The 72,089-nt window shown below is 33.5% G+C and overlaps 4 protein-coding genes and 1 pseudogene across 4 annotated transcripts; 4 read left to right on the top strand and 1 right to left on the bottom strand.

The window, feature by feature from the left end:
- The first annotated feature begins 10,651 nt into the window (after window positions 1-10,651).
- LOC129880189 (uncharacterized) lies at window positions 10,652-11,930 on the top strand (annotated as a pseudogene).
- A 3,836-nt stretch (window positions 11,931-15,766) lies between these two features.
- Window positions 15,767-16,504, top strand: LOC129879835 (uncharacterized). The gene has a single exon (XM_055953555.1). The coding sequence runs from the start codon at window positions 15,848-15,850 to the stop codon at window positions 16,502-16,504; it is 657 nt and encodes a 218-aa protein (XP_055809530.1). The 5' UTR covers window positions 15,767-15,847.
- Window positions 16,505-19,152: 2,648 nt separating this feature from the next.
- On the top strand, window positions 19,153-19,965 carry LOC129879836 (uncharacterized). Its single transcript, XM_055953556.1, has one exon. It carries the CDS (start codon window positions 19,153-19,155, stop codon window positions 19,852-19,854), a length of 702 nt encoding a protein of 233 aa, XP_055809531.1. The 3' UTR covers window positions 19,855-19,965.
- Window positions 19,966-37,545: 17,580 nt separating this feature from the next.
- LOC129879837 (secreted RxLR effector protein 161-like) lies at window positions 37,546-38,790 on the bottom strand. Its single transcript, XM_055953558.1, has 3 exons — window positions 38,712-38,790; window positions 38,013-38,125; window positions 37,546-37,938 (listed from the first exon to the last, which is right to left on the bottom strand). Exons 1-3 carry the CDS (start codon window positions 38,788-38,790, stop codon window positions 37,546-37,548), a joined length of 585 nt encoding a protein of 194 aa, XP_055809533.1.
- A 20,591-nt stretch (window positions 38,791-59,381) lies between these two features.
- Window positions 59,382-60,211, top strand: LOC129879838 (uncharacterized). Its single transcript, XM_055953559.1, has 2 exons — window positions 59,382-60,014; window positions 60,131-60,211. The coding sequence occupies exons 1-2, from the start codon at window positions 59,382-59,384 to the stop codon at window positions 60,209-60,211; spliced, it is 714 nt and encodes a 237-aa protein (XP_055809534.1).
- The last annotated feature ends 11,878 nt before the right edge of the window (window positions 60,212-72,089 follow it).

Consider the following 72,089-nt stretch of genomic DNA (forward strand, 5'->3'; position numbering starts at 1 on the left):
CCTGCGTTTTGGGCTTTTGGGCCAATTCTGATGTATATCACAACCGTATATAGAGCCCGTTTGGATGGGCTTAAAAAAGTAACTTTTATGTATGAAGTGCTTTTAGAACTTTGAAGTGCTGAAAGTTATTTTTATAAATAAGCAGTTGAGTGTTTGGATAAAAGTGCTTATGATGTGAATTTTAGGATTAAAAGAATAAAAAAAGGTAGTTTGAGAATTTAGTTAAAATATAAGGGATATAAAAGTAATTTCCATGGTCAAAGAAAATGACTTTAAGCACTTTGGAAAAAAAGTTAGGAATCCTAACTTTTCATTTTTTACTGACTTTAAGAACTTTATGGCTTAAAGTCAGCATTAGACAAACACGTCCAAAAGCTAAAAAGGGGCTTTAAGTTGGTTTTGACCAACTTAAAGTCAATCCAAACGGGCTCATACTCTGTATATTAGTGCATACAACCAACAGTTTTCTTGTATATCAGATATACATAAAATTGCATATCAGTCAATTTTGCTCCAACGCCTGTAGAAATACTTAGTAAACATGTTAATAATAAATAATATGAATAGTAATAATAAAAATAAAAATAATAACAATAATAATAATACTAATACAAAAATAAAAACCGTCTTATGAACATGGGAGGCCTTGGAAAACAACGGTAATTTCTTCATCGGCCACAATAAAGTCTGTTACATAAGTAGTAGCCATGTAATCATCCCTCCAAATAATAAAAACTATTTAAAACTTATTTTAAAGAAGTGGGTACTAATTTTATTTAAAGTAGTAGGGTAATAACTTTATTTAAAGTAGTAGGGTAATAACTTTATTTAAAGTAGTAGGGTAATAACTTTATTTAAAGTAGTGGGGTAATAATTTTATTTAAAGTAGTGAGGTAATAACTTTATTTAAAGTAGTGGTGTAATAACTTTATTTAAAGTAGTAGGGTAACAACTTTATTTAAAGTAGTAGGGTAACAACTTTATTTAAAGTAGTAGAATAACAACTTTATTTAAAGTAGTAGGGTAACAACTTTATTTAAAGTAGTAGGGTAACAACTTTATTTAAAGTAGTAGGGTAATAACTTTATTTAAAGTAGTAGGGTAATAACTTTATTTAAAGTAGTAGGATAATAACTTTATTTAAAGTAGTAGGGTAATAACTTTATTTAAAGTTGTGGGGTAATAACTTTATTTCAAATTTAATAAAGGGAGACGAGATTAATTGTGATAAATGCCAAAATAATTACTACATGCTAGCAAATTTTATAAAAAATATACTATAATTATTTTCTAACAGTCAAATATTTCAATCAACAAATTATGCCCGATTAACAAAATATTAAACATTTTCCAAATCTAAATCAAAAAAAAATAATATCGGTTATCAATTAGCTAATCAAATAGATACCCAAATTAAAAGATATGCATTTAGACAATAGCAAATAATAACAATCTCACCGTAAAAAACTTAATTAAATACAAGAATATAAACATGAACATAATTAAAATGTAAGAACATGAATATGAACATGAATATGAACATAAACATGAACATGAACAACAACAACAACAACAAAAATAACATAAATATGCTTTGCAATCTTAATCAATTATGAATGAACAAAAATCTTTGAATCTCGAGTTTATCAAATTATTTGGAGCAAAAATAAAGAACTAAAGTGATGTAGTAACATGTGAACAATATGAATCTTATAAGCAAGAAAATAACAATAATGGTTAGAGTAATTAATCAGCCCAACATTTGTTATGAAAACAAAATTAGTAAAAGGAGTCTAACATGAGAAAGATCTAAATCTTCCAAGCAAGAAAACTTATCAAGAACACCAAACACAAGATGTAATCAACCCAACATATACACAATAATCATAAAAAAATGAACTTTTAGAGCTAAAAGAACACAACATATATAGTAAAATAAAGTTAAACGAAATCATACCAAGAAGGATTTGTAAAGATCCATGTTAAACCTCTCGTCTTGTTAGTCTAGCGGCGGCTTGGTGGCTTTTCCTGCGTGGTTCGTCGAAGCTCTCGCCGGAGACGAGTGGAAGAGAAGTATTCGGTGGTGTGTAAGAGGAGAGAGATTGAGAGATGAGGGGGGAGAATGGTGATGAGGGTAACTTGTCTTGTTTTCTCTTTTTTTGAGAAGATGAAGAGAGTGTAGAGAGAGAGAGAGAGAGATAGTGAAGAAGAGAGTTTAGAGAGAGGGATAGTTGTTTGATAATGAAAGAGAAAAGAAGAGATTAGTTTTAGGATTTTTTTTTTATTTATTTTTATTTTTTAAAAAAAAATAAAAATTTCAAAAATACAAACCATAATTAAACTAACCTAACTAAAATTGTATTTAGTAAAAAATAAAATCTTTTGAGATAATTTTCAAATAATCACATAAATAGGCATCAAAGATATAGTTATAAAAGCTAATTATTTTAAAATGTTCGAATTCAAAGAAACTCGATAGCTAATTTGTGTTGTGGATGGTCAAAATTGAGTGTCAACAACGTGTCTATACTTTTATTGAACTAATCAAGAAACAATATTCTAAACTTCCGTTAAGAGTGTAAGGAAGAAGCCAAGGAAGAGTAAGAAAGATTTAGAGCCGAGAGACCTGTCTAGAATAGATTCCCAGCGATCTTCAAGTCAACAACAGAGGCGAAAACTTGCTCTTTTTCATAGTCATAGTTGGGTAGACTAGGATGTTTCACTAAAGGTCTGTCTTGTTTTTTTCCCCAAAGATAGTGTTGGAATCTAGTTTGACTATATAACCATCCTTCTGATATTTCTAAATAACATGCTTATATGATATTAAGATTCTACAAGTATACTGATTCTATTATCACGAGTATAGAGGAATGTGTTCAATTTTTGCTCTGAGGCGTAGTTGACGAATTGATTGAAATGTGGATCTACTCGGTTTGTATTCAGTTAAAATTATGCATGTTTACGAGTTGCAAGCCTGTACTCCACAAAGTAGCCACATATATCTATTAGTCCTGCCGAACATTGTCACTAGTTTTGCTTTTGTTCTTTTTGGTCCAAATCACAGGCAACACATCTAGTATTTGATTGCTGCTATGAGGGAATGAATTCATTCTTCTCAAAATATATCATTTTTGCTTTATTTAAGCCGAGGGTCTATCAGTTACAATCTCTTGATCTTCAAAAGTTAGGGTAAGACTGTGTACACACCATCCTTGTCGGATTACATTGGACATAAATTGTTGGTTTAATTTTTACTAGGATTTTCTCTAAGTATGAGCTGATATTTGATAAATCACTTCTATTGTATACACAATTGTAGTTTTTGCTTATAAAAGAAAATAAAGAGGAACAAAATGGTCCTTACTTTTGTTTGTCTGTTCTTTCTTAGCATGCATATTGTTTTCTAAAGGTATAAACTTATTTTTACTATTTTGTTAATGAATTAAACTTTGAACAATATGTATTACACACACATTAAAGTTGAATTAGAGACGAATGAAACCTGTAACTAATGAAAAAAATCTTGAGTGATCTGTACACCACAAAAATGAATTAAACTTTGAACTAAAATGTGTATTACACACAAAGTAAAGTTGAATTAGAAGAGAATTAGAGACAGTGAACTGTAAAGAACAAAGTAAAATTTTTTGTGTATTTGAGTGTGGTCAAGTTCTATGATAAGCGTCCTGAGTGGAAAAAATGAGTTTGAGCTCATTGAATCTAAGTTCATAAATGAAGGGATTCCTATACAACAAGAAGATTCATTGTAAGTTTAATTGTTTATCAAATAAATACTATTTTTGTATTGGTCTTATTAAACTCAATAGTATTTTTATATTTTAAATTTTATAGGGACTGTGAGTTTTTGTGGCTACATTTGCGGAGTTAGTGAGCAATGGCCAGGATATTGCAAATCAACAACTAAGTGCAGACGGTCTCCAAAAGAGGTTTGAGGCTCTACTATGGGAATATGCAGTGAAGAAGCAAAAGAGTAACCTTCAAAGTGAAGACGAAAGACCACATAAATAAAAAAATATAGTTATATTAGTTAAAATGTCTATGAAAACTATATTGTCTTAAAAAAGTTTATAGCTGATGTATTAGTTAGGTTTTGAAGATTGTTTTGTGTTATCTTTTTTAAGATGATTTTTATTTTTGTAAAATACACTTTTAATATAGTTTTTTGTTCATATAAAATATATCTTTTTTTTATATATAATATAATACATAGCTACGTTAATATTAAAGTGTTTCAGTAGTGTTATCAAACTGAAACCTGCATTATGAATTAATGTTGTATTGAAAACGCCTTCAGTGTTCTATAGACCACAAAAATGAAACTTGAAGTAAAAATGAATTAAACTTGAATGAAAAATGAATTACATACATATTAAAGTTGAATTAGAAGAGAATTCGACACGAATGAAAAGTGTAGCTAATGAAAAAACCTTCAATGATCTATAGACCACAATAATGAATTAGTCTTGAACTAAAATTATTATATACATATTAAACTTGAATTAGAATAGAATTAGACACAGATGAAAAATGTAGCTATTAAAAAAGCCTTCAGTAATCCATAGAAAACAAAAATGAATTAGACTTGAACTAAAAATGAATTACATACACACTAAAGTTGAATTAGAAGAGAATTAGATACGCATGAAACATGTAGCTATTGAAAAAACGTACAGTAATCCATAGAACTCAAAATGAATTAGACTTGAACTAAAAATGAATTACATACACATTAAAGTTGAATTAGAAGAGAATTAGACACGAATGAAAATTATAGCTAATGAAAAAACATTCAGTAATCTGTAGAAACACAAAATTGAATTAAACTTGAACTAAAAATGAATTACATACACACTAAAATTAAATTAGAAGAGAATTAGTCACGAATGAAAATTGTATCCAATGAAAAAATCTTCACTGATCTATATACCACAAAAATAAATTAAACTTGAACTAATATATATTAATAATCTAATTTTGAATGTCAAATATTTTAATTTTGATCCCGAATTCAAAAATAAATTTAGAATCCTTAAGATATGTGGATCTTGGATTCACTAATCTGTGAGGTGTTCTCCCAGAGAGCCTTTTCCTTCTGCCACACTTGGAAAATCTCAAATTCGGTGGGAGTGATCTTCTCAAAGGAGTTTTACCAAAGCTCCACTAAACACTCTGTTAATGGAGTTGGATATTTCTTCCATGGAAATAAATCTCTGGTCACATTTCTGATTCAATTGACAACCTAACCTAACTTAGGCAGTTAGATTTAGGTAATAATCATTTTACTGGCCACATTCCTTCAACAATTTTAAATTTGACATATCTTGAAATCTTGTGCTTGTCGAGTAATTTTCTATCCACCGAATACACATCACTTAATTCCAAAATTGGAGTATTAATGTTGTAGAAAGTCGTGGTTGAGAAGCTTGAAGGTAAGTATTGCCCTAATTATGGAGAAAATTATGAGTGAGAAGATTGGAGAGAATATTGGTGTAGCAAATTTGGAGAGAAACAGGGAAAGAGAAAATAACGGGTGAGAGTTTTAAAAGAGTAAGGACCTTACTTAATTTAATTCAAACAAATGGCTATATATAGTTAAAATAATTATGTTGCTCTAGGTGGTAAATATTTTTTGAATATCGTACATTTAGGTGATTTACTCTAGAAAAAATGGGTTAATATAGGCCCAATAACAAGTAGCGTAAACTTTTTTAACTAGGTAGTTTAATCACTGATCAAGATGAATTGGTACTACTTTGTATCCGGGTTAATGAAAGAAATACATTTAACTCCATAGACTCTAATAAGAAAAAAAAAATATCTAAACTTTCAAGGTAAAGATCTAATTTGTACACAATAAATTTTGATAAAGAGTTTGGTACTACAATTAATACATATTATGGAATGAATCTTTCACAAAACATCACATAATTAATGAAGATAATGAAATTTGGGATTTAACTGTGGCAGGCCTAGGAATACTTTTCGTTGCATCTCCAAATTAAAATGAATCAATGTTGAACATGCTTTTATACTTAGAAGGTGAGGAATACATGAATATTGAAAGACTACAAACTGAGCAAATAGATCAAATTAAAATAGCAATGGTCTTTGACAAAAAATGATAATTTTCCAAATTAATAATAATTAATGCTTTTGTTATTAGTTCGACAATATATACTTTGTCATGCCTTTCCTGTAAGGAATTAAGATAACACAAAGACACTGATTTAAAGTAGAGGTTGTATACATACAGGAAAGATGGATTACAAGTAGTAGCTAGATATCGTTAGAGCAATGATCACGTCTTGGATATCAAGGCCAGCAATAGGAGCAATAGGGGTGTACATGGACTCGGTTGGTTAAGATTTTTTACAAACCCAACCAAACCATTTGTATCGGGTTATTAAATCTATAAACCAAACCAATAAAAGTCGGGTTTTTCGATATCAATTGTTCTCAGGTTTTTCGGATTTTTTCGGGTTTTTTGGGTTTTTTCGAGTTTCTCGGTTTTTTCATAGTATCTAATAAAAAACACAGAGCAGTGTAAAAAGAGTTCTAGTACAAAATATCAACATATAAGATGGAGACAGAACACTGTTTAAAGTTTTAACTTTATAATATAATTTTATAAGATGAACTTTTTTTGTATATTATTTAGATGGACTTCTCAAGTCCGTAAGAAAGAAAACAAAAATTATGATTTTTTTTTAAAAAATATTTATAAATTACATTTTAATAAATATTTTTATGTATAACATAATTTAAAAGTAATATATCTATAATCGGGTCGGTTTGAGTTCGATTTGAGGTTTTTTTAGTTAAAACCAAATCAACCCTATAATGGTCGGGTTTTTTTTCCAAACACCAAACCAAGTCAAACCAAACCACTAGTCGAGTTTTTTTTCCGATTTGATTTGATTTATCGATTTTGTACGGTTTATCGGTTTGCCCTGTACAGCCCTAGCCGGCATTTTCAACCCTTTTAACTTATGGTTGCCTGAATAAAACTGAGCGTTACGTTTGTACACAACTGAGCTTTTGTACAAAACTGCTTTACATTTTGTCTTTTCATGTATCGTGCAAATTTTAAGTTTTCAACTGCTAACGAATTTTGTAGAATAATATATAGTTATTAGAGAGAAGCTGAGGGATCACGTTAGTAGGTGAAAGGCCATAAAGAGAATTAAAATGTTTATTTTGGAGAACTTTATGGTCACTTCAGTTGGTGAAATAGCATGCTGATAAAAAGTTATGAATGAAAACTGAAAGAGAATTAAGTGGGACTAGGAGGAATAATATTCCAATTATTACAAAATAATGAATAAGTTTTTTTTACTCTTTAGCTTAATTTAACGCATTTAATTTGGGGGAATTAAGTGTGAGGAATTAAAGTGCCAGCTTTTGGAAATCTAATTCAACAGTTATGTCATTAAAATATTATTACTTAATTAGGTTTTGATAGTATAAGGGCAAAAAGGTAATCTAACTTTGAAGTTAGGATCTTTCCACTTTTAATATAACTAGTTTAGTGTACGTTTTGCACGTATACACTGTGTCAATTAATAAAAAACTATAAGAATAACATTTTATTTAGAAAAAAACTATGAATATTGCACTAAATGCAATATTTGCTTGAATAGTGAAAATGAATCTTATTAGATTGATACAATAATTGAATTTGATATCTTTTGAACACGTATGATGAATTTAGTTGAATTAGTTATATAATACTTGTAGAACGTGATGAAATATTTTAGTAGATATTTTTTATTTAATTTTTTTTTTCGTATTCTCAAGCGTTCTTTACACAATTAAGTTAACCACATAAAATATATCAGCTCGTTTGATACAGACTCAATATTTTACGAAAGCTAATGCATATAATTAAAAGAGATGACATAGTTTGAATAAAAAGTATCTAATATGTATCCTTTATCATATGTTTGAATGATTAATTAGAGCACAATAGTTAAAGTATTCAAATGAAATTTATGACAAATTTAGAGAAGTTACCGATATATTTTTTCAATATATTATATAATTATATTTCATCTAACATCTCTTCATAAATACTACAATCATAATGTCATTATACAAGAAAATAATTTATCATTTTTTATTAATTAAAAAAGGCAAGTGATAAGTATAAGAAAATTTGAAAGTTTTTAACATTAATTGCAAATTTTGGACAATCATCTAAAATTTATTTTTCATATATTAAATTGCAAATGTATCTTTAACGTCCATAGGACTTTGAAAGTGGGCCAGCTAAGGAGAAGATTTATATAAGATAATTTTTATTTGAATTTGACTCCTAAATATTACTTATAGTACGAATTTTTCATAATTCAAATAAAGAAAGAATTTAATAATCATAACTTTTGCTGATTTTTAAAGTCCTAAATATTAAATAAATTATAAAATTGACTTTTTTTACATATTGCATAACCTACACATACAGATTGGGCTAAATTAATCATGTAAAGTGAATTTGATTTGAGGTATATAATCATAGCTTGTTCATCCCCCTTTTTTTTATCACTCTTGTTCATCTTTTTTGAATTAAAAAAAAATATAGCGATGTTCATGCAAATTGTGTCATCCCTTAAGTTCAAACTCTTAATGTACACTTGAATACAATTGAACTCAAAATCTGAGCATGTTATAGAAATAAAAACAACACGGTGTCAATGCTAACAAAGAAACCTTTGACGACAATAACAAATTGACGTGCTAAATTGACCTACATATGAATGATATAATAAATAAAAAAATAAAAACTATTGAAAGAATAATTTCTACCTAAACAAAACATTGTTTGAGGATACATGGTAAATGTTATTATATGATTGTAGAAAAGAATAATTTATGGAATTCCAAATCATTTTCCTCCAAAAAAAAAATTACCAAAATATGAAAGTTTTTTTTTATATATATAAATTAATAACTTGGGTTCCAAATATTAGTATGTAAAAGTTTTATTTAAAAGAGGAGACTCCTATTCAAACCTGTTGTTAGGTATAAATATGGTATATCACATAAATCCAAATAAGAAAAATAGTTAAATAACGATTATGAGAAAATAATTACTATTATCCACGAAGGCACCGTACTACAGTTTTTTTTCAATAATTTTAGTTTTTACCTTTATTTATTATTTACTATGTAATTTAAGCGTAAAATTTATATAAGGTGAATTTTAACAGATTCTTCAATCGCATTGCTTTTTAGGAAAAGGAATTTGAGTTATCATAAAATTTATTTTTCTTATACTTATCATATATTTTAGGTCTCTTTAATTATTAATTGCTCTAATTCTCTTGTCATATATTTTAGGACTCTTTAATTTTAAATATTATAAAGATAATTTATTAATAATTTCAAAAAAATAGTAAATGACGATTTTATTAAAATAAAGACTTTTAATGAAGGCAAATAATTCAAACAATATTTTCTATAGACTTTTATGATATTAATATAGTATAGATATGATGATATGATATGATTGTTTTGCCACCTTATCAGGAAAATAAATATTCAATGTCTTGTCTTGTATATAAAAAGTGCAAAAAGAGCATACCAGCTAAACTAATTCTGTGGTTTCATAATTACGACGTCCCCGGTCAGATATGGTCAGGGGATTAACGATGCTTGTTGTCTGGTTGAACCGTCATATATCATGATCGATGGGGGAAGCAAAAGTAAAATATCAGCCTTATCTGACTCGTGAAAATGTATACAGAATGTAGAAATGTCTGGAGAACACATAAATAGCATAACATTTGGAGGATATGCAATTTCGTCCAAAATCCTCAATCCTTCAAAATCCAGACATCAGAAGTAGTATCATCTGGATGACAAGTATAAATGACATAAATGTCACTTCCCACAACTCCCAGATGAAAATTAGAATATTTGTCAATATCCAAACTTCCCCATGTCTCATCTGCTATATCAAAATAGATGATGTTGATATTACCAAGACGATTACATGAAATCCAATAAAGCTTCCTGTTGACATATTTACCCAATATATTATCTAGAAAGATGCCCTGAAGTGGTCATGGAATGTTGTCCATGAATCAGTCCTTAAACTGTAGATGTAGACCACAATGGTCGGAGTTGGGAAAACCATCATAGTAAGAAAGACTGGAATAATATATTGATAAATAGAACTTTATAATCGTCATGTTGTATTGGAAGAGGAAGGCAATGGGGAATGAAGTAATTTCATTGACTGGGTAATTTGATTGACTTGGTGATTGCAGAGACAAATGAGGCCATTGGCAGAACCGACAAAGAAAGCTGATATAGAAACGGACATAGAGACTTGGTGGAGGATTTCATTTGGGATTTTTGAATTGTAAGGATAGCATGAAAGAAGGAATTTTAATACAACAGTGAATTGCTGAAGCAGAGGAGGAGGCGGTGAATACGGAGTAGTATGTTTTCAACTCGTAAAAGGACTCTTTCACTTGTATATTCTACGATCTAGGGCTGTGATTTCTAATTTCAATACAAGTCTTCAATTATAAATTTATTAAAAAGTGCACATAAATAGAAATCCTAATTTGGATAGAAGTAGATATTTCAAGTATAAAGGGATTGGGAATTAAATTCTTTGCCTATTTATATCAACTCATATCAATTCATACAAGTTTAAAGGATTTCTTTGGCTATATATATTTCTTCCTTCCATCTCACCTAATTATTCAATATTTGTTCTTTCTCGATCAGATAATTATTCATTCTTTCTTCTGAAACATGTCGAGAAGTGGCACATTATTATGTGTGTTTCTGTTGTTGCCTATTTGCATAGGCATCGTTACTGCAACAGAAACCCAAAACAGAAAACAACAAGGAGTCGTTTGGTACTTCTTCAATTCGATTATGGCCCCGATGGAGGTGGCATCATCATCACGCACCTTCACTCGGATGGTGGTGGCGTACTCACCCAAAAAAACCATCACCACCAACTCACATGGACATGGCTCCATCTCCATCTCCAGTTGATAATGCAGCTTCACCAACTCATGCATCTCCATCTCCATCTCCGGTTGATAATGCGGCTTCACCAACTCATGCGGCTCCATCCTCAGTTGATGATGAGGTTTCGCCACCGCACACAGCCCCAGCCCCGACCCCGACGACTTTTTGCATCAAGGTGGATGGTTGTAAATCAGATTTGATCACTTCCGTTTTCAAACGTAAAATTTCATTATCCACACAATGTTGCAAAGTCCTTTCAACAATTTCAGATGATTGCTTTTACAGAAAGTTTTCACATTCCAAGAGGGTACCATTTTTCCTTGGCAAAGTGAAAAACTATTGCAGTCATGCGGTTCATAATGCGGCTTCACCAACTCATGCGGCTCCATCTCCAATTGATAATGTGGCGTCAACAACTCATGCGGCTCCATCCCCATCCCCAGTTGATGATGTGGTTTCACCACCGCACAAGGCTCCCTCTTGGGCCCCGACCCCAGCTCCAACCACTTCTTGCATCAAGGTGGACGGTTGTGCATTAAGTTTGATCACTTCCGTTTTCAAGCGTAAAATTTCATTATCCACACAATGCTGCCAAGTACTTTCAACAATTTCAGATGATTGCTTTTATAGAGAGTTCACGTACTCCAAGAGGGTACCATTTTTCCTAGGCAAAGTGAGAAACTATTGCATTCATCATCAAGGCTGAAGCATGATCAAATCTAAGCAAGAGATCAATAGGATAATGCAACTTTTTTTGTCTTTCTTGTTTTGTTTTCCTGGTTATTTAGCTTACTTTATATAGAATTCCTCCCCTTAATAGGTTGTTAAAAGGGTGGTAGATAAATACTTTCAATTAGATTCTTTAATTAGTTCAATTGGATCTTCATCTCTATTTTACAGTTTAATTACTACTCTCTCTGTGCACATCTATTTTACCATATTTGACTTGCATACTCCTTACAAGTCGTTTACTATATCACTTCTAGACTATTGATAATGTTAGCATGGAACACAACCTTTTACTTATTAGCGATATGGTAAACATATCAATCTACAATGTCTTGGTCCAAATATAGTTGAGGACGGTTATATGAATCTTCTACAACTATTCCTTTCTATTTGACCCCAACATCCCAACAAATTAATTAATAAGAATACTTACCATGACATGTTTACACTACTTACAAAAGTCGTACAACCTAGAACAAGACGTTTGTCGACTCGATTGTTTAAAAAAAAAAAAACTGAATATCGAATTTCTAAAACTTCTGATTTGATGCATAACTTTCTGAATAGTTTATAGGATTATGAGCATTAAATTTCTTGATTCTACTGCAATATTATATTTGATTATTAGGACAAGCATTACATCAATGGAAGCATAGGCTATATTGATTACATTAACAGGGACACATTGAATCGATCTTCAATAAAATTTTGGCACAAGTGTGGAATGTCTAGAACAAGATGGACATTGATTTCTGCAGATTTTGAAAATTCATCTGGTAACAACAATTTTAGTGACTTGGAGGCTGATTTATGTGATGACGAGTTAGTCAAGAGAAAAATGAGAGTTGTAGAGCATTTATGGGTGAAAGAGAGCTTCTTAGTGTTGAAGTAAAGAGAAAAATGACAGTTGTAGAGGCGGATTCTGATTGTTGTGATTTGCATTGTGATGATTCTGAAATCTAGAGCTATAAGTATCCTCAATTCAATCCAAAGATTGATGGACTTGGTTCTTGACTTATTTGGCTGATGATTTAGATATACATGACGCTGAGGCTTGTTGGACCTTTGTGTTTGACGTAAAAATGGTCTTGTTGAAGCTTATAAAGATATTGCCATATGGTTTTCATTAGAGAAATCAATGTACAGTGTTATCTAATCAAGTAAGCTATTTTACCGGATCTCTGTAGCTGAAATTGGCTAATAAATAGCTTCTTAACTCTTCCATAGTTGGTTTCCCCTTTATGAATTTCCCTACTATGTAAGCTTACAATCTTTGGCAAGATTAACAAAGTAATCTTCGGCATTAAAGTAGACAGCCGACTTACCCAGATGAGTCCCATGTTGAACTTCAATAGTAGTAAAAGTTGTTGTAGCTGCCAGAGTTGCTTGGACAGTAGCAGCAAATGTGGGAGTATGATGGAACAGAGGGATTCGATTTTCCAAGAGGGACATTATTTTTTTTGCTGCACACTCAATTCAGATTTCGGGTTTGCGCTGGTTTTAGGAGTTTTGTTGGGATGGTGAGCTTGCTGGCTGTTCTGTTTTGTGGGGCTGATGTCCTTAGAATTTGATGAATGTACTGTATTGACCTGACTTTGCTGATTGTTGTTGGTATTTTTGGCTATGGCTTCTTGAAAAACTTTAAGAATTGAGGGATTGTTATGAAACAGACTAACCAGGGTCTATTTGTCAACTTCTAGCAACATTTCATTTTGAATAAGAGATTTTCCATTGTTATAGGCAATGGTATCCATGGAAGACGTGGTGTTTTCCGGTGAAACAAAGGTGTTACCGGTGGTTGGAGATGACATGGGTAAAGATCCAGTGGTTTGAAGGGAACTAGTTGTCGAGTGTTTTGGGGCTGTGGCAGATGTGTGTAAGGTGATTTGGTCTTTATTCATTGGGTTTTTACCAAAATAGTCTGCAGTGGTCATAGAGAGAAGTTAGAGAGAACTTGAAACAGCATTTTGGAAAGATTAGAGATGACGCAAGAGATACTGCCTATAAGGTATTTGGGAGTTCCACTTGAAAAGACGATAAGTTTCTAACATATGCTCGGAGGCTTCAACTGATTAAGACATCTCTCTTTTCCATTCAAAAATTTTGGTCTCAGATATTTGTTTTGCCAAAAAAGATAGTCCAACTACTTGCAGAAGGCTCTCTTAGTCTGGGAGAGATATTGTTATCCAAAAGTGGCATGGAGTTTCAATGTACTAGTGTGGAACAGGGCTGTTGCAAGTTGCTCTGGAATTTGTGCAGGAAAAAGGAAAAAGGGAAGAGAGATAGGTTCTTTTTCATGCAAGAGGGGTTTGGAATTTTGGAAGGTAGCTGCTTCATGGATGAACAAGAATGCATCTTATGTTTTTCTCAAATTATGTTTGGGGAAAACTACTAAGATGGCAAAGGGTAAATAGGCATTTGATGGGCTAGCAAGAGGAGCTGAACTGGGCTGCAACTGAGGTATTTAGAATGACAATGGCATGTTGTGTATGTATATCATCTTTGGTTGGAAAGAAATGGGAGATTGTTCCAGCAAAGTGCAGATCGTTCGGTGAGGAGAATCATTCCAGAAGTCTCTTCCAATCTGATAGCACATTTGAAACTGCAAAAGGTTATATCTTCTTTGATGTGGAGCATTTCCATATATACAAATACGATTTTGTTCGTTAAAGGGATATCATAAATAATTCACCAAAAGTATGGCTCCAGCACTACCACAATTTAAGTGTGTGATATCAGGGAAATAATAAAAGCAACTTGAACGAGGCATCGTAATTCTCAGCTAACTGTAAGATAGGTCATATGCTAATTGGACTTTGTACGGAATGTGACAAATTTCCAATGCCTAATTGCTTAGTTTACTGGAACAGCTAATAATACATACTCTTTCACCCTTAAAAGAAGGGGAACAATCCACAAGGTTATATGAATCCGCCAAATTCATTTTTCTTCATTTGGACCTGTTTCATTCCGATACTCAATAATATCAAGTTCTCTTCATATTCAAATATCTAATTATATAAGAAAAAACTTCAGGTCTGATACTAAATACAACAGACGCGGGTGGAGAAAGTAAGCAGATCATGACAAGGCTTCATCCATGCAGTCAGCAACTACTGATGAGTGTTCCACTTCGTGAAATTCAATAGTACAAAACAAGCTAAGTTGCATCTCTCAAAATTGTCATAAAAAACAGTTTATAGCACTTCAAAATTAGCCACCAAGTTTAAGCAAAAACAATAGTATAGATGTGAGCGAATCATCATTTCTCAATGTAAAAGGATTTTAGCAATGAAATTGTAAGCATCACTATATTGAAACTCTAACTCAACACTGTCAATACCAAATTAGCCCAACTATATATAGAAAAGAATATTCTCCTTTTACACCAAAGGTATAAAAGAACAGAACTCCAAAAACACAGAGAACGTTTCATACTTCAAGTTCTATGATGCACCATAACACAAAAGATTCCAAATACTTAGTGATTAGATAATTTGGAGTAGAAAACATGGGATCAGAGTTAAACATGGGTTCTTGATTTATTTTCCCAGTTAAATAATACATGATGCGTTAGAAGTATGATTTGAAGATATGTCATCCTTGTTCTTTTCTTCCTCTTCTTCTTCTGTTGTACCATGATTGTACTTACTTACTATGAGATTTTATTTTTTCTAGTCAAGGTCAACTCGGTCACTAAAATTTTGAAGGGTAATTTTGTAAATCAACTTTCAACTAGGGGCTTCCTACTTTTAGAATAAGTATGATGATATGCTGTCCAAAACCAAAGCAGTCCCATCCAAATCGATTAAGGAGAAGGAGTTATAGTTTGATTGCAACAACGTTTGTTTACAAGTCTTGAATTAAAAATTTATTCAAAGGAGCACGTGATGACATAAATAGAAATCCTAATTTGTATAGAAGTAGATATTTGAAGTATAAAGGGATTGGGAAGTATCGCCTAAATTCTTTGCCTATTTATATCAACTCATATCACACTTAATTATTCGTACAGGTTTAAAGGATTTGGAAATACCGCCTGAAATTCTTTGGCTATATATATTTGTTCCTTCCATCTCGGATAAACATTCATTCTTTCTTTTGAAACATGTCGTCGTTTTCAAGAAGTGGCACATTATTATGTGTGTTTTTGTTGTTGGGTACTTGCATAGGCATCGTTATTGCAAGAGAACCCAAAACAGAAAACAACAAGGAGTCATTTGGTACTTCTTCAATTCGATTATGGCCCCGATGGAGGTGGCATCATCATCACGCACCTTCACTCAGATGGTGGTTGCGTACTCACCCCAAAAAACCATCACCACCAACTCACATGGACATGGCTCCATCTCCATCTCCAGTTGATAATGTGGCTTCAGTAACTCATGCATCTCCATCTCCATCTCCGGTTGATAATGCGGCTTCACCAACTCATGCGGCTTCATCCTCAGTTGATGATGAGGTTTCGCCACAGCACACGGCCCTGGCCCCGATGACTTCTTGCATCAACGTGGATGGTTGTAAATCAAATTTGATCACTTCTGTTTTCAAACGTAAAATTTCATTATCCACACAATGTTGCAAAGTCCTTTCAACAATTTCAGATGGTTGTTTTTACAGAGAGTTTTCACATTCCAAGAGGGTACCATTTTTCCTAGGCAAGGTGAGAAACTATTGCAGTCATGCGGCTTCACCAACTCATGCGGCTCCATCCCTATCCCGAGTTGATGATTTAGTTGCGCCAGCGCACACGGCTCCCTCTTAGGCCCCAGACCCAGCTCCAACCACTTCTTGCATCAAGGTGGATGGTTGTGCATTAGATTTTATCACTTCCATTTTCAAGTGTAAAATTTCATTATCCACGCAATGCTGCCAAGTACTTTCAACAATTTCAGATGATTGCTTTTATAGAGAGTTCATGCACTCCAAGAGGGTACCATTTTTCCTAGGCAAAGTGAGGAACTATTGCAGCCATCATCAAGGCTGAAACATGATCAAATCTTAGCAAGAGAATAGGATAATGCAGCTTTTTTCCTCTTCCCGTTTTTTTTTTGGTCATTTAGCTTACTTTATATAGGATTCCTCCTCTTAATAGGTGTTAAAAGGGGTGGTAGTTAAATACTTTCAATTAAATTGTTCAATTGAATCTTCATCTCTATTTTACGGTTTAAATACTACTCTCTCCGTGCATATTTATTTGTTCCATACATGCATCTCCCCTTCGTGGTTGTACAGACAAATCCCATTGGCAGAACCCACAACGAAACCTTTTAAAGGTGGAGTTCCTGAGTGCTTTGTTCTTTGTTAAAGAGGGAAGGGAGAGAACAAAACTTGTAATTTCCATTGATGCATGGAAATATAACTAGTTGAAGTGTGTTTAATTTGAGATGTGTATTCACAAAATTGGGCTAGAGATTAGTTGATGCCATGATTTAGAAACGGACATATATACATTTCGTTTGGGATTATGATTTCAGTAGTTGTAGGGTTATTGACGTTATTGTTAGTGCAGTGTAACAATAACAATAAATCAACTCTTAATAAAAATGATCAAGTCCAATACCAAAACCAAATAATAAAGCATAAAATTTAAAATTATCTTTCTAAATAATATTTTTCGTGCGTTGCATTATAACACAAATTATTACAAATACTACTAATTGGATAATTTGGAATAGGAAACATGGGATCAGACATTAAACATGGGTTCTTGATTTTTTTCCCTCTTAAATAATATATGTCATCCTTGTTTTTTTTTCTTCCTCTTCTTTTGTTGTACGCATCATTGTAATTATTTAAAATAGTTATTATACTTTTGAAGGGTAATTTCATAAACCAGCTTTCAACTATGGGACTTCCTACTTTTAGAATAAGTATTAGTTTAGTGTACGTGCTTTGCACGCGTATTTCACATCAATCAATAAAATTTTACATATTTTTTCTTCATGTTTTACTATCAACACTAATTACTTATTTCCCAAACTATTTTTCAAGACTTAAGACTATACATCAATTAATATAAAATTTTGATAAATAGTCATATTAGTCATTATTTTTTTAAGATGCGTGTAAATTTCAAAGTAGAAAAAAAAAACATGAACACAAAGAGTACTTTATATCCACAAAGTAAATAATGCATGTTGATTTATTCAATAAATCTTTCCAACAATACATAATTGAAGAACTGCTCATGCTTTTGTGAATATTCTTCATATGAATCTTTTAAATCTTTATCTTTAAATGGCCAATTAACCGGTTGTAGTGAGGAGTCACAATATGAGTCAGTCCACAAAGAAAACCATAAACAAAGTATCCTAAACAAAAAAATTAAACCTAAACAACCTAAATACGACAAGAATATTTAAAGGGAAATTAAATACGTTAACCTTATAAAATTAAATAATAATTTGAGAAAAATAGTAAATGACAAAAACATTATTATAAAGCAGTAATTGAAGTTAAAATAGATTATATATTTATTTAAATCATATATTTTGACATTGTAATCTATTTATTAAATCACAATTATTTTGGAATCAATAAATAACTCTTCTAAATTATGAAGAGGAAACAATTTTCACTTTCATGAATAATAATAAAAAATAATCAGATATACATTAATCATATTTTGCTAGACATACGTTAAAACTCAATATTATCAATCAATAGCTTGTTCTTTGCGTCTCACGAGAATGTTTTAATCAATTTCAATATCAACATATGTAGTCTTTACCACAATTTAAACTGAATACAACTTTAGTTGAATTAAATATTTACTACAAGCTCAAATTTAATTATTAGCACATTTATTTTATTTTAGGAGTCTTTTAATATAGTATAAATGATAATATGTTGTCCAAAATACAAGCAGTCCCAACCAAATCCATTAAGGAGAAGGAGTTATACTTTGATTGCAACACAGTTTTTAAGAAGTCTTGAATTATAAATTTATTAAAAGTGGACGTGACGACATAAATAGAGATCCTAATTTGTATAGAAGTAGATATTTGAAGTATAAAGGGATTGGGAAGTATCGCCTAAATTCTTTGCCTATTTATATCAACTCATATCACACCTAATTATTCATACAGATTTAAAGGATTTAAACTGAAATCCAAATCCTTTGGCTATATATATTTGTTCCTTCCATCTCGGATAAACATTCATTCTTTCTTTTGAAACATGTCGTCGTTTTCAAGAAGTGGCACATTATTATGTGTGTTTTTGTTATTGGGTACTTGCATAGGCATCATTATTGCAAGAGAATCCAAAACAGAAAACAACAAGGAGTCGTTTGGTACTTCTTCAATTCGATTATGGCCCCGATGGAGGTGGCATCATCATCACGCACCTTCATTAAGATGGTGGTGGCGTACTCACCCAAAAAAACCATCACCACCAACTCACATGGACATGGCTCCATCTCCATCTCCAGTTGATAATGCGGCTTCAGCAACTCATGCATCTCCATCTCCATCTCCGATTGATAATGCGGCTTCACCAACTCATGCGGCTCCATCCCCAGTTGATGATAACGTTTCGCCACAGCACACGGCCCCGTCCACGATGACTTCTTGCATCAACGTGGATGGTTGTAAATCAGATTTGATCACTTCCGTTTTCAAACGTAAAATTTCATTATCCACACAATGTTGCAAAGTCCTTTCAACAATTTCAGATGGTTGTTTTTACAGAGAGTTTTCACATTCCAAGAGGGTACCATTTTTCCTTGGCAAAGTGAAAAACTATTGCAGTCATGCGGTTCATAATGCGGCTTCACCAACTCATGCGGCTCCATCTCCAATTGATAATGTGGCTTCAACAACTCATGCGGCTCCATCCCCATCCCCAATTGATGATGTGGTTTCACCACCGCACAAGGTTCCCTCTTGGGCCCCGACCCCAGCTCCAACCACTTCTTGCATCAAGGTGGACGGTTGTGCATTAAGTTTGATCACTTCCGTTTTCAAGCGTAAAATTTCATTATCCACACAATGCTGCCAAGTACTTTCATCAATTTCAGATGATTGTTTTTACAGAGAGTTCACGTACTCCAAGAGGGTACCATTTTTCCTAGGCAAAGTGAGGAACTATTGCATTCATCATCAAGGCTGAAGCATGATCAAATCTAAGCAAGAGATCAATAAGATAATGCAACTTTTTTCGTCTTTCTTGTTTTGTTTTTCTGGTTATTTAGCTTACTTTATATAGAATTCCTCCCCTTAATAGGTTGTTAAAAGGGTGATAGTTAAATACTTCCAATTAGATTCTTTAATTAGTTCAATTGGATCTTCATCTCTATTTTACCATCTAATTATTATTCTCTCCATGCATATCTTTTTTCCATGTTTGACTTGGCATACTCCTTATAAATTGCTTAGCATGGAACACAATCATTTACTTATTTGCGATACGGTAAACATATCAATCAACTATGCCTTGCTCGATTGTTTTTTTTTAAAAAAAAAAAATGAAAATCGAATTCCTAAAACTTCTGATTTGATGCACTACTTTCTGAATAATGAGCATTAAATTTCTTTATTCTGATTGTAATATTATATTTGATTATTAGGACAAGCATTATATCAATGAGAATAGACTATATTGATTAAATTAATAGGGACACATTGAATCTATCTTTAAAAAGATGGTTGAGATTTGTGGGTATGCATCTGATTCAATAACTTTTTGGCATAAGTGTGGAAAGTCCGGTAAAAGATGGACATTGATTTCTACAGATTTTGAAAATTCATCTGGTGACGACGATTTTAGTGACTTGGAGGCCGATTTATGTGATGACGAGAATTGTACTTTTAAAGAATCATTAATTGAGCAAAATTTTCAAAACAACAATATTTTAGTATTTAATAGAACTCTTTAGCTATATTTCAATATTTATTGAAAATGACAATATTTTAAGTTGCTATTTCGCCTGATTTTATATTTTTTAAATAAAAATTAAAAAAATACAACTAATTAATAAATAACTAATTGAAAAAAATACGGAAGATAATCTTTCAACTATGGTAATGTTTCCCTGAAAATATTTATTTAGTTACGTTTCTTTCAAAGAGAGCAAAACATGCGACTCAATTCTCTCTTTTCTCTCTTCCTCCATTAACGAGCTTAAATCATCTTTCTCAAACTCTATTAACGAGATTCAACTCTTGTAAAATAAAATTCGATTGATCAAGTTTGTGGCTAAAAAAAGATCTATATTGACAAATTTAAATCGTGCTAAAATCAATCAGGTATTCCGAATTCAATTTTTCTTTGGAATTCTATTTGTTTTGAACATCCAAATTTCGTTTGAATCAACAAGAAGCCTACTATTACTTCTACGGAAATTCAGACTGCTACAAAACTTGTTTTGCCAGGTGAATTGGCTAAGCATGCTGTTTCTGAAGGGACTAAGGTTGTGACTGTTTACTAGCAATTAGTGTGTGAATTTGGGTACATATTGTAACACCCTAACTTTTTTTTTCCCACTAAGATTCGAACCATTCTTCATGTACGTATAAGATCGAACTCGAAGTCTTCAAATTGTATATATGATCTATGATTGATTCATAAGTATTTTAAATATATTAGATGTGATTTAGGGTCATAAGGGATCCAAAAAAAATCAAGCCAAGTCCAAAGAATTCATTTCGGCTAAGTTTCCCAATGAGTTAGTATAAGGGTCAACTTCAAACGACCATATCTCCTAAAATATAACGAACTGGGTGTCCCATAACCTATCAAATTAAAGGTCTTTGAGTCTTCTTTCCAACGCCACCAAGATTGTATTTTTTCGAGTTCGGAGTCAAAAGTTATGCTTGATTGAACAGAGACGACCTGCAGCGAATTTTGGCCGATTTTCCAGATTTTGTAGGGATATTTTGGTAAAATTACCTAATATCTATATACATAACTGGACGCGTTTTGGATCATAATTTCAGTCTTTTTCCTCTCCAAACAACCCAAATCTTTATCCCCTTCTCTCTCAAATTATCTCCAATAAAATCCTCTCAAACTCAAGGATTCAAGTTTCCCTTTGAAGACCTAACATCAAGGTTTCTTCAAAATCTACACTAAGGTCAAGAGGCTTGGTTTGGGATAGAATTGATGAATTGACAAAGGTCCAAATGAGGCTGGTCGATATGATTAGATTGAATTGATTGGATAGAGTTTTATGAGCATTGAGTCTTGGGAGGAGTATCGAGCACCGAATTGGGTAAGAGTAAGTAATAACTCAAATTCAATAACTACGTCGCCAAACGTAGGAAGGAATTGGACCGTTAAAGTTGGATGTTTTCCAAATTACTGTCCTGATATAATAGGACTTGATTGGTTATGAATTTATGATTTGTTGATTCGTTCGTACCCTGGCAAGGTATGAACGGACGTGGCAACAACGTCGGCTTGTTGTACTATCACTGGCTCATAAGTGATGGTTGTCGGATAAGAGAAACTCCCATATAGGTCTTGATAGTACTTTAAGTCGGATTGGGATGGATTGGGATGGATTGTATGTGATTGGTCCTGTCTAAATTATATTATATTTTGTTTAGACTCAGAACATCTTGATTGAGTTGTACCTTCTTCTGAGTTGAGATTCTGAGTTGATTTGATCCCACCTTGATGTATGTTTTATTCGGGCATTTTACATACTCGTACATTCCACGTACTGACGCCATTTGGCCTGCATCATGAAATGATGCAGAGACAGGTACTAGAGATCATCAACAGGCGCATCGTTGAAGATCTATTCACTTTCAGCTAGTTGGTGAGTTGTCACGACCCAATTTTGTAGGTCATGATGGCACCTACTATAACCCTCTAGTAGGTAAGCCAACCCGTCAACCCGGAACTTCAAGTAATGTGTTTGAAGGCAAAAACTATATAAGAGCATTGAATTATAAAGTAAACAGAATGAATAAGCGGAAGTAAACCAAAACATGTTTTAAACAACTAAAGATCCCTCCCAGAACCTGGAAGTCACAAGTACAGAGCTGCTACAAAATAAAATACGAGTACAAGTCCCGAAAGTGGACCGGACATATATACAACAACTGGCTAGTCTCAAAAGGCAAAAGACGGGCCATCTATTCTGAAGGAGACAGAAGTGATCCAAAAACGCCAAGTTATCACCCTAGTCTCCGAATCTGACTGCAACAAGCTCGATCTATTCGTGACAGTAGCTGGTGCTTGGTCCTGCATCACGAAAGTAGATGCAGAGTGTAGTATGAGTACCAAGACAACAGGTACCCAGTAGGCATCATAGACCGACTGAGCAGAAAAGGTGAAAACAATATGAAAAAGAGGAATAAGCCTAAATAGGAATCAACATAAACATCTAAAGTGAAAATAGTACTATCTACGAGAGCTACAGCTAACTATACCCAACTGGGCCCCCATAAACCCAGCCGGGACACTCATACGCAAGTTAAATAAAAACCCGAACAAACCCCCATAAGTTCGCCGAGTACACAGAATAGCTACAACTACCAAGGCTAGGAACCAAGAATATGCGATGTCAGGAACCGAAGTACTATATCATTTCCAAAACCCAGAATCTCCAAGAGTCAATCGATCTAGGGGTGACTTAGGGGTCGAGGCCAGGACTGGGACCCAGATGCTCGCCCGAATATTCAAAGTGGCCAAGGCCGGGACTGGGTACCCGGATGCTTGCCATAATACATAAGTGCGGGACTGGGTACCCAGATGCTCGCCGTAATACATCGGTGCGGTCGAGGCCGGGACTGTATACCTGGATGCTCGCCGTAATACATCGGTATGATCGAGGCCAGGACTGGATACCCGGATGCTCGTCATACTAGCAAGTCTGCAGAGGCTGGGACTGAGTACCCGGATGCTCCCCGATAATTCAGAACGGAGGTCGGGACTGGGTACCCGGATGCTCCCTGATAATTCAGTACGGAGGCCGGGACTGGGTACCCGGATGCTCATAGATAATTTATCCTATGGTTTTGAATATATCCTTTCCAACTAATCAACAACAGTACCGAGAATTTCCTCCCCAATGTGTCAACTGATATGCCGCCAAAACTTGAATCTGAGCCGAAGCCAAACGATCATGAATTCTAGTATTGCCAACGCATCTCAAAAGTTATGACTATATCGAGTTATGGGTGGGAGTGTTATTAAGAGCAAGGGTATCGCCTAGCTAAGGCCAACTACTAGGCACTAGCCCGCTACACCATTCTACAGGGATCTAAGTCCACCGGAGCGACGCCGGGCATATAAAGCAAGTTTACATCCTATACTAAGGCCAACATACTCCACAGTATCAACAACATGCTCATTCAACTCTCCTTATAATACTAACAAATAACGATAAGATACACATGCTTCTAAATACCTGAAAAACCTGATAACAAGCCTAAATCATGATTTCTAACACCTATACTAAGGCCAACATACTCCACAGTATCAACAACATGCTCATTCAACTCTCCTTATAATACTAACAAATAACGACAAGATACATCTGCTTCTAAATACTCGAAAAACCCGATAACAAGCCTAAAACATGATTTCTAACACCTATACTAAGGCCAACATATTCCACAGTATCAACAACATGCTCATTCAACTCTTCTTATAATATTAACAATTAACGACAAGATACATCTGCTTCTAAATACCCGAAAAACCCGATAACAAGCCTAAAATATGATTTCTAACACCTGAGATATACAATTAAACTACCCAACCAAAATCCCAACTATTTCAACATGCTTTCACACATTCCAACTCAATCTAAAGAAAGGTAAACCGTAGCCTACCTGTAGGCTAAACACGCGAGCTTTAAATCACTGTGCTGAAGCTTTTCCCTTTCGAACGACCTCGGAACGCTGCCAAACAGTCAAAAATAGAACCACAACGTCGATATGGTCGTTTAGACACTAATTTCATAATTTTTGGAAATGGACTAATTTTTGGGTCGAAAACGGGAATTGTGGGACCCACATACGAAATTCCGGATTTGACCCCCAAAACAGGTTCTAAACGTCACCCCAAGCTCAAAAATCAGATTTATAATACAATTCGGGGTGGGAAATTACGCAAGACGATCAAACAACCAAAACTCATAAATTCGGACTAAAGGATCAAAAATGGCAGCATCGAAATCAGTAGATTCTGGAAATACGAGACTCTTTCAACCCAAACAAATTGCACTATGATGATCCTTGCGAAAAACCCCACAATCTAGCCTCAAGAATCACTCAAAACGACGTTATATTGACCAAGACACTCTTTCAAAATTCAATAAAATTTCATTCCGCAAATCACTAAATCTGCAGCTAAAAATCAATTTATTACCTCGAACGACGTACCAAAAACAGATTCTGAAACTTCCACGATGTTCTCCTTAAATTTCCACGCAAGATAGCCTCTGGAATCACCCAAATCGGATTTATATTGGTCAAGAAATAACTTGTCAAAGTTCTTCAAAAATCCATTCCGAAAATGAATACTGCTGCAAATAAAATCACGATTTTTACCTGAATCGAATGCTCCAAATCAGTTTTCAATCTCTCCAATGCGTTCTCCACGAAAAACCTCACAATTTTGCCTTTTGAATCACCCAATTTGGAGCTCTAGAACTCAAGAAATGAGGGTTCAAAGTTGAGGAGAAAAATCTGAAAATCTGGTGCCAAATCTGCACTATTGCACCAAATTTTTCTGGTTTTCCATTATTTAAAGTCTCCGAATGGACCCTCGGAATTCGTTCGGAATCCGATAAAAATAAACCAGATATGCTACCCTACTAAATTCGATATTTCGGACTCAATGGCGCATTCAGAATTCTCATACGAGGTTATTATAATAAAAAGTGGGTCCCACATCCAAGAGTCATTTTAAGTCATATTTCACAGCGGGCCTCGATATTAGTCCGGAAGCCTCAAAAAGCGAACGAAGGGTCGTTCTAGACCAAAATCAACATTCCGGAACTAACCGCGCTGTCAGAATTTTTATTCGAGCGCATTTTCCAAGAATGTTGACCAAAGTCAACTATAGGCTAAGTTTCAAAGTCAAAAGCGCCAAATAGCCCCAAACTCGTATCGATTGACTCGATAGTCATTCCAACAGTGCTACTAGCCTAATTTGGTCGTTCCGGAGCTGATGGAACCATCAGAATTTGAATTCGAGATTTCGTTAGCCCAAAACTCAAAAAGTCGCAACTAAACTAACTTAGGCCTTTAAAATACCAAAATGGACTCGGGACCTCTAAAAATTCAACCAACACTTCTTCTAGACCAAAACCCATCTCCTGAATCCAACGGAGTTGTCGGAATTCCATTTCGAGCATCGAAACTCCAAAAGTTGACCAAAGTCAAACCTTGCCTTAAAGTTCTTCAAATTCTCAACTCAAGGCCTCAAATCTTCGTTACAGCTCCAAAACTGATTCCGTAAAGTCTCTTAAGCCTATTTCGACATTTTGGAGCTGCTGGAATCGACGGAATTCCATTCTGAGACCCGTAGCTCTAATTGACCCCAAATACCACTTTTTAACACTTAAAGCTTATGAAACTCAAAATTTCCAAGGACTTAACTTTTCATAGGATTTTCTAAAAATCAACACCCGGTAACAATTAAAAATGACTCGGGGCATCTAAAGAGAGGGGTAAAATGGTCATTTTACAAAAATTTCAAAAATGACCTTGAGGGTCATTACATGAGTCCTCCTTGTTTTCGGAGGATACCACAATTATCTTTTCAGCTTTGAGTTAGTTTTCCTTTATTTTGATTTGTGATAGCCATGAATCTGTCATTGACACCTCTTATATTGTTGATAGAGGCTTCATAGACTAGAGTGTGGATGATGCTGAATTGTTTCGTTGTGACTAGTTTTATTTTTCTAGTTGTTGAATGGAGATGTGGTTGGCCTTTGGCCTTATTATGAATAGTATTCTTATGATTTGAGTCTTCCGCTAATAGAGTGTAACTGAATGAAAGTGTGATTAGACCAAGTGGTTCGCTTGAAGGCCAGAAATGGTTTTCGAGTGCCGACCACGTCTAGGGTACCCTCCCGGGGTGTGACACAATTTTCTAAAAAAGCAACAAATTCGATACGTAATACAACCATTTAAAGAAAACAATACAATTTCAATTGGTTTGGTAAAAATATTTGTATCCATTTACTTTGAAAACACATGAGTATTCGTATGAATACAAAAAATAGAGATACTAAATTCTATATCTATTCGAATGAAGGATTAAATGGATACAAAATTGCCTAAAAATATAAATTTCAATATAAAATACAATTCTAATTAGCATTATTTTGGAGTGGATACAAATTAAAGAGAAAATAAAAGGAATAAATACAAAATACAGAGACAATGCTACAATTTTTTAAAAATAGAAAGAGAAAAAGATGAATACATGTGGGAGGAAAACATAGAATCTTATCTCTACAAGGAATGGGGAAAAATAGAGAGAAATAAATATTTCACCTTTTAGTTAATTTGAATTTAGAGAGAGAAAGTATCATATAACTGAAAGAAAAAAGGAAAAAAAAATCAAAGTATGCTAAATGTGGGATAAAATTAGATAATTTAGGAAATGATATAGGATACCATTCATTTACTAATATTTTTAAAATGTAGTTATTTTCAATAAATAAGTTGTAAAATTTGCCTAGTTAACTAATTTCCTTGTTAAGAGGATTTATACTATTAATGGACCATATATTTATAACGAGATATTCTGAAAGTATATTATCTTATTGAATTGATTGATTTTTTCCATTAGCTAAGTCGGGATCGAAAGAAAATCTTATCTTATTGAAATTATTAATTTACCGAATATTAATTTAGTGAGGTTTAGTGTATAAGATATTATAATCATCTTGCATAAATATGAATCCTAACTGGTATGCGATCAATTTTGATTTTTGTGCCGGTAGGGTAATGACTTTTGAGGACCTGTGAAATTATGTCAAATATTTGGCATTTTAATTCTAAATGACTAATTCGATGACTAATCTGTTGGAGAAGTCCAGCACCTGCATGATAGAAGAAGAGAAGAAGAAATGAAGAAAGCAGTGAAAGAAGAAGCAATGAGGAAGAGAGTGAAAGAGAAGAGAAGAAAGAAGAAAAGAAACTGAAGAGTAAACTCTTCAGTTTCCCACATTTGCAGATATACGTGGCCCATTCTCATCCATACAAACGTGGCATATTTGCATCCATACACAATATTTAAATATTACAAGTTTAATACAATACACATTAATCTTCCACTGCATATTTAAATATGATTATGCCCATATGATTATGGGCAAATAGAATAAAATTTTGTACAAATTCAAGTAGGAAAAATATAACCATTTCCCTTTGTCTCTGTTACAACTATTGTATAGTTCTATATAAGTGTATTATACACAGTATGAATGAGAACAAGAAAATATTCCTTCTCTACAGCTTATTCTCCTCCAATTTTAACATGGTATCAGAGCAATCCTAAGCTCGATCCAAATCTGTGTCAAAACATCAAAATCATCTTCATAATTCCTAGCAAACCAGAATGCCTGAAACAATTGAAATCAAGTCAGGAAGTGGTGAGAAAGGAATCACATATGAAAGCAACCATCCTTATTACTTAAACAATTCAGATTCACCTGGTATGACTCTAGTCAATGCTGTCTTTGATGGAAGAGGATACCCAGGTTGGAGGAGATCTATCCTCTTATCTCTATCAGCCAAGAGGAAACTTGGCTTTATCAATGGAACCTGCAAGGCTCCAGATCTGAAATCTGCAGACTTTGAGCAATGGAGTTGTGTGAATGATATGATCATATGGTGGATATCAAATGCACTGTCTAAGGATATTGCAGATAGTGTGATGAGTTCCAAAACTGCAAAAGAACTTTGGGACAGTCTAGAACAGAGATTTGGCAAATCAAATGATGCCAATCTCTACCACCTACAAAAGGAGTTAACAGGACTAATGCAAGGGAATAGTGACATTGCAGGTTACTTCACCAAACTTAAGAGATTGTGGGATGAATTAGATGGGATAAATGTGATTGTCTGTTGCTCATGTGAATGCACTTGTGATGGAAAAGCAAAATTAACAAAATCACTGGAAGATCAAAGGTTGATTCAATTCCTAATGAGACTAAATGATGTATATGCCCAGGCAAGGGGAAATATACTCATGATGAATCCCTTACCTGGAATAGATGTTGCATATTCCTTACTTTTGCAGGATGAAAACCAAAGGGAAGTGTATGCAAACACAAATCTCACCTCTGATTCTGGATCATTCATGGCAATAGGTCAAGCAAAACAGCCAAACAACAAACTAATTGCTGAATTTGCAGCATTCATGGCTAGTGGACAGGGAAGAAATGCACAGAGATTCAAACACCAAATAATAAGAGGCACAAACACATATCAGAGGTACACCAATCCAAGCCAGAACCAGAGATCTGACAAGCCACAGAACAAGTTTAAGGGTAAGAAAAGATATGACCCAAATCTATCATGCACTTATTGTGGGAAAATAAGACATATGCATGATGATTGCTACAGGCTGCATGGATTTCCTGCAGATTTTGAGTTCACTAACTCCAAGAACTATCAGGCACAAATTAAGGCAAATGCAAGTTTGACTCAGCAGGTAGATGAAGACATTGGGAAGACAGATTTTGGAATCAATGATGGAACTCTTGAGGAACAGTTTAGCAAGCAACAGATTGAAAAAATGATGCAAATATACAAGCAAAGCAAGTTGACACAAACAGGAAAAGCAGGAATCAATGCAAATGCAGTGACTGGTACCATTCTTAAATACTCAAATTCTGTACTCACTAATCTTGAACAAAATACTTGGATAATTGATTCAGGAGCTTCAGAACATATGTGTTTTGATCCCAATTCCTTCTTATTTCTAAATCCTCTCCCTATACCTTTGAATATTAACTTACCTAATTCTTTCAAGGTAAGTGTGACCCATGTAGGCAGCATCTCCATTTTACCAGGACATGTCATAACTGATGTGCTACTTGTGCCAGATTTTAAGTACAATTTACTCTCAATTCACAAGTTTTGTGTGCAGTTTCAATATGATGTCCTATTCACTGCTACTGGATGTTTCTTGCAGGACCTTTCAATGAAGAGTCCTTAAGTTTTTGGTGAAATTAGAGAGGGACTCTATTTATTGGATTCCAATAGTGACAAGTCTAGAATTATTTTCAATTCAAGTGATGTATCTTCATTTCCAAAAGAAAGAAATCCCATCTCACAATCAACTTCAGTTTTTAATTCAGTACATGTTAATGCTGCTCCTAATGTAAAGCTTTGGCATGTCAGGTTGGGACACCTCCCATTTTCAGTAATGAAGCATTTAAGTTTTCTTCCTTCTGAATCTAATTCTGATTTTATTTGTGATATTTGTCCTAGAGCTAAACAAACTAAACAACCTTTTCCTACCAGCACCATAAAATCCTCACACATTTTTGACCTCATTCATATAGATACTTGGGGTCCCTACAAGTGTAGTACTTACAATGGTTTCAGGTTCTTTCTCACCATAGTAGATGATTATAGTAGAGGGACATGGACATTCTTGCTGAGTACTAAAAGTAATGATTTTCCTGTACTGAAGAATTTTCTATCTATGGTAGAAAGGCAATTCAATGTCAGGGTCAAAATGATCAGGTCTGACAAAGCCTTGGAATTGGGAAAAGGCACACAAGAATCAGCATTTCTTGCTTCTCAGGGGATTTTGCATCAATTGACTTGTGTAGCTACACCCCAACAAAATGGAACTGATGAGAGAAAACATAGACATCTCTTAGAAATTGCCAGAGGATTGATGTTTCAATCCAAATTGCCTATGTGCTACTGGGGAGAATCTGTTTTAACTGCTACTCATATCATCAATAGACTGCCATCTAGTGTTCTAAAGGGACAGACACCTTATGAAGTACTGTTTGGACAAAAGCCTGCCTATGATCATTTGAAGAACTTTGGATGTTTATGTTATGCTTCCACCCTGGCACAAGAAAGAAACAAGTTTGATGAAAAGGCTACTGCTTGTGTTTTACTAGGATATCCTTTACAGCAAAAAGGATACAAATTGTTATCCCTTGATACAAATAAAGTGTTTGTATCCAGGGATGTCAAATTTCATGAATCACATTTTCCTTACAACTCATCTGATACCTCACACATACCTATTTTTTTCAACTCCCCTACTTCCTCAGATCATCACTCTGATTTCTCCCCTCACAGTCACTCAGCCCCACCTGTTGATGATTTTTTTTCCAGCAACAACTTCAGAACCTCCACCTATTATTTCTGATTATAGCACACATTTTGAATTTACACTTCATCCACCTACCTTACCACACCTTGACCATGCTTATCCAAGTTCTACTGCACCAGATACTTCTACCCCTGATCCTATAACAGATATACCAAGAAGGTCTAGCAGGATATCTCATGAACCTGGGTATCTAAGAGACTACATTTGCAATAGTGTGGTGTTCACTAATCTATGGAAAGCTTGTTTTGATCATCCTCATAAGTCTAACATATATGCTTTCTCCTCCTTATCCCTCAACAATCAGCAGCTACTTCATTCCCTTTCTAATATTACTGAGCCTAGCTGCTATAGCCAGGCTTCTCAACATCTAGCATGGAGAGAGGCCATGAACTCAGAGATTTAGGCTTTGGAAACCAATCACACCTGGGATGTTGTCTTGTTACCTAAAGGGAAGAGAGCTTTACCTTGCAAATAGGTATACAAAATAAAACACCTCTCAAATGGTAGCATTGAAAGACTAAAGGCCAGACTAGTAGTAAGGGGGGATATACAAAGAGAAGGTATAGATTATGGAGAAACTTTTTCACCTGTTGTAACAATGACCACTATCCGGTGCTTACTTACCATTGCAGCTAAGAAGAAGTGGTCTGTTTCACAACTAGATGTCAACAATGCATTTTTACACGGTGACCTCCAAGAAGAAGTCTTTATGAAATTTCCCACAGGACTGACACCTCCTAGTCCTAATCATGTTTGTCTTCTGAAGAAGTCTCTATATGGTTTAAAACAAGCTTCAAGGCAGTGGTATGCTCGGCTTGCAGGAGCTTTAGCCTTCAAAGGTTATTTCTCTTCTTTAAACGATTACTCTCTCTTTTTAAACACAATGGGGCACTTATTTCCATCCTAGCAGTATATGTCGACGATATTCTTCTTACAGGGAATGATTTGAATGAAATCAAAAATATCAAATGTTTTCTCAATACAGAGTTCAAAGTGAAAAACTTGGGAGAAATTCACCACTTTCTTGGCATAGAAATTTTGCGAGAAGACTATGGGTTTATTGTGAATCAACGAAAATTTACCATGGATTTGCTTCATGAATTCAGTGTCTCTCATATGCCTGAAGTCAACTCTCCACTTGATCCCTCTTTCAAGCTTCGAGCAGATGATAGTCCTCGCTTGGAAAACCCCACTCTTTATCGCCATTTGATAGGCAAGTTGAATTATTTGACCAACACTCACCCAGATCTATCATTTGTTGTCCTTACTCTAAGTCAATACATGCAACGACCTTGTTTGTCACATTTCTTGGGTGCTTTACGAGTTTTACGATATCTGAGCTTAGATCCAAGTCAAGGCATACTACTGTCCTCCAATCCATCCTTTTCTTTACTAGCTTTTTGCGATGCGGACTGGGCATCCTGTAAGGATTCTCGTAAATTGGTTAGTGGATTCTTCATCACCCTCGGAGGTGCTCCGATCTCTTGGAAATCAAAGAAACAAATCTCGATCTCCTTGTCCTCCACCGAAGCAGAATATCGGTCTATACGCCGTGTTACTGCCGAACTTACTTGGCTAGTTCGCCTTCTTGAGGATCTTTCAGTTCCCATTTCACTCCTAATTCCGCTCCACTCAGATAGTCAAGCTGCCATCCATATAGCTCGCAATCTGGTCTTCCACGAGCGCACCAAACATGTTGAAATACACTGCCATTTTGTGCGCCAACAGTTTCAATCCGGTCTGATCACCCTTTCATTTCTTCCCTCTAAAGACCAACTTGCCGATCTCTTCACTAAGCCCCTTTCTGGGGTTTCTCACCAATCGATTCTACACAAGTTGGGGGTCATCACTCTCCCCTCCAACTTGAGGGGGGATGTTGGAGAAGTCCAACACCTACATGACAGAAGAAGAGAAGAAGAAATGAGTAGTGAAAGAAGAAGCAATGAGGAAGAGAGTGAAAGAGAAGAGAAGAAAGAAGAAAACAAACTGAAGAGTAAAACTCTTCAGTTTCCCACATTTGCAGACATACGTGGCCCATTTCCATCCATACAAACGTGGCATATTTGCATCCATACACAACATTTAAATACTGCAAGTTTAATACAATACACATTAATCTTCTGCATATTTAAATATGATTATGCCCATATGATTATGGGCAAATAGAATAAAATTTTGTACAAATTCAAGTAGGACAAATATAACCATTTCCCTTTATCTCTGTTACAACTATTGTATAGTTCTATATAAGTGTATTATACACAGTATGAATGAGAACAAGAAAATATTCCTTCTCTACAACTTCTTCTCCTCCAATTTTAACATAATCTGAAACTAAATATCTAAAGTAGATCCATTGCTTTGACCTTAAACTATACCCCAAATTTAAGCTACATTTTTAAAATATTGTTTTTTACATAAAATATTCATCAAGTATTTGTAAGTTAATAATTTTCATTCTTTTGTTAGATATTGTCAAAAAACTAGGATCCTACAAAAATGTGTGCAGTTCACGTGACTATTGACAAAACATTTCCTGCATAATTTCATTACATGCTATAAAATGCTCTTAAAGAAAGGAATATTAAAAAATTGTGACATTAGTTCTTGCGGAAACAAAAAATGTTAGGAAGATGTGAGGATACACGATCTTCTATTCGTTTCATTTACCAACGAAAATAAGTTGGAGCTTAATTATCTTCATCTTTTTCAAAGTCAAATTGTAGTTAGATCAATAATTTTTGGGGGCAACTGATATTGAGGTGATTAAAATTCCGATTATGTCTCGCATTCAAGTTTCACTCTCCATTATTAGAAGTGGAAGTTTTCAACAAATACCGCTTCTAGTAGATTCAATTGAGAAGAAACAAATTTCAATTGACAAATTTTTTTATATTAAATAACAAGAAAAATAAATGAAAAAATTGTTAATTAAAAGATTTTGCATGATGCTAAACTCAATTATCGAAAAAGTTCACGATAATATTTTTGACGTATCTCAAAATAATAAATATTAAGTGGTAACTTAATTTTGTGAGATATGTTAGTTTCATGACAAATTCTAATGGAAGGATGAAAGTTGTTAAATTTTACACCCTTGAAGGATGTTTTCTGCTAAGAATGATATTTTAAGAATATAATCTAAATTTAGTGTATAGTTTAAGGATGATTTTGGCCAAAAACTCTCCATTATTTTGTATAAACGTTTTTAGTTTAATCAAATATTTAAATGTCAGCTAAAATGTGAGAAAAATATTACGTGTTGAATTAAACATGTCTAAATGAAGTAAAATGTATATTGACGATTCATATACTAATAATGCCCAATACAAACACAATGCTTACAGTTGAATGATTTTTTATTTTTTAAAATGGTCTTTTATCTTTGGTAGCAGGTTCAAATTAGCCCCTTAAGTATTATTTGGGTAGGTTTGATCATTTAAGTTTGTCAAAAATAAACACTTTTGAACTTTGTCAGATATTTATCAAAATCTAATTGTAAAATTTAATAGGAATTGTGACTAAAAAATTTTAACCATAAACACAAGAAATGTTTGTCAAAATCTCAGCATAAAGAACTACACCAACCACAAAAAAATAATCTATAAAATAAAGAAATTTATTCCTAAAAAAGTTACATTAAACTCTAAGATAGACCAAAATAACATAAACGGTAAAAATTATACCTCTGAATCTTTGCTCCTTGATGAGAATGGAGTTGAGTTGAAATTACGAGAGATTGATCGTGATCTTTTCCTCCCTTGAGCAAGGAATTTCCATGCAGACTTCTTGTGTTCTTTATTTTAAATATTTTATCTTCTGTACTATTCTTGTTGTGTCAAGGGACCTGATCCGTTGACGTGTGGTAGACTCATATAAGCCATATTCATGAACAGGAAAATGTCTTTTTTCGTATCATGTCCAACCACAATAACAACACAAATATTTAAACATAGGTTCTTGATTATTTTCCCACTAATTAAATAATATATGATGCGTTAAAAGTATGATTTAACGATATGTCATCCTTGCTCTTTCCTTCTGTTGTACAAAATAAAGGTCAAAACGGTAACTAAACTTTTGAAGGGTAATTTCGTAAATCAACTTTCAACAATGGGGCTTCCTACTTTTAGAATAGGTATTATATATAAATATGACATTTAACTTGGCTTCAACTGACAACTATGATATCTAACTTTATTAATGTACAAGTAGGCACTTTAACTATCCAAAACTTGAACAAATAGACACATTCGTTCTACATGACATCCTACATGGCAATTTTGTGTCAAACGTGGCATCCTACGTATATTGTGCCACGTAGGACATGTGTGTCTACTTGTTTAATTTTATACAAGTTTAAGCGTCTACTTGTACACACCCAAAGTTGGAGGGCATAAATGTGAAATGAGGCCAAGTTAAGGGCATATTTCTATATTATGCCTTTAGAATAAGTATGATATGTTTTCCAAAACCAAAGCAGGCTCATCCAAATCGATTAAGGAGAAGGAGTTATAGTTTGATTGCAACACAATTTGTTTACGAGTCTTGAATTATAAATTTATTAAAAGGAGCACGTGATGACATAAATAGAAATCCTAATTTGGATAGAAGTAGATGTTTGAAGTATAAGGGGATTTGGAAGTATCGCCTAAATTCTTTGCCTATTTATATCAACTCAAATCACACCTAATTATTCATATAAGTTTAAAGGATTTGGAAGTACCGTATGAAATTCTTTCGCTATATATATATCTGTTCCTTCCATCTCAGATAATTATTCATTCTTTCTTCTGAAACATGTCGTCGTTGTCGAGAAGTGGCACATTATTATGTCTGTTTTTGTTGTTGGGTACTTGCATAAGCATCGTTACTGCAAGAGAACCCAAAACAGAAAACAACAAGGAGTCATTTGGTACTTCTTCAATTCGATTATGGCCCTGATGGTGGTGGCATTATCATCACACACCTTCAATCGGATGGTGGTGGCGTACTCAACAAAAAAAACCATCACCACCAACTCACATGGACATGGCTCCATCTCCATCTCCAGTTGATAATGCGGCTCCATCCCCAGTTTCCCGCCCCTACCCCGATGACTTCTTGCATCAACGTCGATGGTTGTAAATCAGATTTGATCACTTTCATTTTCAAACGGTATTTAGAATGACAATGGCATGTTGTGTATGTATATCGTCTTTGGTTGGAAAGAAATGGGAGATTGTGCCAGCAAAGTGCAGATCGTTCAGTGAGGAGAATCATTCCAGAAATGGTCTCTAAAGACCACTGGAGTACTGGTCTGAGTAGGAAGTTGGAGCTCAATCTGATAGCACATTTGAAACTGCAAAAGGTTATATTCTTTGATGTGGAGCATTTCCATATATACAAATACGATTTTGTTCGTTACAGGTATATCATGAATAATTTCACCAAAGGTATGGCTCCAGCAATACCACAATCCAAGGGTGTGATATCAGGGAAATAATACAAGCAACTTGAAAGAGGCATCGTAATTCTCAGCCATCTTCATTAGCTTGTTTGCAGTTGCTGAACATACGATTGAATCTGATTATATTTTCTGTGAGATAGGCCAAATACTTATTGGAGCTTGTACGGAATGTGACAAATTTCCAATGCCTAATTGCTTAGTTTACTGGAAAAGCTAATAATACATACTGTTTCACCCTGAAAAGCAGGGAAACAATTATATGAATTCACCATTACTGGAAAGGCTAATAATACACTGTTTCTGTGAGAAGGTTTCCTCAAACATTCATTGTGTACAAATTGGAATCAATTATTTGAATCCCCCATATCCATTTTACTTCATCTTGACATGTTTTATTCATACTCAACATTATCTGGTTCTCTTCACATTCAAATATCTAATTATACAAGATAAACTACAAGTCTGATACTAAATACAAATCGTTTCAATCCATGCAGTCAACAACTACTGATGAGTGTTCAACATTAGCTTCCACTTCCTGAAATTCAATAGTACAAAACAAGTAAGTTTGAGTTAAATTTTTTATCAATCTGTAACCAACTATCTACCAAGTAAAGAGGATGAAGAAGAGAAGAAGCAGCAGTAGAGAGAATAGAGTTTCATTTGTGTTCTTTACACAACGCATTATATATGCTCTTATATAGAGCACTGTTAACTTGTTCTAACTTTGTAACTGATTTCTATTATAACAAACTAACAAACTCAAAGTCTAATTTATAACTAACTTCCAACTCATCAAGTAATCTCCAACTAACTTTCATCTCAGCATTTAACTACTTCAACATTATTTAACACACCCCCTCAAGCTGGTGTGTGGAAAGCATTGAACATGTCAAGCTTGGAAACCAGTAACTTATGCTGAGCAACACCCAAACTCTTAGTTAACACATCTGCAATTTGTGAAACTGTGGGAATAAACTATGGTTGAACAAACCCACTCTTGATCTTTTCTCTAACAAAATGACAATCAATCTCTATGTGTTTGGTTTTTTCATGGAATATAGTATTAGAGGCTATCTGTATGCTGCTTGATTGTCATAGTACAATGTAACAGAAGTAGGAACATTACAGTTTAATTCTTGTAGCAGCCCATACACCCAAGTCAGTTCAGCCACTGCCATTGCCATGCTCCTATACTCAGCTTTAGTTGAGCTCCTACTAACTGTCTGCTGCTTCTTTGATTTCCAGGACAAAAGAGCACCCCCTAACTTCACTACATATCCTGTGACTGACCTTCTAGTACTAGTACAGGCTTCCCAATCATAGTCACAATATATAGCTAACTCTAATGTTGTATTGGATAGGAAGAATAGACCAAGACCTGGTGATCCTTTCAAATATCTCACCACTCTTATAGATGCATCCAAATGAGATTGTTTAGGCCTTTGCATGAATTGAATAAGTACCTGGACAACAAACATATGTCTGGCCCAGTGATAGTGAGATAGATTAATTTTCCAATTAATTTTTGATACCCAACCAAGCCTTCTACTTCAGGATCAGCTTTGTTTCCCACATGAGCATCATAATCTACTGTTGTGAGCTTGCGATTTGCTTCTAATGGTGTAGAAGTTGGTCTTGCACCACCGAGTCCTACTTATGAAATTAACTCCAAGCTATACTTCTTTTGATTGAGGAGTATTCCCTTCTCATACCTCATAACTTCAATGCCAAGAAAGTATGTCAAAGTTCCTAAGTCCTTAACTTTGAAGTGAGCATGCAATGTCCTTTTAGCATCTTCTATCAATTCATGTGTGCTACCTGTTATCCACAAATCATCCACATACACTAGTATAATAGCAATGTCTACCCCTACCTTCTTTGTAAATAGAGAATGGTCACTGCCTTGAGGCTTGTTTCAATCCATATAGAGATTTGACAAGCTTGCAGACCTTCTTGTCTCCCTTTTTATAGAATCCCTGTGGCATATGCATGTAGATATCTTCCTATAAGTCCCCTTGTAAGAATTCATTGCTAACATCCATTTGTGAGATAAGCCAATGCTTAGATGCATCCAAACTTATCACAGTTCTAGCAGACACCATCTTTGTCACTGGTGAAAAAGTATCATGGAAATCCAACCCTTTTTTTTGATTGTATCCTTTGGCCACTAGTCTAGTTTTAAACCTCTCAATTTCACCATTAGACTTGTACTTAATTTTGTATATACATTTAGAACCTATAGCTTGCTTATTAGCTGGAAGATCAACAATATTCCAGTTATGATTCTCTTCCAAGGCATGTATCTCTTTCTCCATTGCTTCAACCCACCTCTGATCTTTAGAAGCTTCTTAGAATGATTGAGTTTCAAGTGCAACTGAAAATGCACTTAAGTATGCTTGATAGTTGGGAGATAAATTAGTAGGAGATGAAATCAGAAATGGGAAACACATATGCCTGACTGTTGTCTTCTTAGATACTACATAATCCTGCATCCATATAGGAGGTTTGGTTGTCCTAGTACTGATTCTTCTTACTTCTAGTTCTGCTGGTATGCCATGAAGAGGACCTGCTTCTATAACCTTCTCTGGAAGTGTGGTATCATCTATCACATTTTCTGCATTATCTGACCCTTCTATCACATCTTCAGTTAGCTCTGCTATTGAAGATTCAACAATATTTACTCCTTCTACTGGCAAAGTCTTATTAGTCTCCTCCTGCATAGCATGTTCTCTATCATTTGCAATTGGCAAAGCATGCTCATGTATATCTTGTGTAGGGGCAGGACAAAAGATGTCATCAAGATCTGTCTTCTCCCCCTTAAAAGGAAATATAGATTCCCTAAAGATGACATCCCTACTAACCAGAAAAGTACTAGCTTCTATGTCAAACAGTCTATAACCTTTTTGTGTTTCTTCATAGCCAAGTAGGACAGTCTTTCTTACTCTAGAATCAAACTTGTTCCCTCTAGGTAACATTGTAGCAAAACAAAGACAACCAAAGACCCTGATATGATCTAAGATTGTAGGTTTACCATGAAGGACCTCAAATGGTGACTTCCCTTGCAGGACATTGGATGGTAAGTTGTTAATAAGATAAACAACTGTTTTTACACAATCACCCCAAAACCTATGGGGGATCCCACTTTGAAACTTTAAGGCTTTTGCAACCTCCAAAATGTGTCTCTGTTTTCTTTCTACATGTCTATTTTGCTGAGGGGTATATGGGAAACTACTTTGATGCACAATCCCTAAAAAGGAAAAATAATTCATGGCAACTGGAATTGATGAAGTCTTTCCCATTATCAGATCTCGAAATTTTGACATTAATAGTATACTGATTTTTTACTTTATGCAAGAAATCTTTCAACACAACAATCACTTCACATTTAGATTGTATTAAACAAATCCAAGTGTATCTACTGAAGTCATTTACAATAGTGACAAAATAGTTCTTCCTATCATAGGTGGGAACCTTGAAAGGTCCCCATACATCAACATGTAATAGATGGAAACAACCAATAGTTTTAGATGTACTGAGGGGAAACTTGAGCCTACTTTGTTTAGCCATAGGAAAGACTATGCAAAGCTATTGATGTTCTTTACTCATTTTTATTTCTAAGTCACCAATGTTATTGAATACCTCCATAAAAGGATTGCCAAGTCTGTTATGCCATAAGGCTGAGTCTCACTGATCCTTTATTACTGCTGCTTTTGTGACTGATTCTTCCTCTTTCAGCCAGTACATTCCATCATATTCTCTATCAATCCCCAACACCTTGCCACTGTAGAGATTCTAAAATATGTAGAATTCTGGATAAAAGTTGACTGAACAACAAAGCTCCTTAGCTATTTTAGATACTGATAACAAGTTGAACTTGAAATCAGGCACATATAAGACATCTTTAAGTTTGTGATTTTTAAAAATAATTGTTTCTCCTGTATGTGTTATATTACATTTATCTCCTATAGGAACTTGAACTCCATTATTTTGTTGTCTGTCAACAGCTTTAAGATTATTCAACACTCTTCTAAGTGGTGTCATATGATGAGAAACACGTGAGTCTACAATCCAATCACACTGTTGTACTTGTGATAACAAAGATGATATACCTGCAAAATTTCAATGATATTCACCTATGTGATCTTGTGACTGTTGTCCCTGTATTTTTCCTTTCAAGTTCATGTAGTGCTGATATTGCTCCTCTGAAAGATAATGACCTCCACTTGATGATCTAAAGCTTGTTTCACCTGTTGGCACCCAATTTTTACCCTCAACAACGTAATTTTTACAAAAAAATAATAATAATACAATAATAATAAAATATATATATAATTAAATAATAATAATAATAATAATAATAAAACGAAATAAACATATATGGTATCATCATTTTAAATTAATTTCTCTCTCTCTCTCTCTCTCTATATATATATATATATATTTATAAAATAATTCTTGAATATAATATATTTTATTATTTATTCAAAAAAATTGTTTCAAAAGATTTTTATTTTTAAAATAAATAGCTCTGTTAATTAGTTAGATTTAATTAATAGACTCATATTTCAAGTTAATTTATTTAAACTGAAGTTAATTATTTACTTTGTCAAAAATGAGAGGTTTGTTAATTAATTAATGCATACTCATCTTATTTTAATTTTAGACTTCTTCAATTTTAATTAAATTAAAATAATTGGCTTTTATAAAACCATGCATATTTTCAAGTGTATTTTAAATAATTTGTTATCTTCATAACATATGCATTTTTTGTTATATAGTCATTATCTCTTAGTAATATTTAAATTTGACTTATAAAAAGAAAATTATTATTTACCATAATTAATTATTTCGTAAATTAATAATTAGTTACAATGAGGTTAATCATTTTACTTTTGTTAAAATTAAGAAGATCGTAAATTAATTCGTCTAATTTGATAACCAATTTCACTAATTAATTTTACGTTTTCATTACTTCTCCTAAATAACAAATAATTAATATTGAATTAACAATTTTTTTTATTATTTTTATTCTTCCATTAATACTACAACACGCAAATAATATATATGTCATCTCCTCGTCAAAAAATAAAAATAAATAAATCAATCAATAAATAATAATAATAATAAATAAAGAAATTAAAAAATATATATATTATTTATTCATCCGAAAATAAAAATAATTAAAAATAAAATAATAATATTCTGCACACCTTTTTGTCCCTCTTTTAAAATAATAATAAATAAATAAATAATTAAATAATGTTAATCTTCCGTAAAAAAATAATAATAATAATAATAAATAAATAATAATAATAATAATAATAAAATATATATATATTTTAATTTACTACTCATACTTTGTCCCCTCCCATTTCCCCATATATATATATATATATATATATATATCTACCATACTTTGTACCTTTTTTTTATTTATTATATTTTCAAAATAATAAATAAATTATTTTATTTCATCCGAAAAATAATATAATATATAATAATATATTCCGCCGCACTTTAGTCCCCCTTTTTTAAAAAAAAAATAAAAATAAAATAATAAAAAAAAATAAGAAAATAATTCCATATTCATCCAACCAAAATAATAATAATAATAATTAAAAAATAAAATAATAATATATATATATATATATATATATATATATAATATTCTGCCGTACTTTTGTCCTCTCCCCGTTTCCCTATACTAATAAAAAACTGACGCGTGCCCCCGCCCATACCCCTTTGTCTCTCTCTCTCTCTCTCTCTCTCTCTCTCTCTCTCTCTCTCTCTCTATATATATATATATATATATATATATATATATATATATATATATATATATATTATATTCATCCGCTTTTTTTTTATTATTATTTTTTATTTATCTTTTTTAATAAAAATTAAAACATTAATATTATTTTAATTCACGCGTGCCCCGCCCATCATTCTTTGTCCATTTTAAATATATATATATATATTCACCCGAATTCCTATTTAAAAAATAAAAAATATGTATAAAAAATAAATAATATGTATTCTTTCATCCGAATTTTTTTTTTAAAAATAAAAATAAAAATATATATATAATAAATAATTCATCCGATTTTTTAAAATAAAAAATATAAATAAAATATATATATTATTATATGTTTTGTCCCCTTCCCATATCCCTATACCATTTTTCATTTCACGCTTGTCCCCTGCACATATACTCATATTAATATTATATCTCTTTTCCAAAATATATATATTCACATCCGATTTTATTTTTAAAATAAATAATTAATGAAATAAAAATAAATAATATTAATTTATACCACGCGTCCCCATATATATTCTTCCAAATATATATATGTAATAAAAAATATGCTAGCGTGCACCCCCTTCCCCATATATATTCATTCCGAAAAAAACATATATATATTCATTTCGCATTTTTATAATATTCATTCCGCATTATTTTAATATTCTGCCCCATTTCGCATTATTTAAATATTCCGCCCATTTCGTATTAATTATTATTTTTCCGCCGTTCCGTATTATTTTAATAATCCGCCCATTCCGCATTATTTAAATATTCCGTCCATTTCGTATTAATTATTATTTTTCCGCCGTCCCGCATTATTTTATATTTTCGCCCACTCTATATTATTTTAATCATCCGTTATTATTTTTATTTTTATTTAATTTTTATCTCCCTATAAATAGAGGGATTAGACAGAACAAGGGGGGGCTTACACGAACACAGACAGAATAGGAAAGAACACTAAAAAAAAAATCTTACACTCTCATTTTAAGTATCTTCTTGTAAAAGAATTTTTGAATTTGAACTCGATTTTACTTGAAAAACGAGGGTATATTCGTGACCAAAGCATTTCCGTTCACTGCCCACCAACAGGTAATATTTACTCCATTCTTCTTTTATTTTTCATTGTTATTATCATAAAAGGTTATCCTAAATTATTATCTTGCTAATTTCGTCATTATTTTTCTTGTTTGCATGAATATTCCTGGAGCAAAAATGGAGTCTTGATCTGAGACTCGATATAATCATCCTACCCTCACATGGAGTCGATATCCTAGATCTTTTAAAATAGCAAACGAATAAGATTGTCATATTCAATGTCAATTCGGGCTGCTTATATTTTTCAGCATTTATTATTATTGTTATTATTATTCTTATTATCAGTGTCTTTTTATTTGATGTCGTTATTATTGTTATTTTAATTATTAGTATATTTTATTTTCTGTTATTGTTGACACCCAATTTTGACCATCCATAACTACTTTTCGAATCGCTATCTAAAAAGATAAGTATTTTTTCAAAATTATTTCTTTATTAATTAAATAAGTTTACATTTAGTTTAATAAATAAATCATATATATATTTTGATATTCATAATTTATAATATTATGCTACTATTATTTTTATTATTTTTTATAATAAGCTTAATACGTTTAAATATTCTTACGTATCTGTTTAGTACATATGTGTGTATTTTGTTTACATAAAGAATATTTATTAACTAAGTTTATTTTATAATTTACTTATTCATATTAACATGCGTAGATTATATATCTATTTTAATACGTCTTGTATACATGTGCACATAAATTTATTATTTAATTAAATTTATTATATATTTTAGTTAACTATATTAATTATACATCTATTTTAGTATATGTTATATGCATACGTGCGTCATATATATACATATATACACATATCTGCGTGGCGTATACATAAGTAGTTGTTTTATATATAAATACGGCTACTTGAATAAATTTATGTTTTACTTATTCAATATATATATTATGATTATTAGTCAATTAACAATCTATTCAATTTTTCTCCATTTAATTTAAAGCATAGTCATTTTATTCAATCCATTTTAATTTTAATCTATACTATATAACTATTTTTAAATCCTAAATCCATCTTTCAATCACAACCATCCATCTCACCTTTATCAATATCAAGATTTAATCCCAACCGCTCATCTCAATTAATGAACGGCTAGGATTACAACTACACTATCAAAATATCCAAACCCTAACCTAAACCAAAAGGATTTCTTTTGTTTTGTCTTGCCTCCTTTGGTCATCTTCTCCAAGGAGAAGAAGACAACAACAAGCCATGGCCGCCCCTTCTACTCTCTCCATCCGCCACTCTCTTCTTGTCCCTTCATCTCTCCCACGATATTCCTCTCTCTCTCCGTCACTCTCTTCTCCTTCTATCTCTTCTCGCCGCCGACAAGAACCACCGGCGAAGAGAAAAAAGCTGCAGCGTCGAGCAGCGGCCAACAGCTCCGACGAGAAGCTATGGTTGTCGACCTTTTCTCCTTCACGCGTCGGACAGCAGCGACGGCAAGCAGCGACGGCAGCAGCTCCTCCACGTCGCAGCCGGCAGCTCCGACGCCACCAGCAGCCTCCAGCGCCGCGACCAGCAACAACAACACGCAACAGCAACTCCGGCGATGATGCGCAGTGACGACGAGCGGCAGCAACGATGAACATCTTGGTATATTTTCATTTAATTTTTATTTACATTATATATAAATATGTATATTGTAGATCTAAAAGTTTATATTCATTTTTATGATTTGTTTAAAATATATGCTGAATATGTTTATCATGCCATTGGAAATGTTAGTTTTGTTGTCTTTATGTGTGCAATAATACAATTAATTATTGGAACATTTAGATCTTTCTCATGTTAGACTCCGTTTACAGATTTTTATTTTTCAAAACAAATATTGGGTTTGAATGTCTACTTCAAATGATTTGTTAAACTTAAGATTTAAAGTTGTTTGTTAGTTCCTAATCAATTAAGATTACAAAGCATACTCATGTTGCTCTTATTCTTGTTCTTGTTTTTGTTCTTGTTCATATTCATAATTATACATCAAATGTAGATCGTTTTTTTTTTAGATGTTTATTTGTTTCTTAGAAATGAAGATTATTATACGTATTTATGTTGTTGTTTTCTGTCCATATTTATATTATTGTATTTAATTATGGACAAGTATAGTTGAGGATTTTTATGGTAATGTTGTTGTCATTTGCTATTGTTTGAATACGTATTCGTAATTTTGGTGTCAATTTAATTAGCTAACTGATAATTTGATGATTTGCTTTCTGAATTTTGGAAGAAGGTTTAATGTTTTACTTATTGTGACATGATTTATTGAGTGAAATAATTATAGTAATTAATATTTGCTAATATGTTATAATCTTTTTTTTTGTATTTATCATAGTTAATTTTGTCTTTTTATTAAAAGTTTGAAATAAAGTTAGTATCTATTATTTTAAATAATTTTGTCCCACCACTTTAAAGTTAATGCTCCACTACCTTGGAAGAAAACATCTTTTGAGTAGTTTTAGGGGAATCTTGAAAAGTTGTTTGTTTTTATCCATCTTTTGAAAATTTTTGAATTAAAGGGCTTGGCCAATTATATTGGTCGGGAGGATTGTCTATCATCAATGCCTATAAAGACAGAGATAAAACACAAACACAGGGACGGACCAGAAGGAGGAGAAAGCTAAGAAAGAAAGAAAATATTTTTACTTGATAGAAAAATCTCAAACGAAAAAAAAAAAAGAGGGAGTTTCTTGCATACTTTAACACCACTTCTAGTATTTAGCATTGGGTTTTCAGATTCCTATTTACTTGTTCCTCTAACCAAAGTACCCAGGTTAGTTACAACTTCCTTTATATGTTTGGTTTAATATTTTACCTTGTTTGTTTGTCTTGTTGAGATATAATTATTATTACGATGTGTTCTTTGTTATTCGTATACTACTTTGTATCTTCTTCATAGTTTAGCAGGATTGGAACTTCAAAGTTTGAGACAAGAAGAATTCGCTTGGGTCGGAGAAGCTACTACATTTTACATCTTTGTCTATTATTTTTATTCATTTATTTACTTTTGTCTAAAAATGTAATAGTTTGTAAATAATACATAATGAAATTACTTGGGGAACTATTTAAGAGGGGGAGGGTTTATGTGCTACATGTTTTACTATCCGTATCTACTTGTTAGATTTGTTGATAAAATAGTTGTTTATCTATCTCACCTTAAGCATGTTAGGCTAATTAACTAACCATTAACATGCGTGTCAAAGTATTTAAATTTGGGTTTTTTTAAATATCCGTAGTCATTTCAATATGTTTGTATGTATCTAATTTTGACTTCTTGGAACATCTTCGTATTGTAGATTTAATAAGTTGTATTTGTCTTAGTGATTTTAAATTGTCATAATGTTATAAAATGCTTATTCAAGAATTAAATTTGTATTATAACTTGTCTTTTAGATATCATATCCGTAGGTGTCTATTGATTAATTTTCATCATGTAAACTTGCATAGCTACTATGCTCATTTTAACGATAAAATATTACTTTTATCATGCTTATAGAAACTATATAAACCCCAGCAAGTCAAATATTTGATATCATATTCAAGACCCTATTAATATTTTAGCATGTTATTCAATAATAATGAATGCTTTTATGATGTTATTTTAATGTAGAAAATCATGCCTATAAAATCTAACAAGTCTTTATCCAATTATTCTATTTAGAAATCGTGCCTATAGAATTCTATAAATATTTCTCATTATGTCAAATGCTTAAATATTATAGATCCTTGTCAATTTATTTTTAGCATGCAAATTAAGTTGATATCATGTCTATGAGCCTTTATGAGTATCTCTTTCCATAATGTTATATTTAAAAATCATGTCTATAGGATTCTAATATATATTTATTACATTATTATATTTTTGATACCATGCCTGCAATTTTAATTAATTTTATGCATATTATGTTACATAGAAATCATGAATATAGTATTTATTTAATAATGTCCAACTTTTTAAGTTCATGAGTGGAAATCATATCCGTAGGATTTTAGTAATTATCTTGTCATATTATTTTATATTAAATTCGTATGTATAAATACCTTAATAAATTTTCAGCATATCATTTCATTTATGAATCATGCCTACAGTATATTTTATAAATTTTCAGCATGTAATAAAGTATAAATCTTGCTTCTATAATTTCATTAAGATCTTTAATTAATAAATTAAAATGGTCAACAATGTCTTTCTCTCATCACAACATGTTATAATTAAGATTCCTCTTATGTGTTTAATTAATTAAACTTTGTTTCTACGACTTTTTGGCTTGGCGTTCACACACACGCTTAATACTTGCTTTGACCCTCACTATTTATCTGTGTTTTCAAGCATGCTAGCTAATTAATATAGAGGCTTATTTGAGATTTTATGTGCTAAGTGACGTCTTATTTGTTTTTCGTTTGACGATGTGTCTAATTAAGAAACTTATATTTTCTTTAGTCTAACACATGTCCTAATAGTACGTCCAATGCCTCTTGGATATTAAGTTGGGACGCTAGACACCTTCTAAGACGTTAGTTTTTAATGTTTCTTTTAGATCGCTTTAGGATTGAATTAACAAACAAATTTAGGAGGGGTAGGGGTAGATAGGCCCTTCGGAAATGATGGAGATCGACCCGAGCAGAAAACGACAAAATACTATATTTTTGTCTTCCGATTAATAAGCTGGCGCTGATCCGAAGAACATGAGTACATAAATATTTCTATCCTATTTTTAAATACTTTTGTTTGTATATATTTGGGGTAGTTTATTTATTATTTCGTTTGCCTTTTGCTATTATATAATTAATTGATAATATTTATTTATCCTGTGTTAGTTCTAATATTAATTGTTTAATTTTATCTTAATTAAATCCCCTAAAGAGATACCATTTTTGTTTTCATCATTTTTCCTTTATTTAATCATTTTACTAAGTCAAACATTCTTATAAACTATCTTAAATATTTTAAAATTTATATTTTTCTCAAAATTGTTTAATACTTTAATTATTGTTAAAACACTTTTTCCCAAAGTTAGTCAAATAATTTTCAAATCGTTGGACAACCGCATGTTAGCGGCTATTTTAAATGCTAAAACCTTCTTAAAATAGTAATATGAACCTCGTACCTTTTTCTCTGAATTTTTAAGACTTAAATCTGTTAGGGTCTTTTAAATTAAGTTTTCTTAATTTCTTTAAAAAATTAAGTGGCGACTCTTTTTTTTTACTAAAATTGATTTTTTCTTATAAAGATGAAATTAATTTTAAACCACGCCCATTTTTCGACATAACAGTTATTACTATTATTATTATTATTATTATTTTCGGTGTCAATATTATTAATATAAGTAGTAGTATGTTTATTTTTCTGTTAGTATTACTATTATTATTATTAATATTATTATTATTATTATTATTTTCGTTATTCATATTAATATTATTATTTTCATTATTAATATTATTAAGAGAAGCAGTAGTATGTTTATTTTTCTGTTAGTATTACTATTATTATTATTAATATTATTATTGTTATTGTTATTATTATTTTCGTTATTATTATTATTATTATTAGTAGTAGTAGTATAGATTTTTATTATTACCGTTTTTATTATTATTATTAGTAGTAGTAGTATTTTATTTACTGTTAGCATTATTATTATTATTATTATTAGTTTATTACTATCATTAATATTTTCGTAATTATTATTATCATTATTATTAGTACATTTTGTTTACTGCTATTATTATTAATGTTACTATTATTATTATTATTGTGTTATTATTAGTATTGTTATTTTCGTTATTAATGTTATTAGTAGTTATAATTATATTTTTATTTTTTTACTGTTATTATTATTATTATTATTATTATTATTAGTATATTTTATTATCATTATTATTATTAGTATATTTTATTATCATTATTATTATTATTAGTAGTAGTAGTAGCATATATATTTTTATTTTACTATTTTATTATTAATATTATTAGTATATTTTATTTCTATTATTATTGTTATTATTATATTTTATTATTATTATTATCATTGTTATTTTTATGGCTATTATTATTATTATTGTTATTATGTTTATGGTATTATTGTTATAATCATTATTATTATTATTATTATTATTATTATTATTATTATTATTATTATCATCATCATTATCGTATTTATTATTGTTGTTGTTGTTATTTACTATCATTATTATTATTATTATTTATCATATTATTATTATTATTATCGTTATTATTATTATTATTATCATTGTTGTATTCATTATTATTGTTGTTGTTATTTACTGTTATTATTATTATTATTATTATTTATGATATTATATTTATTATTTATCATATTATTATTATTATTTATCTTATTATTATTATTATATATTTTTTTTACTACCGTTATTATTATTATTATACTTTATTATTATTATTATCATTGTTATTATTATTATGGCTATTATTATTGTTATTGTTATTGTTGCATTATTGTTATTATGATTGTTGTTGTTATTATTACTATCATTAGTATTATTATTACTATTATTATTATTACTATTACTACTACTACTATTATTATTATTATTATCATTACATGTTAAATTTGCTTTTATAATGTGAATATGTTCTCACTAATGCAATAGCTAACATTATATAGATATTTAGATTTGTGAACTTTTAATTAAAATGGGTCGTCATAATAAAAGAAACCTATATTTTTTTTAAGGCTAAATTATTAGTAAAAAAGAAATACCGCATTTAAATACGCACTTATTTCATGCAATAAGCAATATTTGCCTAATAATTTCAAGTTCAAAAAAATCTTTTTCCATGTAATTACTAAGCTTCATTTTCAAAACTTTTGAATAACTTTTTTATAGTTTTAATCTAAACCTAAGTTTGGCCGGTAATCATTTTTAACGAATCTTGAAGGATGCCTAACCCCTTCTCTTTAGGATAACTAGAACCCTTATCTAGAATCTCATAAGCTAAGTAGACCACTAATCGGAGATCATTTTTTAGCATTAAATAAGTTAATTATTTAGGTATCCTAATTTAGCTTAAAAATAATTAGGTGGCGACTCCTTAAAATTAAATAATTTAGGAATCATCAATATGTTGTACATCGTTTGACCTCGAGTTAAAATGAGGTATAACAGCTTGGCGACTCTGCTGGGGAAATAAAGGTTCTAAACCATAACAGACTTAGGTTAATAATTTAAATTTCTTTATATTTTTTAGTTTTTCTTTTTAATTGTTTGATGATTTATGTTATGATTATTTATTTGCTATTGCTTGATATTAATGTATGTTTGCAATTATTTTGTTGCTTTATATATTTGAATATTTGTTATTGCTTTATATAAACTGTCATTCCGTTCATACTTCCTCCAATTCTGGAAATTGACACTATCACACGTACACGTGAGGTGTGTTTTGCGCACCCACAAAGTTTTTTCAAAAATCCCAAATTTAGGAGAGTTGGCGTATGTGCGGGATGTCCGGATCTTTTTCCGTATGGCCGCGTAGCCTTCTCACTCGAGTTGTCCACTCGGAAACCTTTTGTCTAGTAAGCCAAATCTTAGAAAAAACATAAGATAGAGCCGTGCTTCCTTTCGAACTAAGTCATGCATGCATACGCCTTAGGTGGATTGACCCAAGGTGTCAATTCCACATTTAAGAAACCACCCATACGTCGACGGGTTTCATGACCCAACGACCAATAAGCATATTTTATGGAACGTGATAATGATAGACTGATCCAAGCCAATTTTGACATAATGAGTTTGGAAAATGTGTCCTCATTTTATTAATTTGTATTGTAGGATGGATTCAACTCCCCAAATACCCAAAATTAGGATGGTCGAGGGTGTCCCGTACAAATTGAAGAAATGGTGGGAAAATTTTAGCCCCATCGAGAAATCAACAATTACGAAAAAATTGGGCTTTCTCCCTATGCTATTCAAGGTCTCCCCGAATAATCATGTGGTTAGCGCATTACTTCCATTTTGGGATCCAGATCGTGTTGTGTTCGCATTCAAAGACTTTGAGTTAACACCCACATTGGAGGAAATCTACTATTTCACTAGTTTGAAGTATCGAGGAAGAAGTCAAATTATCCCACACGGTCAATCAGGGAAGAAATTTCTTCGATACTTAGGATTGAAAAACACTAGGAAACTAGGGTGTTTCAAACACAATTGGGTTTCTTTGGATTACTTATATGGGCGGTATGAATGTTCGGACAGTTACAAGTTATTCAGAAAAGAATTCTCTTGCACCTCTACCCATTGGCAAGTTAACCGTCCTATTGCATTTGCTGTGGCTTTACTAGGAACCTTGGTATTTCCACAAGAACATGGGAAGATTAGCACTTGTATATGTTATGTGGCTAAAGCACTTTTCAAAGGAGTCGACGGAAAGGAAATCACTTTGGTTCCTATGATTTTGGCTGAAATACTTCGAGCCCTCGGAAAGTGTAAAAGAGGAGAAGCAAGTTTCTTTGAAGGTTGCAATCTTCTTTTGCAAATGTGGGCGATGGAACATTTTTACCAACGTGATGACATGGTAGACATATGTTTTAGTAATACAAGTCATATTAACAGTTTTTATGATAGGATGAAAAAATTTGTGTCTCCAGTTGGTACTAATGATTGGTACGAATTCTTGATTTCCCGCACTAGTGACCAAATTCAATGGAAATACCCACTACTCTCATGTCCTATTGCATTCATCAGGTGTAGAGGATTTTAATACATTGAGCTCATTGGATTGGAAGGTCTCCAACCATATGCCCCAATATGCGTGCTTCAACAGTTCGGTCAAGCACAAATGATTCCTCTACAAGCAAATATGAAATCTTCTGAAATTTCCTTCAAATCAGACTTTAAAGTCCCTAGAGTTGATAAGATTCTTCATGAATGGGATAATATCATCACGCTAGAGGTAGGAGATGGACCAGCAAGAAGAACTCCAGAATATCAGGCATGGCTTTGAAAAGATCGCAATAGCATAAGCCCGGAAGGTGAACATGGCTTTGAGGATATTAGGACAACGATTTGGATACGACACTGTCATCTTGGAACCAAAATAGTTACACCAGAAATGTGGGCTCAAATGGTGAATATAATACATATTCTGGATAATGCGAGAGCAGGATCTAACAATGTTGGAGCATCATCTTCATCCACTTCACCATTTTGATTAAGAGCAAGAATTAGGCTAAGTCTTTGTTTCCATTTTTTGTCATCTTTCCATGTATTTTGTTGATTATTGTACCCTTTTATTGTTGTTTAATGAAAATTGGATCTTTTGTCTTCCAAACTCAAATTATCTCAAGTTAATGGCTTGGATCAACCTATCATAAATCTCGTTATTTGGCATTTAGGCCCACCTTTGGCATAAAAGAGGTCCCGTGCATATTAGGTCGCATTTGTACTATTAATTTCTCTTCTTACTATGTAATTTATTTGCTATGTGGTACATATTCCCTTATTTGCCAACACTATTTGCCTAATTGATTATTCGATTTATACTAATATATTTCTTTTCTTTTAGTTTTACAGAGGTTTCTTTTTCCTTTCTAATTTATTTCCCCAAAGGTTGATTCGTGTTGACTGCGAACTGGCGGATCATCCATACTTTACTAGATCAAAAGGCCGATCACCCGCCGATATGACTGGTTCAAGTGCATCCGATCAAGATGGTTTAGGACTTGTCACTATCCCAAGAGATGAACCTGAGGCTTCAGAAAGAAGGGATCCTATTTCTTATAATGAACATATTGCTAACCTGATACAACAAATGGCCAATATGCAAAGAGAGATCTATCGACTTCGAAACCTTACCAATTTGTCCATTAGCCTAAATACACCACTTCCCGAACATGGGGCAGATGCAACTATTCCACCTGTTGACTCTTCCTCGCCTCAAGACTTCCCTCCAAATCCTTCCCCTTTTAAAATCAATATGACTGCTCCTAAACAACCCGTCAACCAACCACAAGTCAATTTCGCAAACATCAACTCACAACAAACCAATCCACTACCTTTCACTACCCCTTATGTTTCCCAAACTCTAGTCCTCCAAACTACACTTACCCAAGCTCCACTCACTGAAACTAACCCACTTACCCAAAAAGCCCCACTCACCCAAACCAACCCGCTCATCCAAAAATACCAAACGATCCAACATATACCTGTGACACATACTACAACTCCTAACATGCAATATGTGCCACAAGTATACGTAACAGAAGCTCAACCTTTCGTTACTCCAATACCAATCATGCCAGAAGTCGATCCATATGAGGAGATGGAGAGAAAGGCCAGATCAAAAACAGATGAAAGTATAGCTAGGGAGATTCGTAATTTGAAAAAAGCGTTCAAAAGTATCCAACTTCACAAGGAGTGCGAAGGGTTTGAGTATGAGGATTTATGTGTTCATCTTGATGTTGAGTTGCCTGCAGGATATAAAGTACCAAAATTTGATGTGTTTGATGGGAAGGGAAATCCACGAGCTCATTTAAGATCGTATTGTGACAAGCTAGTTGGAGTGGGGAAAGATGAGGCCATTAGAATGAAATTATTCATAAGGAGTTTGACAGGAGAAGCATTGGATTGGTATACAAGTCAAGATCCAAAGAAATGGCATAGTTGGAGTATCATGGCACAAGATTTCATGGATAGGTTCAAGTTCAACACTGAGGCCATACGAGATAGATTCTATTTGATGAAATTAGAAAAAAAAGTCGACGGAGTCTTTTAGAGAATATGCCATGAGATGGAGAGCAGATGCTTCAAAAGTTCAACCTCCGATGACAGAAAGTGAGATGACCTCCCTTTTTATACAATCTCAAAAAGATGCAATGTATTATGAAAAGATGATAAGCGTGGTAGGACAAAAGTTCTTTGAAGTTGTAAGGATGGGAGAATTCATTGAAGAAGGTATTAAAACTGGGAGAATCACTAATTTGGCAGCCTTGCAAGCAACAAGTAAAGCAATTTAGTCAGATTCAATTGGAGGAGCCTTTAAGAAGAAGAAGGACGGAGTGTCCGCTGTCATGACCATCCAGGAACGTAGACCAAACCAAATGTTAACATACCAAAACCCTTTACCCCAACCTTCATACCATAGTCAGTATACCCAAGTCCCTCGGCCATATTACAAGCCTTCTGTCGCCCCTTATCCAGTTTACACCACTCAGCTAATATATTATCCATCCAGAGCCCCCACTTATCCAAATCCCTCACAATACCGACCAACATACCCATCTCAATCCCATTATCAAACACAAATTCGCCCATCAAATCCACCAAGGCCTCGCCCAAACTTTGAAAGAAAACCACCCAAAATCTATACACCTTTAGCCGAACCTTTATCCCAATTATATGAAAGGTTGAGAACCGCAGGGATACTCCAACCAATCCAAGCACGAATTCCCAACCCCCTTCCCGGATGGTATGATGACACTAAGCATTGCGTCTATCACTCTGGAGCTGCTGGACATGACACCGAAAACTATCTTACTCTCAAGGACAAGATTGAGGCATTAATCAAAGAAGGAGTTATTCAACTCAGAGGTGCTGCCCCCAATGTAAATAACAATCCTCTTCCAAATCATGAGAATGTGAACATGATCACCATTGATGAAGAATGCAATTTGGAAGGGACTATTTTGCCAATCAAAGAAGAGAAGAATGTCATGGCATCAACCTTTATTGCTCCCATTATCACAATCCAGGCGCGAGCGCCATTTGAAGTGGAAGTTTTGGTTCCTAAACCTAAGATTACGGTTTTGGTTGCTCAATCAACTCATTTTGATACTAAAGCAGTTCTCTGGAGTTACTCAACTGACACAAAGGACAAAGGAAAAGGAAAGGTGGTTGTAGAAGCTGCTGCTGCCGGAATGACAAGATCGGGGCGATGTTATTCCCCTGAAGGTGTTGCATGAATCGTACCGAATAAGGAAGTTAACCAAAAGAGGGTTGTGACAGAAGCTGAAATAGAGGATTTCTGGAGGAAAATGCCAACAAAAGAATATTCTGTTGTTGAACAGTTGAAGAAGACTCCGGCCCAAATTTCCTTGATGTCATTATTGATGAGTTCTGAAACTCACAGGAGCGCTTTGGTGAAAGTTCTAAGTGAAGCTTATGTTCCGGCCAATATCACAAGTGAGAATCTTTCAGCCATGGTAGGGCAGGTTTTGGAAGCAAACAAAGTCTGTTTTCACGAAGAGGAATTACCATCTGAAGGTTTGGGACATAACAAAGCATTGAACATCACTGTCAGGTGTAGGGACAAGTTTGTTTCTAGAGTTCTGATTGACAATGGTTCAGTTGTTAACATATGTCCTTTCAATACCCTTCGAGCTTTGGGAATTAATATCGGGAAGATTCGTGAAAGCCATGTGAGGGTTAGAGGTTTTGATGGAACACAAAGGGGAGTCATTGGAGAAATTGATTTGCCACTGCAAATTGGGCCCGAGGAGTTTGTGGTAGAATTCTAAGTATTGGACACACCTGCTAGTTACAATTTACTGCTTGGGAGGCCTTGGATCCATATGGCTGGTGCGGTCCCTTCTACCCTGCACCAAAATTTGAAATTTGTTTGGAACCACCACGAGATTATTGTTCATGGAGAAGGTAGTTATTCCATGTATCCTGGCAATTCAATTCCTGTTGTTGAAAGTATGGAAGAACTGGATGGGTCTGTGTTCCATACTAAAGAGATTATGTGTGTCCATCAAATCGAAAGGGTAAAGTTGCCACGTGTGCTTATGATGGTGGCTTGGGAAATGTTGAAGAATGGTTTCATGCCTGGTCGAGGTCTTGGAGTGAACTTAGGGGGAATAGTGGAACCAATTCAATTGACGGGCCAGAAATACACCTTTGGTTTAGGATACAAGCCTACTCCTGAAGAAGTCTCATTGGCCGATCTAAAAAGGAAAAGTGACATTTCATTGCCCCATCCCATTCCGCACTTAAATCAGTCATTTTCCAAGGCATATATTATAAAGGAATCAGAGGAAGACGCTGAAGACACCCTCGTGGAAGGATTCAAAAACTTATTTATGGAAGAAGTGGAATGCAACATGATCTTGGAGGATTGTACCGAGTTTCCGACCATACGGGATGTGGAGCCTAGAGATGCTTTGAACAATTGGACTTATAACCCATCCCCGTTTCCTCGAAAATCTTGGTAGACATTTGTATTAGAATTAATGAAATAACATGATTCAAAATTGAGGCCTAAATCATGTTTAAGAATCTTTAAATGTTTTGCCTCCACTTTTGAAATCTTAAATGCCACATCTAAGCCATATTTTCTGCTTTAAATTTCAAAATTTTGTACTTAATTATAAATTTTATTTATTTATTTTAACTCCCTTTCAGCTAGTAAATTAATGAATCTGCCAATACCGAGAATGTGACATGTAATGAAATGAGCAAACAAATCTCAAATACCAAGCAATCGTTTGCGGAATATGAAGAAGAGGTGCAACCTGAAGAGTTGACTGAAGATTTTGAACATTTTGAGAATAAAATAAAGCCAAATTTGGATGAAACTGAGACGGTAAATTTGGGAGACTCAAAACTAATAAAAGAAACAAGAATTAGCATCCATTTGACTCTGTCTCAAAGAAAGGAACTTATTGATCTTTTGGGACAATATATGGATGTATTTGCATGGTCTTATGATGATATGCCGGGTCTAAGCACAAACATTGTTTCACATAAGTTGCCGACTGATCCATCTTGTCCCCAGTCAAGCAAAAGCCAAGGAAGATCAAGCCTGATCTGAGTTTAAAAGTTAAGGAAGAAGTTTCTAAGCAAATCGATGCCAACGTCATCCGAGTCACAAAGTATCCTACATGGTTAGCTAATATAGTGCCAGTGCCAAAGAAAGATGGAAAAATCAGAGTATGTGTAGACTATCGAGACCTCAACAAGGCCAGTCCAAAAGATGATTTTCCACTTCCAAACATTCACATACTTATTGATAATTGTGCAAAGCATGAGTTGCAGTCATTTGTTGATTGCTTTGCAGGCTACCATCAGATTCTAATGGATGAAGAAGACGCTGATAAAACGGCATTCATCACACCTTGGGGAGTGTATTGTTATCGAGTAATGCCTTTCGGACTCAAGAATGCAGGAACAACATACATGAGAGCTATGACTACCATTTTTCATGACATGATCCATAAGGAGATTGAAGTCTATGTAGATGATGTCATTATCAAGTCACAAAAGAGCTCCAATCACCTCATAGATTTGAAGAAGTTCTTTGATAGGTTGAGGCGGTATAATCTGAAATTAAATCCTGCAAAGTGTGCATTTGATGTCCCTGCTGGAAAGTTGTTGGGTTTCATTGTGAGTAGGAAGGGCATAGAATTGGATCCTTCAAAAATAAAGGCTATTCAAGACTTGCCCCCTCCAAAGAGTCGAAAGGATGTAATGAGTTTTCTTGGTCGACTAAATTACATTAGTCAATTCATTGCACAGTCGACTATAATTTGTGAACCAATCTTCAAGTTGTTGAGGAAAGATGCTGCCATTAAATGGATTGAAGATTGTCAACAAGCTTTTGACAGAATCAAGGAGTACTTGTCTAGTCCGCCCATCTTAGTGCCTCCAAAACCGGGGAGACCATTGCTACTATATATGTCAGTATCGGACAATGCATTTGGATGTGTGTTAGGACAACATGATGAAACTGGGAGGAAAGAACAGGCTATATATTACTTGAGCAAGAAATTCACGCCTTATGAAGCCCGATATACTTTATTGGAACGCACTTGTTGTGCCTTGACTTGGGTTGCACAAAAGTTAAGACATTACTTATGCGCGTATACCACTTTTCTCATCTCAATGATGGATCCACTCAAATACATATTTCAGAAGCCTATGCCAACGGGAAAACTGGCAAAATGGCAAATTTTACTAAGTGAATTCGATATTATTTATGTCACTTAGAAGGCCATCAAAGGACAAGCGCTTGCTGATCATCTTGCTGAAAACCCTGTGGATGAAGAGTACGAGCCTCTTAAAACTTATTTCCCTGATGAAGAGGTGTTATTTATTGGAGAGGATATTTTAGAAGAATATCATGGGTGGAGGATGTTCTTTGATGGTGTTGTAAATTCTAAAGGAGTCGGTGCTGGGGCAGTGCTTGTCTCAGAATCAGGTCAACATTATCCAGTCTCAGCGAAATTCAAGTTTCTATGCACTAACAATATGGCGGAGTATGAAGCTTGTATTCTTGGACTCAGAATGGCTGTTGATATGAATATACAAGAATTGTTGGTTATAGGTGACTCAGACTTATTGATTCACCAGGTACAAGGCGAATGGAGCACCAAGAATGTGAAGATACTCCCCTATTTGCAATGTGTAAAGGAAATATGCAAGAAATTTATCAAGATAGAGTTCAGGCATATTCCTAGAGCTCAAAATGAATTCGCAGATGCCTTGGCAACCATGTCTTCTATGATTCAACATCCAGACAAGAATTACATAGATCCAATCAAAATCAATGTGCAGGATCAACCGGCCTATTGTTTCCATGTGGATGAAGAAATGGATGGAGAACCATGGTACTATGATATTGTGAGGTATCTCAAAGAAGGAGATTATCCAGAAGGCATAAGCAATATTCAAAAGAGAACACTGCGGAGGTTTGCAAATCACTTTTTCTTAAGTAGAGAAATCCTTTATAGGAGGACTCCAGATTTAGGTTTATTAAGGTGTGTTGACTCCCAAGAGGCGAGCAAGTTGATTGAAGAAATACATGGGGGTACTTGCGGGCCACACATGAATAGTTTTACTTTGGCAAAGAAGATTGTGCGGGCCGGATATTTCTGGATGACTATGGAAACAGACTGCATTCGCTTTGTGAGGAAATGTCATCAATGTCAGATTCATGGTGATTTGATCCGAGTTCCACCGAATGAACTCAATGTGACAAGTTCTCCTTGGCCGTTCGTAGCCTAGGGCATGGATGTCATCGGTCCTATCGAGCCAGCCGCATCAAATGGAAACAGGTTCATTTTGGTAGCTATCGATTACTTCACAAAATGGGTAGAAGCATCCTCACATAAGTCTGTGACAAAAAAAGTGGTGACAGATTTTGTTCGCAATAACATAGTTTGTAGATTTGGCATCCCCCATTCGATTATAACAGATAATGGAGCTAACCTCAATAGCGGTTTGATGCATGAGATATGTGATAAGTTCAAAATCATTCACCGCAATTCTACTCCTTACCGACCACAGATGAATGGAGCAGTTGAGGCTGCCAACAAGAATATCAAAAGAATATTGCGGAAGATGATTGATAATTATAAGCATTGGCATGAAAATTTACCGTTTTCCCTCTTTGGCTATCGCACCACGATTAGGACTTCGACTGGGGCAACACCTTATCTCTTGGTTTATGGAACAGAAGCAGTATTACCAATGAAAGTTGAGATACCATCCCTGAGGATAATCCAAGAAGCTGAGTTGAGTGATGCCAAATGGATACAAAGTCGATATGAACAATTGATGCTCATTGATGAAAAGAGAATGAATGTAGTTTGTCACGGACAACTTTATCAACATAGGATGGCCAAAGCTTTCAATAAAAAGGTAAGACTGAGACAGTTCAGGCCTGGACAATTGGTGTTAAAACGGATATTCCCGCACCAAGAAGAAGCTAAGGGGAAGTTTGCGCCTAATTGACATGGGCCTTATGTGGTTCACAGAGTGTTGACTGGAGGAGCGGTGATTCTAGCAGAAATGGACGGAAAGATATGGCCGAAAGCCATCAATTCAGATGCGATTAAAAAATACTATGTCTAGGAGCATTTATATTGTTTTCATGTAATATTGAAGAACTACGTTCCGACCTGATTCCCTTGGCGGGATACGTAGGAAATCCATATCGGGTCTGGTCACTTAGAAGAAATTACAAAGAAGATCCCATTGTTATGTACTATGAACTACGCCTGGCCTGATTCCCTTGGCGGGATACGTAGGCGGCCTGTATCGGCTTCGGTCACATTATGAGAAAATCTTCATTTCCCTCCTTCTTATTATTATTTCGTATATGATAATTACGTATAGTCTAGTTCATGTTGGATACCTAGGCAACCAGTAAAGGACTCGGCCCCTTTGTTTCAATTCTCAAGGAATGTATTCACGAATTACGTATGGTTCGGTCTTTTCGTTATCATGGTGAAATATCATTATCTCTCTTTACCAAAACCGGGACAGTTTTGCGGGCAACATTAGAAGAAGACATCAAGAAAATTGAAGAGTATGTGGGAAATAGAATAATCAGGTTGAAGAAAGACTCCAGAAAAGGATGTTTGCTTCGTTTCACGACATGTCGCAATCTAAAATTTTGCAGAAATTCTTTACTATTATATATATATATAATTTATCTTATTACTTTTAATATGAACCTTTACACCAAATATTTTCCTGTTATTTATTAGCTAAGATTTAGAATAGATGGGGATTGCAAGTCCAAATTAAGTTGAAAAAAGAAGGAGTATGAAGAGCCAAGGCTTCAAAGTCAATGCGAATCAACCTCCCCCAAACTCATAATTTTTCTTTGAATACAGGCTTGCCAGAATTATCGGCCAATAAAGAGGTCAACATATTTACAGCCTCGGGAGGATCATATGCTGAATGGTTTGAATTACTTATAAATTTATGTTTTAAAACAAGCTTCTCGAAAATTCCAAATATCTTGATTTCACAAATATTTTCAGTTGTACTACCTATGATATTAAATGCCCCGCATAAATATTCTCCAATGCACTCCACGAATACTTTCAAATAATTTTAAGTGCAATACGCTATACAAATGCTTTCAGATATCTTCGAACACATCGCACAAATGTCTTGAAATCTTTTCAAATGCACTGCATAAATGCTTTCAATTATTATCAAATGCACTGCACAAATGCTTTCAATTATTATCAAATGCACTCCACAAATACTTTCAAATATTATCAAATGCACTGCACAAATGCTTTCAGATATTATCAAACGCACTGCACAAATGCTTTCAATTATTATCAAAAGCACTGCACAAATGCTTTCAGATATTATCAAATGCACTGCACAAATGCTTTCAATTATTATCAAAAGCACTGCACAAATGCTTTTAAATATTATCAAATGCACTGCACAAATACTTTCAAATATTATCAAATGCACTGCACAAATGCTTTCAAACATTATCAAATGCACTGCACAAATGCTTTCAAACATTATCAAATGCACTGCACAAATGCTTTCAAACATTATCAAATGCTTTCAAACATTATCAAATGCACTGCACAAATGCTTTCGATATATTTAAACATGCTGCACAAATGCTTCTTATATATTCAAATGCACCGCACTAATGCTTTCTTATATATTCAAACGCACTACACAAATACTCTCAAATATTATCAAATGCACTGCACTAATGCTTTTCGATATATTCAAATACTTTATTGCGCTCCACGTGGCTCTCAATTGTTTTTTTACTGCTTTGCACAAATGCTTTAAATACAATTGCATAAAACGCTTGCAAAAGTTGCAATATTTGCAAAGACGTCGTTTTCATTAATCATTGACTTGAGAATTTGCAATCTTCATAAATTATTTGGGTTAAGGCCTCATTTCATTAATCATTGCTGAAAGACATCATTCTCATGAGTCATCGGCTAACCCTATTTTCATAAGCTTTATTTAATCATTACGGTTCGCAAGGCCGCATTATATATACTCGCACCCTAGAGGTAGGACTGTTCACAGTTTTGGTTAAAACCAAAACCAAACCGAAAATTTAACCAAACCGAATAAAAAAACCGACATTCAGTTTGGTTTGGTTTGGTTTGGTTTTAAATTTGAATAACCGATAATATTTAGTTTGGTTATGATTATAGAAAAAAATAACCGAATAAATAACCGAACCAAACCGATAATTATATACTTAAAATTTATAATTATTTATATGTATAATATTAGTTTTTCATAAATAATTAAAGATATTTTATACGTTTTAATTATTAATTTAATATTAATATACTTATTTTTAAGGCCCAACAATCCAAACCCAACTCTCAAGCCCAATTATAAATTCTAATAAACACTAAACAGCGGTCCAAGTCCAACAATCCAAGCCCATTAGCCCAACTCTCAAGCCCAATTCTAAATCCTAAATTCTAAATCCTAAATTTCTAATAAACACTAAGCACTTGAGCAGCAGGCAGCAACATAAAGTAAAAGTTAAAACTTTAAAACCCTAGTATCTATTTTCCTTTTACATTTTTGTTCCTCTCACGTTGGTTTCTCACAAAGTCACAGACTCACAGTCATAGACTAACAGTGAAGGCTCAAGAGCAACCTCAACTCCTCAACCCCAAGTATAAGATTGTCAAATTTTGAGAAGGTTTGTAAGGAGTTTTTCAAATTTTAAATTGATTTTAAGTTGTTTTCTTTTTTTCCGAATGTTTAAGTTGTTTCATTTTCTGTTTTGAACCTCTGTGGGTCGTGAGGAAAAAAGAGCTTCATAAGAATTTGAAGAATGTAGAGAGAGAATATTTGAATTATCTTGGCTAGTCATAAACCGAATAACCAAATAACCGAATCAAACCGAACCAAACCGACAATAACCAAATCCGTGGTTATTATTTTACTTGATTTGGTTATGGTTTTAAACATTTAATAACCAATTAAATTGGTTTGGTTATGGTTTTAATCAATAACCGACCCAAACCGAACCATGAACACCCCTACCTAGAGGTGTCATTCCCATAAGCTTATTGCATATTGCTTTATATTTAATATTTACTAATTGTCTTATCAAGTTTAAGTTTTGTAGAAATCGCAGCATAACGTGGAATTGTTTCTAAGCAGTGAACGGGGGATGTTTGTTGGAAAGTCAAACTCACCAACAATGGTCATGAATCTACTCTCGAACTCTACTCAACCTACTTCCATAATTCAGGTTTTAAAATCCAGTCTCGCCATTATTCGTTATTGGGACGATTTCTTTGGGGTTAGGCTTTACTTCGTTCTTCCCAATATTCTCGCCCCTTGTCGAGTCCAGGTTTTTAATTCAACTTTATTTCTTTATATTGTCAATATGCTCCCTTTTGCTTCGCTTCATTTTTCATAAACTTTATTTCAACATTGATGGCCGGGACAAAATTGGCTATTATGTCAACTTCTTTACCCAAAAACTCTTTCATCGTCTTCGGTCAAAGAGGGACAGCTGTTGACACTCAATTTTTACCTTCAACAACGTAATTTTTACAAAAAAATAATAATAATACAATAATAATAAAATATATATATAAAATTAAATAATAATAATAATAATAATAATAATAATAATAAAACGAAATATACATATATGGTATCATCATTTTAAATTAATTTCTCTCTCTCTCTCTCTCTATATATATATATATATATATATTTATAAAATAATTGTTGAATATAATATATTTTATTATTTATTAAAAAAAATTGTTTCAAAAGATTTTTATTTTAAAAATAAATAGCTCTGTTAATTAGTTGGATTTAATTAATAGACTCATATTTCAAGTTAATTTATTTAAACTGAAGTTAATTATTTACTTATATATATATATATATATATATATATATATATATATATATATATATATATATATATCTACCATACTTTGTACCTTTTTATTTATTTATTATATTTTCAAAATAATAAATAAATTATTTTATTTCATCCGAAAAATAATATAATATATAATAATATATTCCGCCGCACTTTTGTCCCCCTTTTTAAAAATAAAAATAAAAATAAAAATAATTAAAAAAAATAAGAAAATAATTCCATATTCATCCAACCAAAATAATAATAATAATAATAATAATTAAAAAATAAAATAATATATATATATATATATATATATATATATATATATATATAATATTCTGCCGTACTTTTGTCCCCTCCCCGTTTCCCTATACTAATAAAAAATTGACGCGTGCCCCCGCCCATACCCCTTTGTCTCTCTCTCTCTCTCTCTCTATATATATATATATATATATATATTCCGCTTTTTTTTTATTATTATTTTTTATTTATCTTTTTTAATAAAAATTAAAACATTAATATTATTTTAATTCACGCGTGCCCTGCCCATCATTCTTTGTCCATTTTAAATATATATATATATATATATATATATATTCACCCGAATTCCTATTTAAAAAATAAAAAATATGTATAAAAAATAAAAAATATGTATTCTTTCATCCGAATTTTTTTTTTTAAAATAAAAATAAAAATATATATATAATAAATAATTCATCCAAAATTTTAAAATAAAAAATATAAATAAAATATATATATTATTATATGTTTTCTCCCCCTTCCCATATTCCTATACCATTTTTTATTCCACGCTTGTCCCCTGCACATATACCCATATTAATATTATATCTCTTTTCCAAAATATATATATTCACATCCGATTTTATTTTTAAAATAAATAATTAATGAAATAAAAATAAATAATATTAATTTATACCACGCGTCTCCATATATATTATTCCGAAAATTACCATCTCTACTCGCAACCAGCAAACTCAACGAATCTCGAGTGAGATCAACTACTCCTAATTTCCTTTGACTCTCTTCTTATTCCACTACAGAGTATGCTTGATTCATACTTTAAATTGGTGTTCTAAGAAGAATATCACTCCTTACATGGCCATAAGTCTCATTTAATCGCATTAGGAATTGTAGCAATCTTTGATTATTCAAATGCAATATGTATTCACCTAATTTTGTACCCTTACAGATAGAAGGCTGAGGTGCTAGTAGCTCCAGTTCATCCCAGCAATCCTTCAACTTAGAGTAATAGATAGTGATTGAATCTGTACTTTGTGTCATCATGGCAATTTCTTTCCACAATTGATATATCCTAGTGAGGTTTGATTTGTGAAATCTCTCTTTAAACTCATCCCACACTTTTTTTGCAATTGAGGCAAGTACTATACTAGAGATTAACTCTGGCGCAACCATTCCACTGATCCATGAGAGGAATAGAGCATTACATCTATTCCATTGTTTTGCCAATTCTCCCTTGTACATGCTTCGAGTGTAGCTTCCATCAATCAGACCTATCTTATTCTTTCCCAGCAAAGCTAGTTCCATTGATCTACTCCACAATGTATAATTTTCTGGCTTTGTCAACTTTAAACTAATCAATATAGCCCCTGGTGTATCTGAAGACTGTAAAAATAGTGGATGAGTGTAGTCTATTTGTGAAATCTGAGTGGTTTCTTCCTACGACTCCTCTGAACTATACATGGCTCTAACTTTTGAGCTTTAACTACTGCGATCGATGCTCTGATACCAAGTTAATTTTTTTATCAATCTACAACCAACTATCTACCAAGTAAAAAGGATGAAGAAGAGAAGAAGCAGCAGTAGAGATAATAGAGTTTCATTTATGTTCTATATCTTTTTACACAATGCATTATACATGCTCTTATATAGAGCACTGTTAATTTGTTCTAACTTTGTAACTGATTTCTGTTAGAACAAACTAACAAAACTCAAAGTCTAATTTGTAACTAACTTCCAACTCATCAAGTAATCTCCAACTAACTTTTAGCTCAGCATTTAACTACTTCAACATTATTTAACAGGTTGCATCTCCTAAAATAATGTATAGCACTAAAAATATAACCACTTAGTTTAAGCAAAAGCAACAACATAGATGTGAGTGAATCATCAGTTCTCAATGTAAAAGGATGTTAGCGATGGAACTCTAAGCAGCCAATAGAAAATAATATTTTTCTTTTACATCAAATGTATAAAAGAACAGAACTCTTCCAGAATAGAAACAAAAATAAAAACAAAAATCTTCATACGTCAAGATAGACCCATCACACCACATTCTTCTGGAAGGAGAGAGGAAATTACAAATTACCGACCATTTAGCCTTTAAAATGGAACTATGGGAGATCAAGATTCAAATCTATTTTAAAAAAACTAGGCAGACTCTTTTCATACGTCTAAGCTTTGTTGAGCAAAGTAAACCAATTTAAGAGCCTCTCAAAGATTAAAAGCCTATTTAATTTTCTAAATTATGATTTTTGGCTTAGTTTAATTATTTTGGGTTAAAAATAAGTGCATAATCTTACCTAAACAGGCTCCAAGTTGTGAATATTTGTACATCACTTAGACATAGTTTTAAGCCTAACTATAATTGAAATAGTCCAACCTATGGTAGTATCATTAATGAACAATAGATAGGATGTGACCATATTTCCTCTTCTTCCAAGGCCAATCTCAAATCCACTTTTCATTCCACCATCTTCTTATTGTGATTCTCTGATCACTATGAAGAATATTTGAGAGGAAAACAACTCTATTTCACAAGAATAAAATTACAGAGAATTTACGCATAGAATTTCTCTCTACAAAAAACCTCACCAAACACTTTCTTCTTCTCACAATCTCTTCCTGAATTGTATTTTTGTGTGTTGTGTTTTACAAGTGAAATATAAGGCTCTATTTATAGCCTTAAAAATGTGGTAGGTGGTTGAATCTTCCATTCAACAATGGAGACTTCAATAATGGTGATTGATGGCTTCAACAATGGTGGTTGATGACTTCTGGAATTGTGGGCTTCTAGAATGGGTTGTTGGCAGCAACTGAACATATCACTTCTACGGTTCTATTGACGGTCTCTATTCCAATAAGAAAAGAGAAAAAATACAGGGTCCCTTTTCTTTATCCCCTTCGAATTGACGGTCTCTCTTCCAATAATAACTTTTTGTTTCATGAACTATGATCATGTTATGCTAAAAGTAGGAAGCTGTTGACTATAAAGTTAGTCTTAGATCGAGAATGATTTTGATGATTGACAAATAGGGGAAGAAATGAAAGGAACGGGTTGTGATGACATGTTCCTATCAGACCAAGTCCGACTGGATAAGGAGAAGGTCAACCACACGAACAAAAAGTATTAAGACGGTGGATGGAGCTCATTTATGAAAAGGGTTCATTTACATAAATTATTTTCTTAGAAGATTTCTACATGGAAAGAAACATCTAGGAAGGGCCGCAAACGGAATCCTAAAAGGAAAAGAGATCCTTAGAAGTAAGGACATCTTCTTGAAGAAGAAGGAGTCTCACATCTATAAATATAGAAATGGTTTCACAAAGAACCTTGCGCACGTACACAGAATGTTACAAGTAGAACACAATTAAATAGAGAGAGTGCATATTTTGAGAGTTCTGACCGATGCTCCAAGTGCAGCCAATGCAAAAAAAAAAGATTGAGAATATGTTCCATAGGCTTATGCTTTATAGTTCTTAAGTCCAATTTGCTTGTATTGTATTTTATTGAGATGTATCTTTAATGCGTTCCAGATCTAGTGAGGTATAAACTGGAGTAGGAACATAGTCTTCAAATAGGGGAGACTTGAAGACTTGGGAATATAAACCTTGGGAGGTTTGTGTTGAAGTTTAGGAATTAGAGTTGGTTCCTAGGATTACAAGAGTTGTAATATGAATTTATTACTTGAAGTAGGTTTGATGATTTAGTTGATTGTTGAAGATTAGGAATTGGAGTTTATATATCTTAGGTTACATAGGTGTGTAATCTTTTGTTGAGGCTCAGAGTTTAGTAAAGTTGAATTAAATCCTACAGAGGTGTAAGTCATAATTTCTTACTCTTTGTGAGTCGGGGGTTTCCGCGATAAAGTGTTATGTTATTAATTTACTCATTTTACTTAAAGTAGTGCCAGTACTCGAAAAAGAAATAGATAGAATAACTTGTTCCTTAGGTAAATTAGGGGGTTAGTATTTCAACAATTGGTATTAGAGAGGTTATCTTAGTAGAGTATAATAACTCAAGATACTATCACTATGAATTTTGCACCTCCTCTTGGACACGGTGAAAGTCAACACATCACAAACCACCATTGTTCAATGGACAGTACTATGCATGGTGGAAGGGATTAATGGAGGATTTTCTTAAGTTATGGACTATGAGATTTGGATCAGAGTTATTGATGGTCCTCTTATCCCTATGATGAAGGACACTGAAGGGAACGACATCTCAAAGCCTAAGTCTCAATATGGAGAAGCTGATTATAGGATGCCCGGAATGAATGCTAAATCCAAATGCATCCTTGTATGTGGACTCAAACCTAACCAGTTCAATTGCATCTCTAGATGTACTACAACAAAGAAAATTTGGGACACATTGATCAATGCGCATGAAGGAACTTCAAGTAAGAAAATTCAAATTGCCAGATGCACTAAATATGAAGCCTTCAAGATGGAGAGTGGTGAATCACTTTAGAATATGATTACTAAATTCACTACCATTGTGAATGAACTGGTGTCTTTGGGGAAAATATACACTACTAAGGAATAAGTTAACAAAGTACTGAGGACTCTGCCTAGGTCATGGGAGATTAAGTTCAGTGCAATCAGAGAAGCAAAGGATATGACAAACATGATCTTGGATGAACTTGTAGGGAATCTAAAGACTTTTGAGATGAATATTGATAATACAAAACAAGAGTAAAGGAAGCAAGGATATGACTCTTGCTCTCAAGGCAACTGAGAGTGATCAATCTGATATGGATAATGAGGACATAGCCGTGATTAGAAAAAAACCTCAAAAAGCTCTTCAAGAAAGGTGGAAACTATGAGAAAAAACCACCCCCAAGCAAAGAAAAGAATGTAAAAAATGGACAAACTAGTGGCTGCTACAAGTCGGAAAAACTTACCATCTAGTTAAAAATTGCCTACGTGGGAACTTCAATGGAAAAGGGAAAGAGCTGAAAAAAAGAAAAGATAATTGGTTAATAAGAAGAAGAACAAAGAAAAAGAATCTGGCAAGGCTATGTATGATGCTTGGGGAACAGGTTCAGACAACTCAAATAATGATGATACCGAAGATGTTACTTTGATTGCCATGTAGGACTCAAAACCAGACTTTGAATCAGAGACTAACAAAAAAAGAGGAAAAATGAGAGAAAGCAAGCAACATTGGTACATGAATAGTACTTGTTCAAGACACATGACTGAAAATTAGAAGAAATTCCTCTTAATTGCAATAAAAAGGATGGAATGGTAGCTTTAGGGTCATATCAAAGGGACTGGCAAAATAGAATGATGATGAATTGTTAAGGATCCGTGAATTTGTAAGAACATGTGATAGAAATATGTCTCGCCTATACGGTATCTGACAGTGAAAAAGAGGTAGAAGTGATAGACACATTCATCGCTACAGCAACAAAGTTGGGTTCGAAAGGAACAGATACAACAATGGAGCAGAAACTGCATAGAGGAATGGTTGGATCTCTTTTGTATCTCCCAGTCAACATGCCTGATATTGTATTTAGTGTTGGGATATGTGCTAGATTTCAAGCAAATCCCAAGAAAACTCACTTGAAGGCAGTCAAAAGGAACCTAAGGTAATTGAAAGGAACAACTAACTTGGGGGTGTGGTATCCAAAAAGTAGCAACTTTGAGCTTATAGGCTATGCAGATGTTGATTATGCAGGTTACTTGGTGGATAGGAAAATCACCACAAATATGGCACACTTCTCAAGATCATAGTTTGTCACGCTCCGGGAGGGTACCCTAGACGTAATCGGCACCCGAAGGCCATCTCTGACCTCCGAGCGAACCACTTGGTACAGTCACTCATTTATTCAAGCACATTCTATTAGCAGAAAACTCAATTTAAGAAATACTTCTCATATCATAAGGGCCGAAGACCAAACATTTACAATCAAGACGATAATCAAAATAGGAATCCTTAAGATGACTGCTCGACCTCCTCACATCTCAGTCTATGAAGCCTCTATTCAAGTCTAAAAGGTGCCAATGACAAACCCATGGCTACCGACAGTCTAAATAAAGAAAAGACAATCAAAAACTGTACAGGAAGGCCCAATACCCTCCAGGAACTAGGAGGACTCACCGACTGGCTGGAAGTGTAAGTGGATCTTCAACGGAGCGCCGGTTGATGATCTCTAGTACCTGTCTCTGCATCATAAAATGATGCAGGCCAAATGGCGTCAGTACATGGAATGTACGAGTATGTAAAATGGCCGAATACAACGAACATCAAGGAAGAATAAATTAACCAACTCGGGAGCTCAACTCAAAAGAAATGACAACTCAATCAAATGTCCTAAGTCTAAACAAGAGTATGATTTATACTGGACCAATCATATACAATTCAACTCAATCTGACTCAGAGTGCTATCAAAACTTATTTGGGAGTTTCTCTTAACCGACAACCAACACTTATGAGCCAGTGAAGGTACAACGAAACGACGTCGTTGCCACGCCCGTTCATGCCTTGCCAGGGCATGAACGACGAACACTCATGGATCCAATCCAACCAGGTCCTATAATGTCAGGACAAAAGGTCTCGGGGAAGCATCCGACTTTAACGGTTCAATCCCCCCTACATTTGGTAACACAGGTATTAGGTTCGAGTATGGACTATACTCTTGCCCAATTCGGTGCTCGATACTCCTCCCAAGACTCAATGCTCATAAAAATCCATCAACTCATATCAACAAGTCTCATTACAACCTTGTCGACCCATCAACTCTATCACAATCAAATCTCAATCTCAATGCTCAATCTCAATCATATCTTCAAGGAAGCTTTAAATGCACATATAACATCATCTAGATATAAAATCAATCATTACCTCCATCTATTTGAGAAAAATCTTTGTGACTCATCACATCTCCAAGACTTCAAATCGACATTCTTATAATAGGCAACATTTTAAAGAAAATAGTATACTTTATAGAATCTATATAATTAACAAGACCAACAAAATATATTTAGCAACTCATTTCCTCATCATCTCATACTTACATAAGGGCTCATTTTAGGAATCTCTTAGCTCAACAACATTGGCACATAAATACTTAAATAAGATGGAAACAAAACTCATTCAAACATGTACCATACCAAGAAACTCCATTTTCATGGATATCTAACCTCAACACAAGAATAAGGCACATGGGTGGACTCAACCCATGTTTTGGTTAGCCTTACATACCTTAGTGAAGACTTTGAAGAAACCTTGATCTTGGGTCTTCAATGGGAGCTTGAGGTCTTGAAGCTCTTGGACTCCTTTTTTGGTTGGAAATGGAGAAGAAGAGAAGAGAGAAGGGAGAGGAGCTAGGGCTTTTTCTAGAGAGAGAATAGGGATAAAGAAAATGGTCCCAAAATATACAAGGTTTGTATATATGTAATTTGGGAAATTTCCCAAATTGCCCTTCCTCCAAATTCTGAAAATTAGGCAAAAATGCTCTTGGCGCGATAGTGGCGCGTCGCGCCCTTACAGCGCTAAGGCCAATTACGCCTAAAACCTGCACAACTTTTAGTGGCGCGTCGCGCCAGGGACCAAACTACTGAGGCATGTTTCTGGCGCGATAGTGGCGCGTCGCGCCCTTACAGCGCCAAGCCTATTGCTCCAAATTCTGGGAATTTGGCCTGAAAAACCCTACACACTTTTAGTGGCGCATCTCGCCAGGGACCAAACTACTGAGGCATGTTCCTGGCGCGATAGTGGCGCATCGCGCCCTTACGGCGCCAGGGCCATTTCCCCAGCAGTGGTAACCCATGCCAAAATGAAATCCCTGTCGTGCTAGTTCGTCTTCGGA

The sequence above is a fragment of the Solanum dulcamara genome, chromosome 2, assembly GCF_947179165.1.
Source record: "Solanum dulcamara chromosome 2, daSolDulc1.2, whole genome shotgun sequence".
NCBI classification, from domain to species: domain Eukaryota; kingdom Viridiplantae; phylum Streptophyta; class Magnoliopsida; order Solanales; family Solanaceae; genus Solanum; species Solanum dulcamara.

Coding starts and splice junctions, on each gene's coding strand:
- LOC129879835 (XM_055953555.1), top strand. CDS start 15,848: ATGTCGTCGTTTTCAAGAAGTGGCACATTATTATGTGTGTTTTTGTTG.
- LOC129879836 (XM_055953556.1), top strand. CDS start 19,153: ATGGCTCCATCTCCATCTCCAGTTGATAATGCGGCTTCAGCAACTCAT.
- LOC129879837 (XM_055953558.1), bottom strand. CDS start 38,790: ATGGAGAAAGAGATACATGCCTTGGAAGAGAATCATAACTGGAATATT. Junction 38,126..38,711: donor AGCTAATAAGCAAGCTATAG/GTTCTAAATGTA, acceptor TTTCATAAGTAG/GACTCGGTGGTGCAAGACCA. Junction 37,939..38,012: donor ATCCTGAAGTAGAAGGCTTG/GTTGGGTATCAA, acceptor TTTGTTGTCCAG/GTACTTATTCAATTCATGCA.
- LOC129879838 (XM_055953559.1), top strand. CDS start 59,382: ATGGATGTCATCGGTCCTATCGAGCCAGCCGCATCAAATGGAAACAGG. Junction 60,015..60,130: donor CCAAAGCTTTCAATAAAAAG/GTAAGACTGAGA, acceptor TGTGGTTCACAG/AGTGTTGACTGGAGGAGCGG.